The sequence below is a fragment of the Camelus ferus genome, chromosome 19 (assembly GCF_009834535.1).
Source record: "Camelus ferus isolate YT-003-E chromosome 19, BCGSAC_Cfer_1.0, whole genome shotgun sequence".
In the NCBI taxonomy this organism is placed as follows: Eukaryota; Metazoa; Chordata; class Mammalia; order Artiodactyla; family Camelidae; genus Camelus; species Camelus ferus.
Genome location: NC_045714.1, coordinates 35,868,487 through 35,924,554, shown reverse-complemented (window position 1 = coordinate 35,924,554; position 56,068 = coordinate 35,868,487). Strand labels below are relative to the sequence as shown.

Below are 56,068 nucleotides of genomic sequence, written 5' to 3'. Positions count from 1 at the left end.
GTGAGCTGAGTGCGAAAACTGGCAGGGCCAGTAAAGGGAGGAAACTTTCCCAAGATCCCACAATTAGTTGTTGCTGGAGTCAAGATTTAAACCCCAAACTCCTCATTCCAAATTCCTTCTAAGGCACCGTGGTAGCCAGCCTCCAAAACGGCCCCCAGTGATTCCCAGCCCTGACATCCACATCCTTTTTCGTCAGCTCCCAATTTGAATAGGGCTGGACTATGGAACCAACAAGATATTTTGGAAATGACCGCGTGTGGCTTCTGGAGCTAGGTCATAAAAGACACCACAGCTTCTGCCTTGTTCTCTTCGATCACAGGCTCTAGGTGAAGCCAGACACCGTGCCATGAGGACACTCAGCAGCAGTAGGGGGAGGGGACGTCTACACGGCAAGTAGCCCCAGGCAGGCTTTCAAGTGACTTCAGCCCTGGCTAACATCTTGAGAGATCAACCTCATGGAAGATCCAGAGCCAGAATCACGAAAATACACTGCTCCTGGATTCCTGACCCGAAGGAACTGTGTGAGATAATGTTTATTGTTTTAAGTCACTAAGTTTTGAGGTAATTTGTTACACAGCAATAGACAACTAATAAAGACAGTGCCTCCCTTCTGCTTACATTTTGAGAAATCTGCTAAAAATCAAAGGATGCTCTTTCCAGAAAAACTTGACTTAAAGCTATTTATACAAAATTCTTTATAGCATCTCAGGGTATGCCCAGACCCTCTGAAGCCAATACAGTAAGACCAGTAACAGGAGTACTCTCTCTTTTCTCGAAGGCTCAGAGAAATAAAGCTACTTGTCCCAACACATGGAGTTACTATATGCCAGAGCCAGGACTGAAACCCAAGTACCCCAGGTTTGCATGGAGCTCACGCTCTTTGCCTCCCTGCTCTTCTGTCTCCCTGGAGCCCTGGATTCAGAAACACGGCTCTGTAAGCTAAATAATCCCATCCCTTTTCTTCTTTTAAGTATAGAAGTTGCATTTCTCTGACCCTATTTTAATTGCAGCTCCTAAGTGACCCATTGTGTGTTAGTTCCCATCAAAGAGACAAAGTCAGGATCACCCATGCTGAGGACCCCCTGGTCTAATGGGATCACAGACATGGAAACAGATTACTGTACACACTCTTTAAGACCTATCGTCAGTTTTGGACAAGGATGCAGAAATAAACTCTGGGAGGGCTGACTTCACAGAGGTGGTGATACTCTAGTTCTTGAAGGCCCAAGGAAAAAGCAGTGGCTCAGGGAATTCTAGGTAGAAGTGACAGTATGATGGGGTGAGGGGGTGGCAGCCTCTGTGTGTGTGAAAGTGCAAGTATATTCAGCAGGACCAGGAGTCCGGTGAAGCCGGTGGAGACAAGGTCAGAAAAGTGGGCTGGGGCCTAGTAAGAGGGGTGAGGGAGGGACAGGAGGTAGATCCCCATGCTAAGGAGTTTTGATTGCCCCCTGTAGCAACTGGGAATCAACAGAGCTCTGAGTTGAGCTCAGATACAGGCTCTTACCCAACCCTGTGACCCTGGACCCAACAGCAAGGGGCCTGACACAGAGCAGGTGCTCTTTGTTTGCTGAGTGGACTCATTTAAGCAGGACTGGGTGCTAACTCCAGTCTGCAGTGGAGGGAAAGCAAGATAGGTGCAGGGTCATCCTGGACTCCTTGAATATTTCTTCAGCAAGGCTTTCCCTGCCGCCCTATACTCACTTAGCCCTTTCCACTCGTGTAGCACCCAAAGCTTCCTTCAAAACGTAAGGAGGAAAAATATAATTCACTCTTGACATTAATGGTATCTTTCTCAGTGTCTGCTCCCAAAGTAGACTGTCAGCCAGATGAAGTCAGAGCCCCTTTACTGTGCTGCCCTCTGTCCTACAACAGAGGCTCTTTTATCTTAGGAAACAGTAATACAGCATCCGGCACCTTCTTTAATTGGCATTGATAAATTCCTACTGATGCAAGCCCTGTGCTGAGCCTGGGGACTAACCGGCCCAGTAAGACACAGTTCCTGCATCTTAGAGGTGGATTTCAAGTGATGGCAAGCCAATGTGGTAGGTGCCCTAGCGATAGAAACCTGGGGTGCTCCTAGGGCTGAGAGAAGGGGCTGTCTCAAAGCTGATACTATGTGGGAGAGAAATTACTCTCCAAATCAACAATTATAGTTGGGGGAGGGTATAGCTCAAGTGGTAGGGTGCATGCTTAGCACGCACGAGGTCCTGGGTTCAATCCCCAGTACCTCCTCTATAAATAAATAAATAAACAAACAAACCTAATAACCTCCCTCCCCCCAAAAAATAAAAAAAAAAAAAAATCATAGCTACTTTGGGTGCAAAATAAACATTTAAAAATGAGTAAGAATCACTATGCTGTACACTAGAAACTAATACATTATAATACAACTATATGTCAATAAAAAGAAAAACTAAAAAGAAAAACTAATAAAAATAAAAATGAGCAACTAGATAGAGAACTGACTGGTGATTGTCAGAGGTGGGGGTAGGGAGTGGAGAAAATAGGTAAAGGTGGTCAAAAGGTATAAACTTCCAGTTATAAAATAAGTCCTGGGAATGTAATGTACAGCATGGTGACTATACTTAATAATACTTACTGTATATTTGAAAGTTGTTAAGAGAGGAGATCTTAAAAGTTCTTACATCGCAAGAAAAAGTGCAACTACATGGGGTGATACATATTAACTTAGATTTGTGATCATTTTACAATATATACAAATACAGAATCATTATGTTGTACACCTGAAACTAATATAATGCTATATGTCAATTATATCTCAATTTTTTTAAATGAATAACTTTCTTACGTACTAAGAAATTCACAAAAACAACAAGAAAAAAACTTACACCATCTGGAAATAAAGTTAACATAAAATTGCACATTTTATATGAAGAAAACTATAAACTCTACCAAGGAGCATCAAGTCTTGAACTGGTAAAGAGCACAGCTTGCCTCAGGCTGAAGACCCTAAAACATGTGGATATTAATTATCTCAAAATTAGCCTATCAAGTAAATGTCATCCCAATCAAGACCGCAGTGCGATTTTACTATCAAAATGATCCTAAAATTCAACTGGAAAAATAGATGCATCATTTTCATAACAAAAAGATTAAACATTTAGTGACCACTTACCATGTGCCAGATCCTGTTCCCAGGGCTTGCTATGCATCATTTCATCTCATCTTAACAAAAACACCATAAAGTAGATACTGTTACTGTTAACTTTAGACAGATGAGGAGGCAGAAGTTCAGAGAGAAAAAAAATAACTTGCCCAAGATAACACAGCTAGTGAGTGGCTGACCTGGGATTAAACCTCAGGTTGGCTGAGTGAACTCAATCTCTGCAAATTTAAGTACTTGCCCTCCTGCCAAGAAAAGTCTGAAGAAGACTAATGAGTTGGGACTTATTCTACCAGATATTAAAATGCATTACATAGCTCCACCAACTAAAACAGTGCAATTCTGACAAAGGAAATGACAGACCTATTAAACCGAACAGAGTACAGAAATAGAGCCAGGTGTGTAAGGAATCAGAGTGCATGATGAGGGGAGCATTTCAAATTGGTAGAGAAAAGATGGACCTCAGTAAACAGAATGGGACCACCGGGTAGCCATTTAGAGAAAAATCAGGTTGGAGCTCCACCTCCCTCCTTAAATCTAAATTCCACCTCTTACAGCAAAGATGTATATGTGATAGAAGAAACAATAAAAGTGTTGGAAGAAAGAACAAGTAAATATTTTTATAATCCTGAAACTGGAAGTCTTTCCAAGCATGTTATAAAAGCTTAAGAAAATCCATCAAGTAAAATCAAGTGAAAATTTGACTACATAAAATTAAAAATTCATATGTAGAAATAAAATACCACACACAGGTTAAAGACAACCAATGAAGTGGGGGAGAATACCTGTCACATATATGACAGAGTTAAGATTCCTCATAAACAAAATTTTTAAAAGTCAAAAGGAAACACCTGAATAGAAAAATGGTCAAATAACAATGGCCTAAACAGGCAATTAACAAAAGAAACTCACAAATGGAAATAAATACTTGAAAATATTTTCAACCTCATTAGCAATCCTGGAACTGCACAGAGAAACAAAATTAAGAACTGTTTCTCAATAGGTTAGACTGGCAAAGGTTAAAAAGATTGCCAGAACCTAGTTTAGTGAGGACATCGGGAAATGGGCATAACTTACGCACCGCTGGTGGGAGTACAAATTCATATAGTCATTTTGGGGGACAGTTTACCAATATGGAACAAAATTATAATGGGAAAACCCTTTGATCCAGTAATTCATTTACAGTGATTTATCCCAATATGGAAATTAAGCAAGTGAACAATGATCTGTGTATAAGGTTGGTTAATGTGGTATTGTATAAAACAGAAAATATGGAAATGACTTCAATGACCTCTACAGTGTTAAATAAATTCTGGTATTCCATACAATAGATTACTAGGAAGCCATTAAAAATAATAATATAAATCTATATATATATTAACTGGACACGTGTCAGTAACATTGAGCGAAGACGGCACAGATGTGTACTATGAACCCATGTAAATTATGAAGGTCAAACTATAAGACTTTGCATAAAGAGATACCTAAAAGATTGGCCATCAGCTATAGGAAATGGAATTTCCAGTGGTTGGTTGGTTTTGTTTTGTTTTAGGGGGAAGTAATTAGGTTTATTTTTTTATTTATTTTAATGGAGGTACTGGAGACTGAACCCAGGACCTCGTGCATGCTAAGCATGCACTCTACCACTGAGCTATACCCTCTCCTCTCCACTGGTTTGTAATTACTTCTTTAAACGTTTCTGTACTGTTTGAATGTTTTACCATTAGAATATATAGTTTTTATAATCAAAATATTCAATAAAGCTTGTTGCATTTTAATTTTAAAATAACACTTAACTCCACACTTACTAGATAACCTAGGAACTTTATATTATCACATTTATCATATATCAACATGTATCAACCTTACAAGGACGGTATTATTCATTCATTTTACAGGCAAGGAGACGATCGAAGGCTCAGAAAGGTTAAACAACTTCTCATGGAAGTATCAGGATCTGAACACAGATCTGGCTGACACAAGAGTTCTTTCCATAATGCTGCACTGTTACTAATAATTAATACAGCTATTAATATTTAATGATAGACACCTCTTCTTGCGTGTCTATGAAGTGCCTGGCACTGATGGACGTTTTCTTTAATCCTTCTAGCAACTCTGAGAGCAGCAGGGTGGGTATTAACCCTCCCACCAAGGTGTAATAGCTTGCTTCGGGTAGTAAGTGCTAACCCAGGTTTATCCAGCTCCAAAACCTCCCTGCTCCATTTTGCCACATTTCCTGCTGATCTAGCACAATACTGCCTTCCCCTTGAGACGTTATTTGCCCTGAGGTCTTTGCTCGTGTACGTGTCCATCTTGTAGCTCTTTGGTTAGATTGTAGTGCTTAAATATAGCTTATGCATTTGACCGTAATGCAAATGTTTACTTTTACCATGCAGTATTTAAGCAAGAATGTTGTGTGAAGTCTTAGTTTATCTGCTAATTTTATCACCCAGCTCAGAAGCCTTCAGAGTTTCCCCAGATTCAACCCAAGGCAGCCAGACTCTTAACACAGTCTGGCTCTTATCCACCTGCCTCAAGTACCTAGAGTGCCCTGGGCTCCCTCCATTCACCCTCCTGACCACACCCCTCCTGGGTTTTCCAGCTTAAAAGCCCCAGCCTCCAGCAGCAGGCCTGGCCCAAAGTGGCATTCAGTAAATGTCAGCTGAAGGGAGGAAAAAAGAAAGCTCTACCACGAGAGACAAAGATTTCAACTGGGCAACGCAAAAGAGGCCTTAGAGGTTGAGTGAAATTTAATTGAGCAGAGATGAGGTTAGGCTTAAATGAAGGCAAAATGCTCACAAAGTCGCCTGGAGACTCACCTCTATGCTGTGCTGTCCAGCTTTACAGAGTGCTTTCGTATAGTAATCACAATAGCTACCAATGACAGAATGCTCACCACATGCCAAGCACCAGGTGCTTCACTATCTGTTTATACATGTATTTTTATTTATGATGATTATTATGGCTTTTATGATTATTATTTACCTTCTGTCCACACAAGCTCTAGCGGGGCGGAGTTTTTTTCCTCTATTGTGTTCAAAACAGTCTTTAGTACTGAATAGGTTACTGAATCTTCCACAGAGCACTACAAGATAAGGATGATTTTTGCCCCCACTTTACAGATGAGCAACCTGAGGCTTAGAGGGAACAAGTGACTTTTCCAAAGGTAGAGGTCTAGCAACAGGACAAGACTAAAAATAGATCCATGGTCTCTCGCTCTCCACTACTGCAACTGCCTGGATTCAGAAATGTCGATTTCTGGCCTTGATGTTGGGAGCCATCACCTGCCCGCAGGGGTCCTTACTTGGCTAATGTTAACAGCACCGCAATGCTGACCACTCACTGAGCACTTGCTACAGACCAGGCACTGTCCCCAGTGCTTCACACATTTTGACTCAGAGCAACTTAGGAAGTACTTGCTTTGATCCCTTTCTGGTAGTTCAGGAATCTGAGGCCCCAGAAAGTTTAAAAAACTTTGCAATAATCAGATAACTAGTCAATGGTGAGTTCAGAATTCACAACCCAGCAGTCTGGGCCCAGCGCCCACGCTGCCTCCGTAAGATGGCGAACCAGGAGGCAGAGCAGAGGCAGGGCTGGGATTTCTGAAGCGCTTATTAAGGCCAAGGCCACTCTGCTTGGCCTGGTAGCCATGCTCTCGTGTTTTCTTTTCCTGTTCTCTTTTAAACCTCACAATCACCCTGTGAAGTCACAGATGAGGAAACTGGAGTTCTGAGGCCCTAAAGGAACCAGACAGATGAAGACACAGAGCTAGAGATAGAAAGGAGATTAGTGGTTGTTGAGGGCTGTGTGGTTGGGAGGAAATGGGGAGTTGCAGTTAATGGGTACTTTTTGGGGTAATGAAAATGTTTTAAAATTGATAGTGCTGCTGATTGCATAACTCTGAATATACTAAAACCCAAAGAATTATACACTTTAAATGGTGAATTGCATGGGAAGGTGAATTATCTCTTAAGCTTTTGATCTTAAAAGAGGGGAGGGCACAAGGAAGGAAGTGGCGGAGGTGGAATTTCCATCTGCTTCAGATCAAAAACTTTGGAACCACTGTTGCCTCTTCTTTTCCCCTCGCCTCTCACATACAATTAGCAATCAACGTACATCCTAAGGCATGTTACCACTTCTCTCTGCTCGCTCCCACCGCCTGCCTGGTCTAAGCCACCACCTCTCCTCTGAACTGCCATACCCCTTCTGAGCTGTCTCCTTCCTCTCCTCTTGCTTCCTGTCCTTCCACAGAGCAGCCAGAGGGATCCTTTTAAAGCATTCCGGTCAAATCTCCCTCTTTGCTTTAATGCCTCCAACAGTCTAAAGATAAAACTGACTCACAATTCAGAGTTGGCCCCTGGCCCCTCTCACTGCCTACTAGCCACAGCTGCCTCCTTGCTGTCCCCAAACACACCCCTACCTCCAGGCCACCACAGTGTGATTCCTTTTCCCTGGAATACTCCTCCTCCAGGTACCGGATATCCACATGCTTGCTTCCTAATTTCCCCACTCGAATGGAACGTGTTGCCAAGAAGCCCTCTCAACCTGACCCAGCCACCACCCCCAAACTGGTCACTCTCTAACCCCTGCCCTGCCTTGTTTTCCTTCAGGGTACTTCTGACCACCTGGCACAGTCCATATGTCTTTGTTAACCATCATCTCCACCACTAGAATGTGCTGCCCCTGGGGGCAGGAGCTCCATCCTGGGCCCCTATGCCCAGAGCATTCAAAAAACTGAATGAATGAATCTGATGCCAAAGCCCTGGCTGTTCTCACTCCCCCGGGACAACCTAGCAAAGAGGCTGATCACTGCGTTTAACACAATCCTGACTGAAATCTGCCATCCCCACTGTATCCTGTCAGTGCCCTATCTGAGCCACTGATCACTTTGAATGGTACTTATTTATGAATGATGATAATTCCTTATCACACTAGGAGCTCTGGAAGGACAGGGCCCTGAGCTGTGGCCCATGACACAGAGTAGAATCTTGACATAGTATTATATAAACCTCTTGTTGACTGGCCCAGGAAGATAAATTACAAAACCAATGGCAGCAGTTTAATTTCTCTGTTCCTAAACGTAGCAAAGGCACCATCTTCCATTCCACTACCCTGAGAAATGCCTCAGCCCCATTCCTAGGAAGCAAGGCCTTGAAGTCACGTTCAAGTGCCCCTTGGGATTCCTTAGGTTCTGAGCTATGCCAGGGAAAGCTCCTTGCAGAATGGAATTTGCCAACTGAGCCCAGAAAACCTGTGTGAATGGCAAGCAAACGTAAAGCAGGACTTAGTGAAGTTGCTTTCTGTTATCTCAGAGAGAAACAGCAGCACATAGACTGGCTTACGGAGAAAATACTCGAGTGTCAGTAGGGCTGTGCTTCACTACCCCCCCAACGCCCCCTCCCCACAAAGCCTCCAAGGGCTGATAGGCTGTGCATTGGAGTCAAGACCTTCCCCCTGCTCCACTCCATCCCTCCAGGCCTTGGGTTCCACAATGTGCTCCCTGTGTGCTCATTCACGTTGCCTTTATCTGGAGTGTCCTTCCCTCCCCACCAGGCGGGTGAAACCCTCCTCATTGTTCAGGAGCACCGTCTCCTCTGTGTCTCCACCACTCCTGTCTTCCAACAGAAAACACTCTGTTCTGAGCTGCAGGTGTGAGCCCAAACTATCCCATCCACCTAAGTGTCAGACTTGGAGAAGACAACAGGACGTGCCTTCAGGGAACTTTCTGTCTAGTGGCAGAGATTCAAGCAAAGAAATATAATATTTGCAAGTTAGGGAAAGGGCTAAGAAGGAAGTTTTAGTGAAAGACACCATACAGCCAGGTGGAGGGGGAGAAATCAGAATGAACAGTTGGGGAAGGCTTCTTGGAAGAGATGACATTAAACTGGTACCTGACAGATGAGAGAGCCAAGCAAATAGTGGGGAGAAACTTCCAGAAAGAGGGCACTGTAAGTGAAGGTGTCAAGGCAGGAAGGCACCTGTATAACCTAGAACCAAAGAGGAGGCCTGGGAGAGCGGTATGAGGAGAGGAGGCAGGCCTTCTCCAAGATCCTAATCACTGAATTACCAGTTCTCAGGTATTTCCATCTCTCCCCTCCTCAGAAGGGCTGCAGTACATTTTACTCCTCTCTGCTCCGGTGCAGAGCAAGACACCTGGCACACAATGAGCAGTCAACAAGTTCCTGTGGGCTGCGCTGTCCCCAGGGGTGCAGATGAGCAAACTCGCTCTGCCCGTTCCCCCAACCCCAAAACCAGTCCCCAGTTGGCTCGCCTAACTGAAGCACCAGGGACGGTTAACCACAGGCTGGTGATAGAAACAGAGGATGAAACAGGAGCAGCTGTGAGAGCCAGTTAGGTCCTTGACAAATGCCACTGACAACCCAGCTGGCAGATGTGACCATCGCATGGTCCTCAGAGACCGGATTCTCAGGGTAAACTTCAATCAGATGGCAACCTAGTGCAAGAGGGCCTGCCAAAATCACGCACCCCGAGACGGACTATCAGTGTGAAGTTCAAAACAGTTTCTAAGGTCAGCTGTTTTTATCCACAATACTTCTGACAATCAAATGTGTGGTTTTTCCCCTCCACCCAACAACAAATTCTCCGATTCTGCAGACACTGAGTGTCCTACAATTCAATCCAACTCACTTCTGACACTAACTCCCAATAGTTTAGTGTTCAGTCCCGTAAGACTGGACTTCAGATGCAAGTCCAAAGTCCCAGGTTGCCACTTATACTTCTGACCAACTGGCTGTAACTATCTGGGGGTTTCCACAACCCTCTCCTCAGGTTCCGTAATTGCTAAAATGAATGGCTCATGGAACTCAGGAAAGCACTTTAGCTACTATTACTGGTTTACTATAAAGGATGCAACTCAGGAGCAACCAAGTGGAAAAATGGCACAGTGCAAGGGCAGACGGAGGCCCTTCCTGCCCTCTTAGGATGTGCCATCCTCCCAGCACCTCAAAGCGTTCACCAACCTGGAAGCGCTCCAAACCCATTGTTTAGGGGCTTTTATGGACCTTCCATGAGGGAGGCACAACTGACCAGATTACTGGCTAGTGGTGATGAACTCAATCTCCAGTTCCTCTCACCTCCCAGCAGGTGAGGAGAGGTGCCAAAAGTTCTGACACTAATCACATGATCAATCCCATGATCGGTTCCTTTGGCAACCAGCCTCTATCCAGAAGCTATCCCGGGGTCAATTTAATTAACGTAAACTCGGGAAGGTATAGCTCACGTGGTAGAGTACATGCTTGAGGTCCTGGATTCAATCCCCAGTACCTCCTCTAAAAATAAAATAAAACCTAATTACCTTCCCCCTGCCAGTTGAAAATAAAATGATACAATAATAAATAAATAAAATATTTGGGGGTGAGGGTATAGCTCAAGTTATAGAGCACATGCTTAGCATGCATGAGGTCCTGGGGTTCAATCCCCAGGACTGCCTCTAAAAACAAATAAATAAATAAATGAACTTAATTACCTCCCCCCCACAAAAAGAAAAAATTAGCATAAACTCAGGTGTGGTTGAAAGGGGTTTGTTGAGAATACCAAAAGATACTCCTATCACTTAGGAAATTTCAAGGGCTATAGAAGTTTTCCAGGGACAGAGACCAACTATAGATTTCTTACTGTATCACACAAGGTTTGGGTAGTTCCTTGACTTTGTTAACAGTCCGGAAGATGAGATGACAACCTGGTGAGTCAGCTGAAATTTCCAAGCTGCTTAGCTGCCCTGCCCTGTACCCCCCCAACCCCGATGTTTAGTCCTTGACCTACCCAGAATTCTGTCACTTTCAAGAACACACTCATAATTCTTCAAATCACACTTTGAACCCTTGCTTTCTGGCTAATGGGTTTTGAACCATTCTAAACCAGTAATTATGTAGGCTAAATTAAGCTATGGTTTTTAACTCATTTTGGGAAGAAAGAGGGGTACATGGGCATTACAATTAGTTAGCATCTTATGAAGAATTAAGAATTATTTGCTTAAGTCCTCTCTGTGCTCTTTAAATTTCTTGTTGGTGTATATATATATATTTCAAATCCTATACTGTAATCTTTTCTACAATAGTTCTCCATGCTTCCCCCTAGTGAGGGCAAAAAAGGACTGCAGATACATTGCTGTGAAATTCTACTCGCCTGTTACACAAAGCCTTGGCAGATGCAGTCCCCTCTTTCACAAATTCCCCGCCTTACTTTCTTTCCCAGATAGCTCCTTGTCCTCTAGATCTCACTGTAAATGCCATTTCTGCAGAAAGCCCTACCCTTATTCACTTGCCCAGTCCAAATTAGACCCCTATTACTCTCTCATAATGTCCTATAATATCACTTCACGACCTCGGTTATGGCTGTAATTATGCATCTGGGGTAACATTTACCCCACCTCCCACCCTATGAAAGCACAAGCTCCATGCAGGCAGGGTCCATGTCAGCGTTGCTCACATCTCTCTACGTCCAGTGCCCAGAGCAGCATGGCACATAGTAGGTACTCAATATGTATTTGTTAAGTAATTAGAAGCTTTTCTATAGAGGCCTAGGGTTTTCAAACATCATGTGACAAGTACCAGGCTGTAGTATCTTAGGATGCAAACTCTTCATGGCGTCTTCCAAACACAGGGCCCTGTCACAGCAATAAGCATATTTTTAACTGTCAGCTCTGGTCCACATACTTGTGTGCTTGTTGCTTTAAATGCCATACTAATCCTCACAATGGCCCCACAAGGTGGGGGTTATGGCCCCATTTTATAGACAAGGACCCTGAGATTCAGAGAGGTCAACTAAATTCCTCAGTCACACAGCTGGTAAGCAGAGGCAGTCAGAATTCAAACCCCACTCAAAGTCCAGGGTCTGAGCTCCTTCTACTCAGTCCCTGCTCCTCAAACAGGGTACACAACCCCACAGGGCTACACTCCAGCAGGCCTGACCATGTGAGAAACCACAAAGCCAATGAGTGGCCCATTTTTGGCATTTCTTTCTTTTCCTGATGGTAAATAACATAAAATATTTTTGTGTTTAAAAAAAGACATGTATTTAAAAGTATAATATGTAATAAACCTAAATAAATGGAAAAAAACAAAACACAGAACTTAAGAGAAATGCCTATTGCCCACGCCTGTCTCAGGAACCTCCAAGGAAAAACATGACAAGCTCTCTTTGTCACTCTTTTTTCATTTCAAGTCCCTTTACATTGTTGCTATATTTTTTAAATGCCAACATTCCAACTCAATCTTCATTTTCCACTCCCACCCTCTTTTCACTAGAAAAATTCAAATGTTTAAAGGAACTGGCAGTGTGTCAGCCACGGGCATGTCATTTTCAAAAGCGTTAGTCATTTATGAGGACATCTTTTTGTAGGTACAATAAATCTGATTGATTTTTATTACACAGCTTAGTTTAGAATCACTTTTACATTCCTAGACAAAGAGATGATACAAATAAATATCAATTGTAAAACTTAGAGCCCCAAGTATTGGCATATTCTTTGTCTAAAGGTAGCCGAAGAGAAGGTCAAGATCAACAGTAACTCCAAGGAGCCATAAAGCCCACTGCCTCCAACCTGCCCCAAGATCACTCCTTTCATAACTAACCTCAAAAGCATTGCATTCAAGAAACAAGGGTTGGGAGAAGGGTGGCAGGTTTCCGAACAGGACAAGACAAAACCTCGCGCGGTCGACAATAGCCAGGCCCACTATTCTTATCCAGTTCCCTCTGAGCGTTCTGATTATGGCTTTTAGAGTATATTAATAGCCCCATTTTTGTCCACTGATGGTGTTGAGACGGCCCAAGGTGTTGTTCGCAGCAAGCCTCAACCTCAAGTGGGAAACGTGAGGCAGAACTGATATCCCACGTTAACAGGGAATCGACACTTCTCAGAAACTTGGCAACGATTCTACATTCAGCGAAGGAGGACTTACAAGAGTCAGACAGAAGCAGAGCGTGGCCCACGCCCGAGCTGCGGAACCCTCTGATGCCCTTGGTCAAAGAGGTGTGGGTGGTGCGATTCAGGCAGCATGCAGGCATTCGAAGGGGGACAATCCAACGGTATGTCAGAGTCTTAAGAAAGTGCTTCATGCCTATGATTTGTGGCCTTGGGTTCTGAATCCAGGGCTCTGGGAGACATGTGACTTTAAAACTGGACCAGATACATTCCTACTGACCAGAGCAGAAAGGGGCCTGAGGAGGGAGGCCCACACCATCTCCAACTCCTTCTCCCAGATGAGCTTCTCAGATCGTGCTAGACTTGCTTCTGAACTTCATTAGCTGCCGCTGACATGAAGGCCCTCAGATGGCTTGGAACATTCTAGCATGACTACAGTCGACTTGGTAGGTCTACACACTTGGGTCAGACCACAGCCCAGAGCAGCAGCTTCCTGGTGGCAGCAAGACATTCTACTGCCTACTCTCCTCAAATATTTATCGGATCCGTTTTGAGAGAAGAAAAGCACCGGAGACCGCTTGGGGAAGGCTTCACCTCCACCCAGGTGTTCTTAACTTTGTTTCACAGACCACCAGATGAACACAGCCAAGTACAAGGCAAGCCTGTTTTCATAATCCTGCCTGTCCACTTGGCTTCCTTCCTTTGCCTTCTTAGAAAAGTTCTATGGTCGCTCAACCACCCGTGGTCAGAGTAGCCACCTCAAGACATCAGTATTCACGTATAGGGTTACCTGCAGTTTTCAATTCTCAGATGTGCTAGATGGGTATTTTCAGCCTACAGAATTCAGACTAGCTTCGAGGAAACGTGGTGTAAGAGACAGGTGTAACTGGCAGGTAACCATCCCAGGCTACCCATCTTACCACTTGGTGCCTGTTCAAACAGGTAAATTCTTAGTAAATCATAAAGAAGCAGGGTTTGATCCCGAGAAAGATGAGGGAAGCCTCCATTATGCTCTGGGAATTGCTGAAAAGGGCCCTGGGTTCAGAAAGAATGGTTCCTAAAAAGGAGGTAAGCTGCCAGATGACAGATCTCTACCTGTAGAACGCTAAGACATTGCACTTGGTACCTCCACTTTCCCATGGGTTCTGATCCAGAAATGTGCCCTGGGAACTGAGCAGCTGAGTTAAACTATAACTCAAGGCCCACCTGAGTCGCCACATTCCCGAGGCACCGTGCCAGCAAGGTGCGCCGCTGTGGCTGACTGGGGACTTGTATTGTCCCCTCAGGCTTGGCTCGTGGACTCAGATACCCACATGGGAGCGCTTCCAGCCTGGATGAGTCATTCAATGGGCCTTTAACACAGACAAAGGCAACAACTGCACATTAGTGAATTTCTAAAGTTGGGCAAGTTCTCAGTCTCTCTCTCACAAACATACATGGACACATTCAAAGAACACAGGTACCACCGTGCTCACACACCCACACACACTTACGAGCTTCTCTTAGGGGAAAAATGAATAACATTCACCTAATGACCAACACAAAATGAAGCCTTGAATTTCAACAATACAAACAACTAAAACTTACAAACCAAACTAGTATATGTAAACTGGAATTCCTAACTCTCTCCTCTGAGCCTATTTGAGCGCACAGCCACTCCTCACCACCACTTTGGGCTCTGCCTGGGAGGAGCCACAATTCCACGATTAGGGGAGTTTTCTGCTGAAGGCAGGCAGGATTCCTTTGCTTCCGTCTGTTACATCTTCCCTTCCCAATGCACCAAGCCTCACAACTCCACCTCCGTACCTGCCTAGTCACTGTTATGCTCTCTATGCAAATGGAACAACTCAGGGGAGTCAAAAGTGCTGCTCTGTGTCTTGTTCCCCCAGCTCTTGTCCCATCAGAGAAGGCAGAGCCAGCCTCCCTTCTCCCACAAAACAGGCCCACTGCAGAGCACACTGGAGGCAGAGGATGGGCCCAGGCACAGACGCTCAGAGTACGCATGCGTGGGAAGAGACGGTGACAAATGAAGTGTAAAGTAACATGGTGTATGCACATGGCATCTGCCTACAGATTTATATCTTTGACAAGATGGTCATGGTTTTGAGGTTTTAAAGAAGCTGTTTCCCTAAACTCTCCAAGGAGGCAAAGGGAATGTTATTTCTATTCTTCCAACATTGAATCCTTCCAGAGCAGAAATTGGTAGCTTTCTTGGAAAACATTTGCTCCTTGAGCAAATCCCAAAGGCAAATCCAATTCTTACTGAGGTGCATGGACCGTGCCCATCTGAGGCTTGGATCCAAAGATTTCTCATTTCTACCTCCAAGAACAAGCACCTGTTCAAGTTCTAGGGCTTTCGCTTTTCAACCTCACTCTCACTTTATCCTGAGGCTCCGAAGACTTGGTCCTGCTAAGGTGACTCCTGATTCTGCCCTACTGTTCAAGAAGGGAGCCCAGTGTAAAGAACAGGCTAGAAAAGGAGAGGGGAGGGGTTGGGAGGGCCAGGGAAGGGAGAGGAGGAGGAGGCAGGGGAGAAAGGAAGCAAGGTCACTGGTCATTCTCTTGCTTTCCACTTCAACTATCGCACTTTACCTTACCCATGCATTTCTGAGATGCTAATTAAAGGATGTTTCGCAGAGGAGCTGAGTGTCAGATTAGGACCAGCATGTTTCAGCCAGATTAAGTTGGTTCATCTGCAAAGAGGCCATCGCTCCTCCCCAGGGGAATGGTTCTGAGTTTGGGCTTGAGTCCTCTCTGCGGGTTTTTGCTTGTCTCTTCCCTCAGAAGGCAAATGCTGGTTACACCCTGGGAGGGGAGGAAGTGGCTTTACTTTGGAACCAGCCCCCGAGACTGTGGATAAAGCTGAGATGCGGGGGTTCCTGAGGAAGAGGAGGAGGATCCCGACTTCCTTCCACTTTTAGGCCTGCAAAAGTCAAGCACACATTCACATTATATGTCTCATCTTTGCCTCTGACACAGATCAGACTCGTTTCCCTTCAAGTGCCTTTAACATCTCCAGGTGGCCTTTCCTCAGTGTACTTTCGATTGTAAAACCACCAGACTGGCACCCTCTGTGCAGGGCCAACACGATTTGCCAGTGGAGGTGTGAAACCTCGGGGAAGAGACTGATTCTCAGCAGTTGCTCCTCCTTTAAAGTCAAATCTTGACCGTCTTCTTCAAATTGGTAAAAAGTATTAAGTTTGCAGGTTGAATTTCTTCCATATTTGGTTTTTCACTCAGTTATTTTCCTTAAACTTCTAATCCAGAATTTAGTAAGACAGAATTTCTAACTGAGCACCAAATCAAGTATGTGGTTATTTAAAATGAAGCTCAGAGCCTGGGCTGTGGGTTCAGACAGACCTAGGTTAACCCTGGCTCTGCCACTTAACTTGCTGGGTTTTCTTGACCCTGGCTACTTTCTCAAATTCTCAAAGTCTCAGTTTTCTCATCTACAAAATGGGATTGATGATAATATTTACCTTATAAATTACTGCAGGAACTCATTAAGAGAATTTTTTTAAAGCACTTAGAACTGCCTAGTACCCAGTGAAGACCAAAAAACTGTCCTCTATTTCACTAGAACACATGCTGCTTATACGTAGGAACTGGGCACCTTAGACATCTGGTATTCAGTGTACTTGGCATAGTGCCTGAACCATAAATATTTGTGGAATAAAGGAATAAACATAGGAGTAATGTGGCAATATTTTCTGGTGTGTTCTATAAAGAATTCCATGATAATCACTTTTGCCACCGTTTACCCTCATTTGTCCTGGTTCAAACATGTTCTGTTCAAACATAGGTCACCAAAAGCCACTCACCTGGCCTTGGATTTCTTATTTGCAGTGCTTTCAAAGGATGATGCATCCACCTGTATCTCATCTTCATCCTGCAGAGCCGCATCCAACGCAGCCTGGACTTTGGGGGCAATGGCGGGGCCCTCGTAGTCTCTGGTGGTCCGGCTGGGCATGTCCAGTTCTAATAGCACAATGTTTTCTGCCTGCAGAAGCAGAGCCAAGACCAGTGAGGATGGCCACCAATCAGACAGACAGAGTTCAAGCAATCTATACTCAAGAACAGAACCGCAGACTGCTTGCTACTCAAAGCCTACCAAGGGCCTGCCTAGAAGAAGTGATGTAGTTTTTTAAGTTTTTCCCTGGTGTGATTACAAATGATTTTTATTTTCTTTTCTATGCTTGTCTCTATTTTCTTTTTTTTTAAACAATGAACATGTATCCTACCCTAAGGGGAATAATCAGGGGAAAATAATAAGTTAAGCAAAATGCATTTATTGCAGACAATATGAAAATACAAAAAGATATAAAGAAGAAAACAGTAGTCACCAATAGCACAGCCGCTCTGATGAACTTTCTGGTTGCAGAGGGAAGGAGCCAGGTACGGTGTATGTATGTGGGGGTGGAGGGGCAGTATATGTATTTATTACCACATTTAAAAAATCAGCCTGGGCCCTGTCTCATAACTGGCCTTGTAGGTGATTCCTTCATTTGCTACCCTGTAGCAGACCTTTCCCTAGTACCTAAATACCAAGCCAAGTGTGAGGAGGGAAGAACACCCATGGTTCCACATCTTCCCTGCTAGCTCCTCCCAACTCAGTGGAGTTCAAGTCCCAGGGCTGCAGAGGGGGTGTGAAGGGCCACAGCTGGGAGAAGGTGGAAGGAGCGAACAGAGTGGCTCCATTTATCAATTTGATATATCGTGATACTGCATAACACTTCTCTTAATGGAGCTGGTCCCTTGCTAAAAGCCATCTGAGAGCCACTGCTTCAAATTCTACCTTTGGATCAGGTGAGCAGCTTGGAAACCCACATTTTTGATTTGTATGTTTTAAAATCATGTTTTTGGCTTAAGACATGAAATAACCAGCAAGATACGCACCCTCTGAAACGGCTCCAAAAAATGCTTCTAAGGATTCTGTCTGACACATCACTCACCTACCACTACATAAAAACACAGCTAATGCATCTTTTTTTGCTTTTGTTTTCTTCATTTTAAATAACTCAATGCCAGGAAGAACAGCACCTGTGGCGCTAACTAATCCTAAGCTGTTTTGCTCTGGCTGCTCAGGGAAACTCAAAAACATTTTAAATTTTTGAAGTGAAAATGTTTCATTATAAAAATAATACAGATTCCCCACTGAAAGTTATAAAATACAGATAAGCAAAAAGAGCAAATTTTAAATTAAGTGCACTTCCCTTAACCAGAGATAACCAGTTCACACTCTGATATATTTTGCACCAGATTTTTTTTTTTTTTTTGTATACACACTTCCAGGACCAATGGTCTTATAACTTCACAATACATGTGTCCCCTGGTCCATCCACTTACCAGCTCCCTGACCTTAACGCCACAGGACCGACTGCACAGAGCAGGTGGCAGACTCAACCGGAGATCGAGCAGCAAAGTGCCGAGTACAGTGCCTGGCACACGGCAAGTGCTTATAGATAGAAGCTTGTACGGTACTTTTATTGTAAAATATGTTTGGGTCATTAAATAGTCATCAATTATGTCACTTCAAGGAACTACATGACTCACACACATTATGTTAAATGGAAGGACTGTAAGTCTTTTTTTTACCACAGCTCCATCTCCTGTTTGCAGACATCTGCGCTCTTTCCCGTCTCCCCACAAAGCCGTCCTGAAGCTCATTATCAACATTTATTGGCCACATGGACAGTTGTTTGTTCTCTCCTCCTTCCCTAGTCCTGATTGTCTCAATCTCATTCTCTTTTACCTTTTTATTTACTGTTATTTGTCATTTGTTAATTATATTGGTTTATTATTTGTTATTGTTGTTATTAATATAAATGTCCTCAGGTACCTCTGGACACAAAGAGTCAGGATACAAGCTGTGACTTTGGAGACCGGTGCTTAAGAGTTTGCATAAATCTAAACTCCTCTAAAAGAGAGAGGAGAGAAACACGAGAACGGTCTTCTCACCCTATATCGAGCCTCTGGACGAATCATCATGGACATTCTCGCATGCTGGCTCAGTGGTCTCTTGTATCCCACAGCTGACACTGGCCGCTTCATCATCTGCTGATTCCTGGAAATGGACTGCAGCGGTTAAAGCCCTGGCTGGAGTGTGTTCCACAGTCCCAGGATCAGTACTGTGGAACCAGCACTCAGAAAACTCTGAGCCTGCTTTAGATGGACCCTGAATCAACTAACTCCCTGAACTGAGGACTGACATGCAGATGGGGCAGGAGCTGCTTATATTTTCTGCTTGAGTTGCTCTCTGAGCCAAATGTGAGCATCAGGCATCTTTTAAGCTGGAAGGGATCTGACTCATCCTCATCCAGTTCTTAGACAGCAGGAACGAAGCTGAGCTGTCGACACTCCCCACCCCCACATCCTTGGCAGACATCTCCCATCTTTCCAGCAGGACCCAGACGTAGACTGAGAATCCTTCTCAACAGTGTGTCAGACTGACACATAAGATAACACCTATGCATTGCCTCTCACTTGGCCTAGCATGCTTCACTTGACAGCTGGGGAAGCTGAAAAGCAGGAACTTGGGAAAGGTCATTAGTTCACTGTGATAAAGTCTCCCAGTTCCTAATACCATACTCATCACCAAACTTTTACCTCATGGACTCACAGCAGCCACAAAGTCAGAGCTGACCTTGGTTCCAAGTTTAACTGAATCAAACTGTGTTCTTACCATACACCTCCGGCTAAGTCCAGCTTATCAACATTCTTTCCCTCCTCCCCACCTTAAAGGCTACTTAAAGTCAAGAGTGACTTACTCCAGTCTGGTTATAGGATGTAATTTCCAATGATCTTCCTCTTCATCAAAGAAGGATCTATTCATAATTTTACTTTTTTCTTCCAGAGGGATGAAGTTTTCTATAATAAGATGCCTGTAAGAGCACAGATACATGGGTGAATAGATAGAGAAAGGCTATGGATGGAGTGTGGGCCATCTGGTCCCATGTGTAGTAAGTAACAGGGAAGAGTCAAGTCACTCAGTGAACATTTACTGAGACATCATACCAACAGCTGGAGACAGAGACACTCTTAGGCGTGCTAACAGTGGTCTGTCCTAAGAATATGGAAAGGTCACTTATGCCCAAGGAGGAGCAGCTCAAGCAAGTAAAAAGACTAAAGCAGGTGATAACGCCTGGGCTGTACTGGAAAGAACATGTGCTAATGAAGTATTTGGGGAGGGGGCACTGGTACTGCTAACCCAGCTCATTCACTTCCAAAAAACTGAAAACGGGTTAGAAGTCAAACTGCCTTCCTCCAGTCCTATGGATTGTTGCCCAAGGTGGAAAACTTCACATTCTAATCACCGGAACAAAGAGCAAGACAAGATGGATTTCAGGCCTTCAGACCACTGAGAACAAAGACCATTCCTGAGAAGAGTCCCTGCATGAGCAGTGCCCAGGGAACACGGCAAACAATGAAACTGGAACCCACTGGGTTGTGGCTCTCCATTGGGATGACTATCTCCTGCCACCTCTCTGGTTCACTCTTTCAAAACCTCAGGACGTAACAATGCCAAAGGGGCGTTAACGTGAGAGAGATGTGCAACAAACACCACAGAGGTGTGGGGTGATGACTGTGAGAAACAGGCTGATTCACTGTTTATTCAAAAGATACAAATGAGAAACTTAACAATGACAGTGTCTTCCTTAAAGAAAAAATATTTTGGAGAGACAACATTTTTTCTTTAGTTGACATTTAAGAAATTATTTTTCATACCATATATTTGGGTTTTTTCTAATTTTAAAGGTACTATTTATGCATTAGGAAATGTGAAAAATACAATTACACACAACTGCCCTATCCAGAGATAGCTATTATTATTTTGGCTTAAAAATTTTTTTTTGAGTGGGGAGGCAATTGGGTTTATTTATTTATGTTTATTTATTTGTTTATTTTTTAACGGAGGTACTAGGGATTGAACCCACAACCTCATGTGTACTAAGCGTGCACTCTACCACTGAGCTATAACCTCCTTGTATTTTGGCATATTTTGTTCCGACTTTTTTTTTCTAAGAGTACATATCTAGTAATTTTAAGGGCTCCTTTCCAAATTTAAAGCTTAATCATTAAAAGAATTCCTTTGAAAAGTTCCTCTTCAAAGAAAACTTCAAGCAAATGTTGTGGAAGGATTCATATAGAAAAACATCATTTTGCAAAACTCCCTAATGAAATAATAGAGCCAGACAAAGGTCACTGTTGACTGAAACCATTAGCTCAGTGGTTCTCAAGCCAGGCTGCACATTAATATCACTTACAGAGCTCTGGAAAATATCTTGCCCAGACATCACAAGAGATCAATGGTTCTCAAAATGTATTCACCAAACCAGCAGGAGCAACAACTGGAACTTCTTGAGAATGCAGGTGCTCAGGTCCCACCCCAGATATGCTGAATAAGTCTCTCTGGGTGTAGGGCCCAGCAACCTATGTTTAACAAGCCCTTTGGATGATCTGGTGCCTGCCAAAAGTTTAAGGACCACTGCCCTATACCAATGAAATCAGAATCTCTTGGTTGGGACCCAAGCATCACTATTTTTAAAACTCCTCAGATGATTCCAATGTGCAGCCAAGGTTGAGAACTGGTGCTTCAGAGTGCACTTCTTCAGTTAAAGGGAAGTAAGTGAGATAGAGACACAAGTTAAAGGACACCGTGAAGAAGCCAACTGAAAAATTCAGAATGTGGGATACTTCTATAGGCTCTTTGCCCCAGCTTTCTCAACAAGTCAACTATGAAAAAAAAGTTTTTAAAAAGGATTGTTCCATATTAAAATAAGCTTAAAAGACACAATAACCAAAAAAAAAAAAAAAAAAAAAGACACAATAACCAAATGCAATATGTGGTCCTTATGTATATATGAATGTGAATAAACCAAGAAAATTTGAATATGGACAGGGTATGAGATAATAACTAAGAAACTTAATGTTAATTTTGTTAGGTGGAAAGATATCATTGTGTATACAAAAATCAATTTTATTTTTAATACACTAGCTATAAACATTCTGAAAATAAAATTAAGAAAACAATTAGATACAAAATAACATCAAAAAAGTAAAATACTTAGGTATAAATCTAATAAAAGACGTGCAAAGACTGTGCACTGAAAACTACAAACATTCTTGAAACAAATTAAAGAAGATATAAGTAAATGGAAAGACATCCCATGTTCATGGATCGAATACTTAATATTGTTAAGATGATAATAATCTCCAGCTGGATATCCACATGCAAAAGAATGCATTTGGGACCATACCTCAGACTATATAAGAAATTAACTCAAAATGGATCACAGATCTAAATGTAAGACCTAAAATTGTAAGACTCTTGGATGACCTAAGAGAATTGAAAACATGAAACTTGTACACAAATGTTCATAGCAGCATTATTTATAATAGCTAAAAAGTAGAAACAATCCAATGTCCATCAGCTGATGAATGGATAAATAAAATGTGGAATATCCAGACAATGCAATATTACTCAGCCATAAAAAAAAGAATAAGGTCCTAACATGCTACAACATAGATGATCCCCAAAAACATGTTAATTAAAAGAAACCAGTCACAAAAGACCACATACTGTATAATTCCATTTATATGAAATGTCCAGAATAGGCAAATTTATACAGACAGAAAGTAGATTAGTAGTTACTTAGGCTGGGGGAGGAGGCAATAAGGAGTGACTGCTAATTGGTACAGGGTTTCTTTGGGTGGGAGCCTGGGGGACACACAAATGTTCAAAAATTAGATTGTGGTGATGTTTTAAAATCCTGAAAATATATATTTTAAAATGACTTGTGTATTTTAAATAGGTGAATTATATCTCAATAAAGCTTTTTTAAAAACTGCACTGTGGCCATGTAAGTAAGTACACAGGAGTGAAATAACATGAGGTAAAATTTGCTTTAAAATATTTTTATGAATCGAAGACAAAAGATTGTTTATCATTGAATCTGGGGAATAGATATTTGGTTGTTCATTATACCACTCAGAAAATTCTAGTTAATAAAAGATTCCCATTTATCAATAGATAGAAGACTTCCTGAAAGGCTTCAAGAAAGTACAATGGAAGGAAACTTGGAGATCATCTGGGGAAGATATTCAGCTAACAGATGGGACCTGGAGACAGAAAACAACTTTCGTAGGAATCAACAGAAGACAGACAGGGTGGCAGGAGACAGCCTGGAGAGAAGCAGGCAGGGCCCTGTCCTCAAGGGCATATTTCTTCCTTACACACAGCAAGCCAGCAAGTGGCCAGGGGCGCCATGGAAAGCCCAGCACTTACTTGAGTTTCAGCTCCCTGGTGAGCTCGTTCTGCGTCTGCTCCAGCTCCTGCCGCTCCTTGATGTGCTCTTCTTGGAGGTCATGGATCTCTGCCTTCACTGCCTGAAGCTTGGAGAAGAGCTGGAACGGGAGAGACAGGTGAGGAGGGCAGCCCTTCAGGCAACAGAGCTCCCCCTTTGCCCCGAGCTTCAAGGCCCCGCTGCCTGGTCTCGTTCCTTTCATACCTTTTTGAGTTTCTTGGTCTTGATGTCCACCTCTTGCTGCAATGAGCTGTATGTCTCTTTCAGTTCCAAGGTCTCTTCATCTCGACTTTCCATCTGTTGCTGGATTTCTCTTTCTCGACGTTTCTGAGCAACATCACAGAATTGATCAGTGGGCCTAGAGACAGTGTCTGTACAAGAATACAGGGCTGGGTGCTCCAGGTGAGAGCCTCCCGCCAGGAAGAGGCTGGCACACTCGTTTCTGTTCCCCTTGAAGAGTCTAATACAAGAGACATTCGCTCTGTGGCATTACTGCACCTCACCCCACCCCATTCTCTCCAAAAAGGAATGAAAAGTTAGTTACCTGCTCTGCAATTTCCTGCCGTTTCTGCTCTAGGATTTTCTGCTGTTCATTTGTATGATCTACTATATTTTTTCCTCCAACAAGCAGCTTACTCTCCATGGCCTTTGTGAGAAAAAAAGGAGAATCCATCTTGTGAATGGGGTCCCTCGGAACACAACTCCTCACAGGGAAGCCCATGAAAGATAAAGACCTCAGGACTGAGCCAAAGGGGATGAACTCTGGGCGAAGATATATTGTGCACAGCTGTGCCCTTCCCATCACTGGGGTGGGGCTGAGGCAGCTTTACTGGCGGCTTTCCCTTGGGAACATTGAAGATGCAGCTTCTCTAGACATACGTGAATTTCAGCTTTCTTTCGAAAAATTTTTTTTGGTTTATCTGTACAAAGTATTGACCCCACTTAAAACCTATTAAGCACCTCCTATGTGCTGGGTACTGAGGATACAACCAGGAATATGAATCACAAAGCTGGGAGTCCACTCAGGACCAGAGACAAGTACATGGGCTCTTACTGTATAGAGCCAGACCCCATCATGAGGTAAAGAGTGACAGCGGGACAGGACACTGCTGGGAAACAGCTCAGGGTCTTGGAGGGAGTCAGGGAGAGCCTCCTGTCTCAAGGGGCAGCTACACAGCGTTGCAGTAAAAATAGGAATTAGCTAAGAAAAAAATTGTTTTGAGAGGGTAGGGTAGGGAGTGGTGATACACAAAGTTGGCAAAGCAACTGGGGTCAGTTCAAAAACCTCAAAGCCCTGTTAAGGGAGAGTAAACTTGATCCTGAGAACTGCAGGAGCCACTGACGTGTCCTTTGCGTGTGAGGATACACAATCAGATTTGTGTTTTTGAAACATAACTCCCCTGCTACAGGAAGAATGACTGGGAAAGGGCAGGCGGGGTGGAGGGAGAGCAGACAGCAGGCTGTTTTAAGGGTCCCAGTTGGGCAGTGGCGGTCGGGGAAAGCAGCGTGGATGGTTCTAAGACTGCCTGAGGAGGCAGGATTCAGAGGCCTTGGTCTGACTGGGACCGTAGGGAGAGGGAGCGGAGGCGAGCAGTGACAACTCCTAGGAGTCTGGCTAGACTGAGGGAAAGAAGGCCGGAGCGGGCTCTGGGTGGTCGTGGGCATCTTTGTGGAAATGGCCAGTAGGCAGAGGCTATCGGGCTGTTAGGAGACAGCTCTGGGCTGACTACACCGACTGAAAGCCTTCAGCATTTAGATGGGGACTAAAGCCATGGGAATGATTTGCACGTGCAAAACATGGAATCCAAAATCTGCACAATCTTGCTTTTAAGAAACTTCTACCCCTATTGCCATCTTTCAGTGAGCCCTTGAGACTTTCCTCTTCTCTCAGAATGAAGGGGCTGGACTGATTACTAACCCTTCCCACAACACACACCCTTTCCAGCTCTAGAATTCTTTTGTCCTATGATTTTACAGCATCCCAGGATTGAGGAAGACAGATGTAATGTCATTCTCCCATAAACAAAACGAGTAAGAGACTCAGTGACCTTGAGCTAATGCTGAGTCTTGCCACGCTCAGCTTCTGAGAGTTGCCCAAATACCCCAGGTTGTTTAGAGAGTCTAGGTGTTCCCAGGCTTGAATAACAGATGTGCTCTTAAAAAACAGCACGCAAATCAAACATGAGCACACCCAGTTTCACAAGTGCAGGAGCGAGGAGGGGTGAAGTGGCGACTGACATAATGGAACCCAAGAGAGAGCCCCGCCCTGCAACACAGTTACCTCCTAATTGTGTTGGATATGACTCCATTTTCACACCGGGTCTTGAAAGTCCTGGAAAGGACTCCTGCCTCTGAAGTGAAATAGGACCCCACTCTGTGAAAGGGCTACTATGATGCCACAGATAAAGTACAGCCTCACATGGTGGGGGAAGGGGAGGCAAGAAAGGGATCACTTGTCATTTTTAAATTAGTAAACAGATGTATTTTAGAGTAGAAATCAAAGTTTGTATAAATTCAGTAAGATAAAACCCAACACCTCAAAGGAATTCTAGCTTGTGGTCACACAAGCAGCGGCCATCCTCAGACTTCCAGAGCTAGCTTTGCACTCTCCTCTGCCACTAGAGCCCTGAGCAGCCTAAAGTCCAGGCCCTGATGGAACAGGACACTGCTGCCTGAAAGAAGGGGTGCCTTGACACAAGGGGTGCCTCCACGTTCTAGAATACTGCTCGGGCCATCGTTACACGGGGGTTGGAAGTTGGGGGAAGGGGTTGACTGCAAGGGAGCATTTGGGCTGTGCGTTCTGTATTTTGTGTAATCAGGGGTACTGCATATTAAAACCACAATGAGATACCATTTTATATCTACCAGATATACAAAACTTCAGGTATGCTAATCACAAGTGTTGCAAAGGATGAGGAACAACCAGGACTCATACCAGTAGAAGCTTCAATTCCCATGGCCACGTTAGAAAGCGACCAGTTACGGTCTAGTGAAGTTGAAGCTGCCCACAGCCTAAGACCCAACGGTGTCAGACAAGAAACTCTCGAGGACATGTGTTCTCCTGGAGCCAAGTACAAGGATGTTCAGTGCAAAAAATGGAAAACAATCCTCATTTTCAGGAGAATGGAATGCCCCGGAATTCTCAGAACAGTAATAATGGATGAATCATGGCTCCAGGAGTCAAACTGGATAAATCTCATTAACATAACATTGAGGGAATAAAAGTACATCACAGCAGTGGGATTCCATTTATATAAAAGTAAAAAATTATGAGAAATTAAAACTATCTTTTATGTAGAAATATATATACACATTTGGGAAAACTATAAAGGAAAGCAAGGAAATAATAAACACCAAATCCAAGGTAATGGTTACCTCTGGGAGAGGGGCATACAAAGAGCCTGTAAAGATAAGGATGCTGCTCTATTTCTTATGCTGGGTGGCAGGGTTGGGGAGGGGGGCACACGGGTGTTAGTTTCACTGCTCTTGAAGAAAAACTGTTTTTCTTCATCCAATTCAATTCAACAAATGTTTCCTGGGCACTGGATATCACAAAAGCTAGAGACATCACCCCTCGTATCATTCTTTTGATAAAACAAAAAGAGATGTGAAAGAAAAAAGAATGGGCCTAAGGAAGGGTACAGTACCTTGATTTTGGCACCCAGCATCTCGGCAGCATCCTTCTCACGCCGCAGATCCTCCATCTTTTTCTCCTTCTCCTTCAGCAGCCTCATCTTTTCCTCTGCAACCAAGCTGTGGTCCTCTACAATGGCCCGCTTCTCAATCTCCAGTTTTTCTTGCTGTTCCCGCCAGTAATCATCTTTATCATCCCCTTCCTCCTCACCCTCTTCTCCCTCCTCCTCCTCCTCTTCCCCACCTCCACCACTGCCACCACCTTCCCTCCGTTTCTCTCGCCTCTTCCTCCTGCCAATGGACCGTTTTTCTAGCTGGGCCTTAAGCCGAGCAATCTCTTCCTGGAATTCGCGAAGGAGGGCATCCTTAGGGTCCTCGTTGACCCTTGGCTTGTTCTTAATGTTTTTGGCACGGTTGGCATACCTCAGCGTGGTCAGGGTCTCCTCTACGTTGTAAGAGGCAGGCCCCACATTGGCCACCATCACAGTTTTAGCATTGCCACCAAGAGAATCTTGGAGGAGTCTGGTAAGCTTTGAGTCCCGATACGGAATGTGAGTGCTTTTTCCGTCCACCAGGGCAGAGATGACATTACCCAAGGCTGAAAGGGACAGGTTGATCTTGGTTGCTTCCTTCAATCTTTCCCCTTGTGCACCAGTCTTGGCTTGCCGTTCGCTGCCAGCAAGATCTACAAGGTTCAATTTCCCTACCCTGATGTGGTTTTCTCCATCGAGGCCCACCTCACTGCACTCGATGGTGATGACAAAAATTGCATGAGAACGTGAACTGTGCTCATTCATGTTGGTAGCACCGACAGAACGGTTCTGGTTGCCCACATTCATCACGTGCTCTATTTCCTTCACACTCTTGGTGACAAAGGAAGACAGATCTTTCACATACACGCCAGTGTCAGGCCGCTCTTTGAGCTCAAGCCTTTTGGTCTGATCCTTTGAGAGCAGGTCTCGGATCTCCTCCTGGTAGATCTCTAAGTAAGAAGCCCTGACCAGGTACTGTTGATTCTGGGATCGAGAGATATGGGTGAAGATGTGATCAAACGAGTTAGGAATGACTCCTCTTTTTTCAGGGTCACCACGGACTCCTTCCATCGTGTAGGTTTTCCCAGTCCCGGTCTGTCCATAGGCAAAAATTGTCCCATTGAAACCTTGCAGCACAGAGTCCACCAGTGGTCGGAACGTCTCATCATAGAGTTCAAACTGCTTGGCATTCCAGTCATAGACTGCATCGAAGGTGAAGGTCTTGGGCATTTCATGGGCCACTCCCTTGGGGTTCTTCACAGACACCTGCCCCAGCTTCACGTCCACATCTACCACCTTGTCATACAAAGCAGCCTTTTCCTTGCCATTCATGGGCCGACAGCGAACCACCACCCTGACTGACTCTGAGCTTTTCAACTTTGACATGATGAGCTCTGACTGGGTTGATCCGATCCTAAGGGCTATGAATCCAAAAATGTCTCAGGATGCTAGGGTCCTGGGGGAAAAAAAAATAAGCAAGGACAGTACAGTTGTCACTCGGGGCTGCTGAACAGCAGCTGACACACCCAAGTCACCTCCATGTTGCTAACCTTCTGACGGCTGCACTTAATAACTCTACTGCATTGTATATTTCCCCACAGGATCTTAACCAGCTTCTGCGGGAAAAATAAAAACTCTAGTCCACCAGCACGGTTTACTGGCTTGTCTTCCCTTTAACTGGTATTTTGTCTCATACTATGTGTTGAGGCAGCTGGAAAATCTATAAAAGCCTGGGCAATCTTCCGTGACGCTGAACTACTACAACCCCTGCAAAGAACAACTTGGAACTCTGCAGCTAAAGTTAAAATGCACATCCCTTTTGATCTAGCAGTCATATTTCTAGGAATTTGTCCTACAGACATAAGGATATTTGTGTTGTGGCATCATTTCTGGTAGCAATAGGTTGTGGACAACCCCAACTCCCATCAAGAGGGAGCTGACTGAATAAATTTAATATATTTTATACAGTGGAATCCTACGCAGTTCCTAAAAAGAATGTGTTAATCTAAATGTAATCCTATATCAAAATATGTTCTTAAGTGAAAAATGTAGATGAGGAACAGTGTGTGTGTAGTATAGTCACATAGTCTGTAAGAAGGGGGAGATATATTCGTATTTGATCTGCGTGCAGTATTATTAGAAGTATGCACGTAAAAGTGGTAACAGTGACAGCCTCAGCAGGGGAACTATAGGCCCCAGGGACACTCAGAGGTCTAGAGAGAGAAAAAACACTTCTCACTGTACACTTGTTTGTACTCTTTGAATTTCCTATCTTGTACTGATAATACTTTCCCATTCTAAAATCACCAACTATGGCTTGTGCAAGATGCACTCAGATAAAAGAGGATGTGGGTCAATACATTACATAGAAAGCACTCATCCAATCAATAAATTTAAAACAATTTGAATGCAAATAAGAAAATAGATGTTAAGAAAATAGTTTTAAATCAAAGCTACTCAGCTCTGTCCTTTTTTTTTTTGGAGGGGGAGGTAATTAGGTTTATTTATTTCTTTAATGGAGGTAGTGGGGATTGAACCCAGCACCTCGTGCATGTTAAGCATGCAACTCTACCACTGAGCTATACCCTATCCACCCTAGATGTTAAGAAATTTTTAAGTAAAAACAAAAAAGAAAGCTTCATTTGGTGCAGGGAAAATCGGGGAGCAGAAGAAAGGATGATTAAATGCGTCCTTTGGGAAGGGATAGGGAGCAAGCAGATCAGAGTAAAGAGGGACATATGAGGACCTTAAACTCCCAAAAACCTCAGTGGCAAGGCTTTTTTTAAAAATAGGTAATTCACATGGTTCTTGATTCAGAAGGCTCTTTGGTGACAGGTCCTTCTCCTTTACCTGTTCTCTGGTCAGCCAGTTCCCTGCTTACAAGGCCAGTGTTATTAGATTTTTAATCTTCCTGAGCTAGTTTATACAGAACAAGCAAATATGCATTAATACATATTTACCCTCTCCCATTTTACACAAGCATAGTATGTGAGACACAATAATACGCAGGGTCTTGCATCTTGCTTTTTCTCACTAAACAATCTATCTTATAGTTAGGTTTCCTCAGTAAATGCGGAGCTGCTTTATTCTTTATACAGCAGCAAAATATCCCTCTATGGAAGCATAATTTATTTAACCACTATCCTAGCACTTAAGCTGTTTCTGACATTTTACTGTGAAAAACCTAGGACCACATCCTTTCATGTGTGGGAAAATCTATCTGCAAGGCTAAATTTCTAGAAGTGTAATTGCTGAATCACAGGATATATGCATTTGTAATTTTAATAGATACTTACAACAATGATAACAGTATTCTTTTTGGTTCTGAGAATGACCCTGCCAACAAAAGGTGGGAAAATGTGATACAGTAATGGGTCACTCTAGGTATATATGCTCCAGGTTAATAAATGCAGAGTCAATAAATACAGAGCCCCCACTGATCTTTCATTAAAAATTGTTCTGCTGCTAAGCACACAGAAACATGAAAAGCTACTTTTCATATTTCTTCTAGTTGTTACATGTAATAAAATAATGTCTAAGATGAAAAACCAGAAGACCTCTGACCCTCTCTGAATCCATTTTCTGTAAAATAGGGATCATTCTTCATTTTGGATGATTGTGAGACTAAGAGGCACTTGAAAAGGTGGAAGTACTTTGTAAACTGAATATATAATACAATATTAATATAAAGCCAGATTCAAATTAATCAATACAGTTTCATCCAAACCTTTGTCAAAGGGTCATTTCAGAGTGTACTGCTGAGCCCTAGTTTTATGCATTAAACATAACTAGACTAACATTTTATCTTGTTCAATTTGTAGTCACAATCTTAAAAAAAAAAAACAAATCAGATCAAACTGAGCTCCAAATACCTAATCAATGTTCAATTAGCAGTAAATCTCAAGCTGTTTTAAAAAAAATATATGTAAAAGGTAGACTTTCATTCATCACCTTCTAGGTGCTATTAGAACTTTGCCAAATGAGAAAAAAGAACCAGATGCCAGAATGCCCAGTCTGTTTACTGCGTCTCTCTTTCTTTTCCAGGGAAGGGCCCCCAAGCTACAGCTGCGGCCAATCCCCTGCCTGTCTCTCCCTCCATTTCAACAGAGGCCTGCAAAAGCCATCTAGGTGCCAAGTCCAAATCCCAGCCCCCTGAGTCTCCTTTGGGAGTCCTCTGCTGCAGGGCATGGACAAGATCCTGGACCTGAAGGAGTAAGAAACATAAGAGGGTGGGTGGGGAACAGGTTGGTGGAGAGGACCGATTCTTCTGCGTTACATACCCGGGAAGAGGCAGGACTGTCCAGCCTCTATCAAAACAATGTGGCCTCAAGCCTGTTTAAAAAAATAAATAAATAAATAAACAGCCTGCAGTAGGCTTTCTTGCAGATCTTGGTGTTCAGCTGCTTCTGTTATAGCCCCGTATATTTTTGAGTTCCCTAAAATAACAAAAAGGAATGATAATGACCTACAATAATCTTAAAAATCTTTTTAAAAGAAGGAATTCCTGGAGGGTGGGGGTATAACTCAGTGGTAGAGTGTGTGTTTAGCATGCACAAGGTCCTGGGTTCAATCCCCAGAACCTCTATAAAAATAAAATAATCCAAAAAAAAGAAATATATATATGTACACAAAAAGAAGTAATTTCCAAAGCCTGTGTCCCCTTAATTAAATCTCCTTGACTCGGAACACAGAATACCATCTCTTTTCTGAACTTACCAAGCTCGACTGAACTAGTCATGTATTATTGACATATTATTTCAGGAAGATGAACTAATTTAATTTCCTGCCACCAGGGCTTAAAATCTTGCTGTGGGTCCTCCTCAAAGGAGTGGGTTTTCTTGGAAGGATGCCCTGATACTCTTTCTTTACTTTATTACCTTCCTCCTCCTTCTTCTGGTCGGTCTAATTACAGTGATAAATCTTTAAAGGAACTCACAGCACTGCCAGGAAAGAAGGAACCACAGGTCAGCAGCTCATCACCTTCATCCTGAATACCTTTTCTGCCGGAACCTGTCATTCCGATGTTAACAACCACTGCTGGAATGGCTACTACCTGTGAAAAACTGAGTTTTTTCCCAGCTTCATCTCTCCTGTCCACTGAGGAAATCAGCAGCATGTTTCTCATGGCAGCCACACTCTTCTAGAATCTTTCATGCTTGGATTCACTCCTCTCTCACCTTTGCTAGCTAACATGGAGTCCACCTCAAATTCTAGAACTAGGTATGGATTGGATTCTTAGTAAGTATTGCTTTGCATAGAGATTCTAGGGCAGAGGTCACAAACTGGTCATATTCCACCTGAAGCATTTTATTTGGCCCAACTATTGTTTAAAAAAACAAAACAAAAAAACAAAACAAAACCCTCAGCAATTCCACCTCTGTATATGCACATGTCCCAGTGAAAAACCTCTGCACATGCACACAAGGAAACACGGGCAAGGACGCCGCCTGCAGAATGGTTAAAATGGTAGAAAACTGGAAATAGCCTGCCATTCATTTATAGAGGAACTGAAAAATAAAATATGGTATGTTCATATTATAGACAATATACTATTCAGTAGTTGAAAAGAATGAATTAGAGCAGGGGTCAGCAAATGACAGCTCACATTAGCTATCAAATAGCAGAGCTGAGTAGCTGCAGCAGAGACAGTAAGGCCCAAAAAACCTAAAATATTTACTACCTGATCTTTCACAGAAAAAGTGTGCAAACCCTCAATTAGAGTCATATATATTTACATGGATAAGTAAGCAGGTTGAATGAAAAAGCAACCTGCAGAGTGATGATTATGATTAAAAACTTAGAAAACAATATGGTGCTTGTGGATTTGCATTTATGTATACATAAGAATATAAAAATGGGATGGAAGGATATACAGCAATTTATGAAAGTGGCTGCCCAAATTGGGAAGGGTGAAACGTAGAAAATGGGACTAGAAATAGGGAGAATTTTTCAATTTTATCTGTAATATTGTATCATTTCTCTTAAGAAACAAAAACGATGAATGAAGTTTGAAGCAAATAAGAGAACTGTTAACGACTGCCAATTCTGGCTGTTTCCTACATTATTCTCTGAACGTTTAAAATTTCTCAAAAAGAAAAGAAAAAAGAAAAGAAAACCCCAAGCAAGTTCATGTTAAAAACAACAACAACAACAACAAAACAGATTTTCTGCTTCTCTGGGAGAATGGGACTATCTGACAACCCCTGGCCCAGGCCCCAGGTGGCAGCAATGGGAACTGAATTAACAGCTGCCTCTCTGATGGGCCTGCCGCCCCAGTCTTCCTCCGACCCCCACTCCCTACTGCTCACTCCCAGCATTCTTTGCTCATTTATACTTTCTGCCTGGCTCCTGTAAGCATCTCTGTCTATGACGAAATTCGTGTATACATGATCTGATTAAGAAAGGCCTGCCATGCTAGTCCACCTTTTTAAATGACATTTACCAAGGCTCTGTAATGACACAGAAAATGCTTACCATAAATGAAAAAGCAGTTTACAAAACTGAATGCATGCAATCACAACTCTATAAAAGTAAGACACACATCAACATGTCAGTAGTGGTCTACTTTGGGTGGTGGGGCTACATACAGGTAATTTTTCCAGCTCCTTCAACATTTCTGTATTTTCCAAATTTTCTTTAATAAGATCTGGTATCTTCAAATGGGAAAAAATAAAGGTCTGGCAATTCACAAGAAACAGTCCTGCAAGGAGGAGCAGTCTGCGGGCACACAGAGTGCATACTAATGTATCTTTAATCAATGCAATGTTCTCTAAGATCAGACCAAGCAACCACCTGCCAACTGCCTGGCCTGGAGTTCAAGGAATCTGAGTGTCTGAAAGGCACCCCAAGCCATCGATCACGTGGGCCATCAGAAGAGCACTACAACACTCAGGCCAGAAGATAAAAACAACTCCCTATTAATCGGCCCAAACCAACTCCCTGTGCAGGTTTCTCTCGGGGGAAGCGGCTGTTTCTACTCTGTATCCACCTCATCACCATCAACACTGCTCTCTTTCACAACTGTTGCTACTTGTTTTGAAGTATCAGGACTGCTAGTTTGCAATCTCTGAACCATACTGAAAGAGCAAGTCCAACAATTCTGGGTCTCTGGTTCCCATGATGGCCAGTTATCAAAATGGGAATTGCAAAATTTTCATAACAAGATTATACATCGCCACTTGAAAAACATCAGTGTCTGCAGAACTTTTAAAAGGACATGGAATTTGTGTTGACAAGGGAATAGTTCTACATTTGCTCATACATATATAAAATACATCTGGAGGGAGACACGAGGGCCAGATAAGCACACTGGATGCCTGTAGGGAAAAGAGCTGGGTGGCTAAGGGCCAAGACTATAAGGGAGGCTTTTCATTGTACATCCTTTTATACCTCTTGAGTTTTGAATCATGTAAATATATTACCTAGTCAGAAAAATAAAACTAAGGGAGGAAAGAGATGGAAAAATACTGTGAAATTAACTAAACAATATCCAGACATTAAAACTCATTTTCCTCTTTTCATCCATGCATCTTTACTGACCATCAAGAGTACAATGTAATAAAGTGTTTCAACTGATGAACAAAGGGCCCTGAGAGTAAAACTGCTTTCTCAACTTCATGGTGAAGCTTCAAAAAAGGGTTTCGATGACGTCTTTAGCAATAGAATCTTTACCTTTCTCATGTAAGTACAGCATGTCACGTAGCCTCAGCCATAAAAGGCATTTAGAGCAAAAATGGCAAAATAACAGGCTCATAAAATACATTCTGTTATTACAGGCACTGTTGATAAACATAAGATCATCCTTTTTTTGTAAGCCAAACAGTTGTGTGAGCTGTCTATAAACACTTTCAAACTGTCCCTTGCAGTACATAAAAGAGCCAAACCATCTCAACCTAGCACAAATTATTTGAGGGCAGTGGAGCAATCAGTATCAAAACACTGAAGTGCAACACTCCAAATGTAATATTCCCTTGAAACAGCAACTTCATTTGTTGGAGTTATTTTAAGGTCATTCATCACTGAATAACTGAATACACGTGCAAGACGTATGTGTATGTTTATGTTTATCTCGCACCATCTCTAACCACTTAAATACTCACCGATAAGGGATTGGTTAGATCATGACACATCTCTACAGTGGGAAATTATGCAGTCATTAAGAGTGACAATAAACCTCTAGGTATTTACATATGGGAAGATGTTCATGACATTTTACAGTTAAAAAAAAAAGCAGGCTATCAAACAGAAGAGTTACTGTGATGCAATTTATGTATATAAGTGTACATGCAAATATGCAGAGAAAGATGTGAGGGAGACACTGTAAAGTCATGGTTAAAAGCAAAAATTTTAGTATTCAGGGTCAGGATTTGAATTTCTGCTCTGCCACTAAGCTACAAAATCTTGAGAAGGTTACATTAAGTCACAGTTTCTTCTATAAAATGGGATTAATAACAAAACTCACCATAAAGAACTTTCTAAGGATTAAGTAAGCTAATAAATGTTAAATGCTTAGCCTAGTGCAAGATGCGTAATAAACACTCAAGAAAGGCAAGCAATACTGATCTCTAGGGGTGAGCTTGCGGGTGATTGTTTCTGCTTTCTTTGGCCTTCTTGATAGGTGCATGTATTTTGTTTCTTATAATCAAGCAGGAGAATGGCAATAAAGCTATTCTTTCTTTGGGAAAAAAGTTCTAGCACCTTGGTTTCAGCTTAGGTGTCTTAGGAAGACAGGCTACTTATCTGGAAAGAAACCCAGAAAGGTCACAGACAGGAAACATGAACAATAAAAAAAGCCTGCCCTGAACTGCAATTGGCGCCATGCACTCCTTGTCATTTGATGACCCCAACAGGCAAACAAAGAAAGCATTTATCTAGCAGGAAAAAGAGGCAAAGAAATTCTATTTTGTGAAACATTCAAGAAATACACTCATAAAAAATATATTCAAGTCTAGGGGACAATAGTTCAGAATCAATGTGGATCTGGGGTTCTGTTGCATTCAATAGTCACAACTCACAATATATTAAGAGCTTAATATGTATTCCCCTTCTAATCCTCAAAACCACCTTACGGGGAATAGGTATTAGCCCTATTTTAAAAATAAGGATGGGAGGTTCAGAGACACTAATTGGCTCAAGGTCACACAGCAATTAAATGGAACAGTCAGGATTCAAAACCAGGCTTGTTTTACTTAAAAATCCTAATTTAAATTTATTTAAAAACACACACACATGCATACATACATATGTGTATCAATATAGGCATAGATTACAACAATTCAATTTGCACATGTGAGTGAACAGTGCACAAGTAAATCTCCCCCTTATCCCTGGGGAGATAGTCAAAGCATATGCAAGCATTAATGTATCTATATTGTTTCCCCACTTTTTTTTTTTAAACTCAAATGTAAGTATAGTACCACCATTCTCCCATCTTACTTTATAGATCTTGGAGACAACCTGCCTCCCGCCCCTTTTAAGTAGCTGCCTAGGTGCCATGGTAGAGTTGTCTTATAGTGTATTTGATTAGTCCCCTGCTGAGGGTTTCTCTGATAGCAAACAATGCTGCAGTGAACATCCTGAACATATACGTTTAGCTACACATGGGGGTTATAAGTAGGAGTTACTCCTAGAGGTGTAAACACTACGTGTGTTCCTTTTTGACAGAGGGCACCATTGTACCCACTCCCCAGGCGCTACCATTTATCCTCCCACCAACACTGTACCCACTGCCCACACAACCCCGGCACGCAGGGCTCGTGCTCAGAACCACCACTAAGCTATGAAGCTGGAAGAGCCCTCCTGCCAGGAACTTCTCGTTCCATGTACTGATCCAGGAAAGAAATGAAACTGTTCCTCTGCTAAAAATGTACACTCTAATGTAAGAGACTTAATCAACCAAGTCAACATTTGGCCCTTGATTGGGGCCCTTCTGTGGATCCTGATTCACATAAATCAACTGTTAAAAGTGTATGAGACAATCAAGGAAATTTGAACATTGGACATTGGATGATGTTAAGGAATTATTATTTTTTTTAGTGTGAAAATGGTTATTTTTTTTAAGAAGGTTCTTACTCTTAGAGATACACACAAAAGTCTTTTCAGATAAAGTTATATGCTATCTGGGACCAAAATAATCAGGAGTGAGGTGGGGTGGGGTGTGGTGGATCGGAGGTTATAGGTGAAACAGACTGCCCTGTGCTGATAACTGCTGGAGCTGGGTAATGGGTTCACAGTTCAGGATATGATTCTTTTTCATGCATGCTTGAGAGTTTCCAAAATGGAAAAAAAAATTTTTTTGCTCTCTGACTAATGGCTTTTCTTATTTGTTTTTAACTTTTAAGAAAAATTTAATTGTGGTTAAAAAAAATCCCCACATAATATAAAATGTACCCTCTAACCCATCTTTAAGTGCACAGCTCAGTAATGTTAATTACATTCACACTGTTGTGTAACATACCTCTAGGACTTTTTCATCTTGCCAAACTGAAACTCAATCTATCAGACAGCAACTCCCCATTTCCATGTCACCCTAGCCCCTGGAAACCACCATTCTACCTCAAGGTTCATCCATGTTGTAGCATGTGACCAAATCTCCTTCTTTTATAAGGTTAAACAACACCCCATGGTACGTACGTACCACATTTTCTTCATATACTGATCTGTCAATGGACCTCTGGCCTACTTCCACCTCTCGGCTATTGTGAATAATGCTGTGGTGATCGTGGGTGTGCTCAATGGCTTCTCTTTGTAATCAGGCTGCTATGCAGCTGGGTAGAGAGCCACAGCAAGTCTGTATTTAAAAGAGCGAGGTGGAAACGCAGTGCCACCATTCTCAGCTCTGGGACTCCATGCAAGTTCCTTCGCCCCGCTAAGCCTATATCCTCCTCTGACTTCCACAAATACCCAGCTACTTGGGGCTGTGGGTATTAGAGAAGGGCAGGTTACAGTGCCGGCCCCAGGAGCTGCTTCTGCCCTGACACAATTTACAGGAGAAAAAACCTGAGACTTGGAGAGAGAAGCGACATGGCTCACTGAGTTAATCAGTGGCAAAGTAAGCAGAAACCAGGTCTACCTGGCTCCAAAGTTCATGGTCTTTTTTCCCACACCAACAAGTCTGAAATGTCAGTCATCTGATCGTCTCTTCACAGTTTTTGCCCTCTCTATACACCACCTCTACTGTTACTTAGTTAAGAGTTTGCTTTAAATCTACTTTAACACAAAGTTATCTTTAAAAGAAACTTTTATATCACTATGAATGGAAAACCAGTATCACTTGTTGTAAACAGCAAGTAACTGAGAAAATAAATAAAAGGATACATAACAATATTACTAAATTGGAACTAGATACTGTAGCTTACCTAAGGCCTGAGGCCCCATCTCTCTTGCTTAGAGAGCAAGCTTAGCAAGTGTTAGGAAAGACTAGAACCACTCTCCTTGACATGGAAGAACCAAAAAGGTTTCAAAGGGAGTAACTCTCACCATGTTATTCAACATATCTTAGAATCTGTGTTTGAGTGTCCCCTACAATCTTCTCCTGTTCCACCTGGTTTAGCCCGAGAATCTAACCCCATCTAGATCCCCCAAATCAGAGTCCCATTTTATCAAGATCCCTGGTGATGCAGGTGTACATTAATGTTGAAGAAGCTACCTACATATGCTACCTTTATGGTAAACAGTTCCCAAAGCTGATCAAGCAGAATTTCCTATCAACCACAGCATTTGTTGTAGTAATATGATGGGTTAAATACATTTTTAAAATCCTTCTCCAAAAGCCCACCAGAACTGTCATGGTCCAGTGTCCAATTCCAGAATGATATGCTCACTCCCACAGCTCATACAGCGCACGAAACTGGTAATGTACGCACAGTACTTCTGGTTAACGTCACCAGCCAAGAGTCTGTTCAGAGAATGAAGGGTTTCAATGCTTAAGGCTCATGTTCTGGGTCCTACTCACAGGGAATTCTGTATCAAAAAGAAAAACAGATGAAGGAGAAGCAGAAAAGGAGGCTGACAAATACTATTAAAAGATACTTAATGGTTTGTGAATTATATCTCAATAAAGCTTTTTTAAAGATACTTTTAGAAGATCCTAATCAAATTTTAAGAAGGAAAACGTACGCTTCTCCTTTAGAAGTTTTTAAAGTCCTAACCTTCTCCAAACTATTGGTTTAGAATTGTTCTCTTACGAGGCTGAAAGGAAAGCAAAGATGTTCTCTACAGCACTATATGTGACTATAAAAAGCCAGAAACAACTTCAGTGCCCAATGCTGGGGAAAGTTTACTAGTTCATAATTACTAAACCTGGAAACATGGAAAAATGATTATGAGATGTTAAGTGAACATTTCCAAATGCAAAATGGGAGATACATTTTTAGACAGATGCACTCAAAGTATATCTCCAAGTGGACAAGAAAGCTGAAACTGACTTAGAATACCATTTTGACAGGTAATCCCTCCCCATCAAAGTGTAAGAATGTCTGCCTTTTAACTCTATTTAGACACCACCTTGTTAAAAACAAGGAGGCTGCCTTTATCATTTAAAATTTTTAACAATGAAAAGATTTAGTTTAAAGAAATCATCAGAAATGTAGACAAAAGTTTACACAAAGATAATCTTCAAGACGTTCTGGGTAGCACCATTTATAGCATTTAAATATTGAAGCCAGCCTAAACGACAGTGATAGGGAAGATGGGTAAGAAATGCACATCCATGAGATAAAATATATTTAGGAATATACCTGTGGACAATAAGATGTTAACAGAGTTATTTCTGGGTAGTAAATCTTATTTAATCTTTTTTAGGATTTTCCTCATTTTTCCTCAATGGAAAATTTATTATTTTTATAATCAGGAAAAAAATTCTATTAAAAAATGCTGGCAATTGAAGAAATAAGGAAGGAAAAACACTATATATTTCTTAGACTAGAATCTGACTTGCTATTGTAGATCTTGCAAAACCGGTAACTATTTCCACCAAGAACTATCTTCTGTGGTTATCTTAAGTAACTTCAGTTGACATTTATCTTACCTGGATGGAATCTTTTATGGTTTACTAGCTAGATTTTTTTTGCTTAGGTTATTGAAATGTGTTATGAAGTAATGATGACTGCACTCCATTAAGCTGCTGGAGGTGGGGCTGTGAGACTTAGTTTCTGTTTATTTCACACACAAAAGCTCCAAAGCAAGCTTTCCTAAAACCACTGCTGTAAGTGATGTTACAGACCCCACAATGGGTAACAGTAAGTCAAGTTTCAACTCCCAGGAATCTATTACAATCTCTATTTCACTTGGACCCACTTCCATTTACACACTATGTTCAAATATAACAAAATGCAAGTGCTGCAAACATCTTGCCAAAAACTGTAAAAATAAAACCACACCCACCGCAATTATCACTGGTCCTCTCTAATGCAAACTATGATTTAAATAAGTCAGCATACTAAAGATAGACCTGCCTGTGTGTGAGGAGCTCGGCATCTGCGATCAGTGTGACAAAGTGAGGAGGCATGTTGTGTCACCAGGATCAACTAAGCCTTAAACAAGAACATCCCAAGCTGCAGTGCAGATGTGTGATGCTGATAAAATAAGCTGATTGTAATGATCTCCGACTGCCAAGAAATATGCTCTAAAAGCCCCACCCCAGAAGGTCTGGGAGAAAGCCCAGTATGAAGTCACCAAGGCAGAGAAAAATTTACCCAACTCAAAGCTCAGTCTTTCAGGCAGGGCTGGAAGAGCCTTGGAAGACTATCCCATGTCCTTATTTTGCCTATATAGACACTGAGGGCCAGAGAGGCTGAGTTACTTGCGGCAGGTCACACAGGAAGTGGCAGAATTGTTCTTGGAATTCATGCCTCCACCCAGATCCCACTGCCTTTTCACATCAGAATTTCCTGGGACAGCATAGGCCTTGACCGAGAAATCTTTCTCAGACTCTTTGGAGATAAGGAGATACTGTAAGGAAAATAATGAGCCCACCCGGCAGGCAGGGGAGGCTGAGGCACTACAAAACTGAAACTTTTGCAATGAGTCAGCAGGTGGCTCAGGGCTTTAGCCACCCTCTCCTCACCGGAGGAGACACTATCACCAGCATGAAGAAACAGCTCAGGGCTGAATGACTCAGAATACAAGCTTGGAGCTCCTACCTGCTTCAGATGTGTTAGCCCTAACTTACAGCAAAGAAGGGTGAGAGGCAGCCTATCTCACAAACTTGGTATCTGTGCACTGCCTCTCAGCCAAGTAACTGACACCCGGAGTTATGATGAAATACCTCAAGGGTTTTCCCCTGACTCCTTCAAACATTCCATGAAGTCACTTTTTTCATCAGCATTTAAAGTTAGTTACCCAGGTACAGAAAAGAAGGAAAGGCCTTTGTCAAGACATCAGGGATGTACTGCCTGCCTGAAAAACACGTGACCAAGAGAGTGGTAGGAAGAGCAATGGACTTGGAGTCCCCAGACCTGGGGAAGTTATTTGACTTGTCTGTGCCTCAACTTTGCTCTTCGAGGAAGTAGGATTCATAACAGTACTCATGTGACAGGGAGGGGTGCTGTGAGGATTAAATGAGACAACATGTGTAAAGCGCTGAGAACAGTGTTTGGTTCAATAAACGTTAGCAGGTCCCATTACAGACAGACTTTGGAGATACTGCAGCTTTAGTTCGAGACCACCACAATAAAGCACAACTTGCAATAAAGCAAGTCACATGAATTTTTTGGATGCCCAGGGCATATAAAGTAATGTTTCCACTTTACTGTACTCTATTAAGTGTGCAAGATTATGCTGTCTAAAGAAACAATATCTATACCTTAATTAAAAAATACTTCATTGCTAAAAAAAAGTTAACCATCATCTAACAACACAGAGTTGCCACAAACCTTCAAATTGTCAAAAATGCAGTATCTGTGAAGCGCGATAAAACGAGGTAAGCCTGTACTTTAATTATCATTATCTTTGACAAGTCCTGGTTTTGCTGCTTGTTACCAAATGAGTACATCTCAAGCTTTAATGTACACAGGAAACACCCAGGAGTCTTGATAAAATGCAAACTGGTTTATTATATCTAGATTTAGATTCTGCATTTCTAACAAGCTCACAGGGCACATGGGTGCCTCTGTCATACAAAACACACTTTGAGCAACAAGGATCTACCTAGCCCAACACTTACCAGGTGCTTAATACTATTCACAAAAATGAATGACCTATCTGTAGCTCAATGCATCACCTGTAAACCAGGGGTAATACATACTCCGCATGATCTTACCTGACTGAACATCAGTCAGTGAGGATGCACAGGAAAGAACATTCTCACCTGCAAACAAAGCTAGGCAAGTAGAGGTGGTAGGATTATTAGCCTTACTATTCACAATGTTGAATTTTCAGCATTGCGAAGTCTAAATTTACAGGTGCAATTATTAGCATATATGAGATGAAGGCTTGACTTCCCTCACTCTGAAGAGATCCTCCATTCAAGGATTCTCTAGGAATTTGAGCAGAACACAACAGCATCTCAAGGGATTCCCAAATCAACAACTCTGAAACTTTAGAAATGTCATTTGATGGCCAAGTAAGAAACACTTTGGCAGGGACAAGGTGGCCATCTGAGGCACTAAGCTTCACAAGTGACTCCATTCTCTCTCCCAGAGCTGGCCAGCCTCCTTCCAGCCTTCAGCAGCCAAGATCTCAAGTCAGGAGAACAACACCAACAGCAAGAGGCAGATGGGCACTGCTCCAGCAAAGCCCACACCTGCCAGTCTACAAGCTGGCAAAGAGTCAGACTTCAAGAAAAGCCAGGCTTATGGGTGTCCAAGGTGGAGGCTTAAAGGAGATGCACCTGGCTGACCTCCTGCAGCACAAGCTGGGATCTCCTCCCCAGGGACCATAAGGTATGACGTTTACACCTTGTGCCTCTCCTCAAAGGGTTCAGAGGGAACCGCAGCTAGTTCTTCCTCACAGGGCACCTTACCAAACGTTCTCTCATCATTTTAGAGGCAGATGGCACCACCACCATCGACCTAATTGCTGAGGCCAAAAACCCAGGAGTCCTCTCTGATTCTGGCTCTTCCTCTCAACCCCGATCCTGCCGGCTCCACCTCCACCATAACCCCTAATCCATCCTCTTGTGCTGCCTCCACTGTCACCAGCCTGGAGAGCCACCCTCACCCGTCACCTAGCCTTCTAACTCCTCTCCTGGCTGCCATTCTCACACGCCTCAAAATGCACTGGCCACATAGGGGCCAAAGTGATTTTAAAAAAAAAAACAAAAAATAGATCATGTCACCCCTGCCCCCCCATCTTAAAGCCTTCAATGCCTTCCCATTGCTTTTAGAATAAAATCCCAACTACTTATCCCAGGTCCTGTATGACCCAAGGCCTCCCCTGCAGCCCCCACTGGCCCACCTCCCCATTCTCCCCGCCCCAGCCCCAGCCCACCTGCCTCCCTGAGCCCTCTTCCAGTTCCCAGAACTGACCAAGCCCATTGTCGCCTCACAGCCGTTCCTCTTGCTGCTCCTTCTGCCACATTTTCAAGCGGTTGGCCCCTTGAAACCACTCCTGGCAGCAAACCTCAGCACAAATGTGACAGCCTCAGCGAGGCCTTCCCTGACCACCCAAATAAAGTAGCAGCACCCCCAATCCTCTGGAGAAGTTCCTCTCCATGACATCCCCGTCTGATTGTTTTCACAGCACTTATTTCCTTCTAAATGATCTGTCCATGTGCTTGTTTATTTTGCTGTTGCTGCCACGAGAACATAAGCTGTGTGAGAGCAAGGCCCTTATGTACCCCTCCACCATCTCATCCCTGGGCCAGAACTGGGCCTGACACATACTAAGTGGTCAGCAAATGCTGAATGAATGAAACTGAGGCAGTAGGGGCGAGAGCACTGAACTTGGAGTTGGAAGACATGGATGCCAACATGGGCCACTTACTAGCAGCATGGCACCTCTTACCTCGGGTCCCTGGCCTGTAAAATGGGACTCTCAATATGCACCTTTCCTTCCTAGCAGGGTTACTGACAGACCAAATGAGTCAAGGCACATTTAAGCATTTTTGTAAACCATTAGGCACCATAAAGAGAGCACTGTATTATTAACCAGCACAAGAGAAGCTCTTTCTCAAGGACTCATAAATCAGGGGATGAAAGGGCTTAGAGAGGAAGCCCAGGCTTCTAGCCTAGGCACCCAATAGAAGCCTAGGGACACCAAAGAAGACATGCGAATCCGAGGCTTTACTCTGAGGAGGGGCAAGCACAAGCTATAAATTCCTTTAAGGAAGTCAAATTCACTTCAAATGCTAGTAATATGCAAATTAAGCTCTGAGCTCCTTGAAGAATATGGAGCTGGGGCTGATCTCCACATGCTCCACTGTGCTTGGCATAAAGGGGGTCAGTAAACATTTACTGAACTGGGAGTTGGGCGACCAACCCAGCATCCTACCACAAGCTTTCATCTTTCTTTGCAACTCACTCCCCTAAGACTGACATCTGCATAACACCATGACAGTTACTGTTTCATGCATGCAGTGGCCCTGCGAGGTTGACAGACCTGGTATCACCAGCACATACTTTATTCATTCACCAACCATAAACAGAATGTAAGGTATAATACAGGTGCTATGTGAAACCCAAATAACACTAGCTCATGTTTACCAAACACGCCAGGCACTTTACATGTATTAGGCACAAATGAATCCTTACAAAACAGCCATACATGGTGGATACTATTATTGTCCCCCTTTTACAGATGACAAAACTGTAGCACAAACAGGTAAAGTAAACTGCTCAGTGGCACGCAGCTTGGAAGTGGCAGAGCCAAGATTTGAACCCAGGCAGACTGATTTCATGCCTGAGACCACTAGCATGCAATCGGAATTGCACAATAGCACCGAAAGGGCCTACTAGCCTACTCTCCGCAGTTTAAAGAGGAGGGGGCTGGGAGACAGAGAAGCCCTTTTGAACATTCCAGCTCTTTTTTGAGGTACACACTTTGGACAGTATCTATTTAAAGGAAGCTTTATGTAAGATCTTGTTTCTTTGCCAGTAGAAGAAAAGCCTCCAGCCATAATGAGAAGTAACAAAAGAATACCCTGTGGCTTTGGAACAGTTACCACTGAGAAATCAGAGACATCAGGGGAGAAAATACAGGATTTACCTGGAATCATGTCCAGCTCCATCACTTAATAGGCATAAGATTCTTAGGCAAGTCATTCACTTTTCTTAGCCTCAGTTGCCTCATCTTCGAAATGGTGATGACAGCACCACCTACCTGGCAAAGTCTATGTGAAGAATAAATGAGATAATATACCTGAAAAGTGCTTCTTAATCATACACAGTCGACCCTCGGTATTTGTGGGGGATTGGTTCCAGGAGCCCTATGGATACCAAAACCCATGGATTCTCAAGCCACTTAGATATAAAGGTGAAGTACATCTCTTCATTGAAAAAAATCCATGTATAAGTGGACCCAGGCAGTTCAAACCCGTGTTGTTCAAGGGCCAACCACACTTGTAAATAGCTGTTACTGTTTAAGCACTTCTCAGAAGACACAAAGATACTCTTTTTCTTCTGGAAGGGTCAAAAAGTAGAAAAGAAAACCATAACCTCAACCATCTACAAGGACTTGACCTCGGGGTTTCCCCTACTAGGGCCACTTGCAGAAGGCCGCACCACCTCCCTCCCTTGCTCTGAGCAGAAGGGAGGTGTAAAACTGATGATGGGGAGATGACAACAGAAGGAGGAACACCCATATGAGCTGGTGCGCTATACATCCAAAACCTACCTATCTCAAAGTCATCTCTTCCAGGAAGCCTTCCCCAAACCACCCCACATGCCTCATAATAGCTTGTTCAGAACTTATTATGTGCCAATCTACTTGACATATCCGACTTACTAGATTCCCACAATGATTTGTTAACCATTTTACAGATAAAGAAAAGAAGGCTCAGAGAGATTCACTTGCCCAAGGCCATACAGTTACTTAATGAAGATGCAGGGTCTCAAATCCAGACACTCAGACTTCAAGGTAGACTCTTGGCCCCCACGCTAGTGTGGAACTCTCCTCATTTAGGGCACTTTCAACACACACATCTCATCATCTTAACCACTCTGAGCAGCAAATGTTAGGACCCCAATGAGCAAACAGGTCTACTGAGGCCAATAGGGGAAGGGACTTGCCCAAGGTCACACAGCGAGCAAGGGGCAGCGCCAAGGTTCGGACCCCAGGCTTTCGCTTCCCCGACTACTTCCCGAGCTGGGCCCCTGACCCCGACCCTCACGGCTGGGTCTAGGGGGTCGGGCCGCACCTTCGCCCGGGACAGGAGGTGAGAAGCCGCCCGGACGGCCGGTAGATGCCGGGGAGGCAGGGCAAAGGATGCTATCGCTCCCAGAGCAGCAAAGCCAGTCGGCGGTGCCGCCGCCGGCCTTCGGGAAGATCCCAGGCGGCGGGAGGATTGGCCCTGCCCGGCGGTCGCCCTAGCTCTTCCTTGACTCACCTGCACCCCGAGCAGAAAGCGGGCGGCGGCGGCAGCGGCGGCGGGGGCGGCGGCAAACCGTGGGCTCAGCCATTCCCAGCTGCCCCGGATGGGGAGAGACAGCAGCCGCTCACTTCCTTAGCAACCCGGCTCGGCGACCCACTTCCTTAGCAACCAGTGTCAATTTCAATAACTTTATTGGGACACGAGCGACGGACATGGAGAGATTGGTGGGCGGGGCGGGGCCGGGCCCGGTACTGGAGCTTAGTAGGAACCCAACACCTTTCGGTCCTTTCATCCATTTAAGGGGTGGGAGACGAGCGCGACATGGTCTGACTCCACCTGCTAGTATCTTGTGCCTCAGTTTACCCACCTCTGAAATGGAACGCACTGTCTTAGTCACAACATTTGATCTTTCTTAAAGGCTTTCACATCCATTGTCTGACATGTCTCAAACTTCTACTGAGGTAGTTTCCATTTAGGGTCTACCTGGTCACTCAAGCCAAAAAGTTAGGAATCATTCTTGTCTCCTCTCCTTCACCACCCCCATCCAATCAGTCAACATGTCCCTTAGTGTACCTCTCACATATTTCTCCTGTCTATCAGCCTTTCTCCATCTTCAGTGCCACCACACCAGGCCAGGCGGAGTTCTCCTCATCTCTAGCCTGCCTGCCATACCTAGTCTCTGCTACTCTTTTGTCCAGCCCTGACCTGCCAATCTATTTTCTACAAGATGGCCAAAGTGATCATTTTAAATCATAAAACAGTTCATGTCACATTCTGCTTAACACCATTTAATGGACTCCCGATGCTTTTAAAATCAAATCCAAAGCCCTTTCTACGTTCAACAAAATCGATAAAGCTCTGTTCCAGCCACACTGGCCTGGAAGGACAGGTTTCATACCTCCTTCCCACCAGGAACTTATAGCTGCTGATACTCACTATGCGGAAGCTCCTGAGAGCAGGCTCCCTTTATTCACTGTTATATCTGCCTAAAACCATGCTTGATCCATAGTAGGTACCTGGGATGCTCTTCCCCACCCCACACCCTACTTTTGCCAGTATGGATGATACTGCTAATTACTCCCCCTACATTTTTTCCTGGCTCCTGAACACACAACTAGACTACATTTCCCAGCCTTCTCTGTAGTTCAGACCAATTGAATATGATGTATAATATTCTCAGGACTGGCCCATGAAAACCTCCCATACAATTGTTCATACTTTCTCTGTTTTAACATGAAGTTCTTAACACATTATTTTTTAGTTTTTGTGTGTGGGGGGGGGATTAGGTTTATTTATTTAATTATTTTTTTAATGGAGTTACTAGGGATTGAACTGGGACCTCATGCATGCTAAGCCTGCACTCTACCACTGCGCTATACCCTCCCCGCTAACATGAAGGTCTTTCAAGGACTTTAAAGTTCCTAGGAGATGGCTGATGTGCAAAATGGAAGGAATCTGGATCAATGAGACATCTCTTAGAGGGCAGCTGTCCAAACTGGACAAGAAAATAAACTTTTATTGGATTCTGCTATTGAGAAGAGGAGGCTTTTTGTTACAGCAGTTAGCTCGCAATAACTTACCTAACTCTGAATCATCCTTTGCATCCTAACATATTTCCCTTCACCCATTAACCCATCCTACTTTCCTACACAGCATTATTCAATATAGTTAAGTCCATGAATCATGTTTACCCTATAATGACTACAAATATTGTTTTCTACTGAACCAAATTATGTGTGTTTATGCTTCTGTTTTGCTGTATTTATATTTTATTTTTTCCACAGCTTCTGGTATTTTTTAAGGACAATAATTTCCTCGTTTCTTTCTTTCTTTCTTTTTTCATTTTCACTAGTTTTCTTTGTAGCTATTGTTAATTTTTTTTTCTTTATGGTCAATAAACCTTTCTGTCTTGAACTTTTTTGAGAAGTTGTATTTCACGGACTGAGCTAATTTTCTCATTGTTTTTCTCTTATTTTTCCTCTTTTCAGCTTTTTTGTTCTACTCTCTGGGAGATTTCTTCAACTTTAGCATCCATTTCTTCTGTGGAAGGATTCTGGGCTGACCTTTCAGTCATCGGTATACCCCTCTGTAGATGTTAGGTTGTAACTTCTTCCTCCTGTTAAGTCAGTTACTACTCCCCCTTCTGTCTCTGTCTGCCAAAAGTTTGCCAAAAGCAGTGTCTGGACTGCTTGTGTCTTCCTCCTGTTCTACTTTCACTGTGGGCTGATACTTTTTTTATTCCTTACTGTCTTATTAGCAGGATTTGAGAGGTAGGGGAAATAAACACATGTTATCAATCCACTATGTTTATTGTAACTGACTGTACTTCAATGAAAAAAGAATTTTAATCCATCATGTTTAAAATAACAATGACTTTATTGTTTTATAATTAAAAATAAAAAGATAGATTTAAAGGGGTATGAACAGGTAGTTCAGAGAAAGGGTATAGAAAACATGGCTTTTAGACATGAAAAGATGCTCTGCCCACTCATATTAAAGGAAATGAAAATTAAAATAATCTTGAGAATTTTTTCTCTTATCAGGAAGAGAAAAACTTTGATAAGGCCCTGTTGATGAGGCTCTGGTCTTGATTCTCTCTTTAGTAAGATGTATAAAACTGTATAGCAAAATAGGATTAGTAGTAGCAGTAGTAATACTAAAGTGTAGGGTGACTAACTCATCTTTGTTTACACAAAACTTTCCTTGTTTTAGCACCAAAAGTCACATCTCCCAAGAAAACCTCCAGCTAGGCAAACTGGGATGGTTGGTCATCCTAGCATATGGGATAATATTCTGATATATTACCAGTATGGGGGAGGAGGGTATAGCTCATTGGTAGAGTGTATGCTTAACATGCATGAATTGCTGGGTTCAATTCCCAGTACCTCTATTAAATAAATAAACCTAATTACCTACCCCCATAAAAAAACATTAAAAACAAATCTAGATACTAGTATATTTCCATTTCCTTTTCACACTGTGACCCCTTTTCCACCCAACTTTGACTTTGAGACATACATTGCTCAAGAAAGAGCTATTTCAGCAAAAAAAAAATAGGGAAAGGACTTTCTGAGTTCCAAAACCCTGGAGAGGGGACTCAGGGTATAGAAAAAGCCTTGACAAGTCAGAGCGGGGTTTCCAACCTCCCAATTCTGGAGATTTGCTGAGTTTGAGGGAGAGGAAATGGTGAGACTGCAACAGGGGGAAAGAGGTCAGTGGGGCTGGGACAAGGGGTCCCAATATGGCGAGATCACGTGGACCACAGCAGAGACCCCTGCCCCCCACCCAGCATCCCCCAGAGCAAACTCCAGCCTAGAAATGATCTGGTCTAATTCCAGTGAGCACCATTGTGTAAGCGATACTAACCAGCTATCATCTGACTGATGATAGTAGAAACAGAATTTATTAAAAGGGTAATGGGAAGTTCAAGAATCATCAGGAAGTTTCTAGAAATGGCCAGGAATGAGGGAGACCCAGTCACGTGAGACTAGGTACTACTGAGCCAGTCTAATGAGGACACTGGATGCCCAGCTTTCACCACAGATATCTGGCCATGGGCACTGTCTCAACACTATTCTCACCTACCCTCCCCAAGAGGACTCTCCGCAGTCCCAGCTTCTTTGTAACCCAAACTCTGATTGGTCAAGTCTTGATCACACTGCCCATTTCATACCCGCAATGGAAGCTATAAAGGCAAACATCTGACTTATTGGCTTCTGTCGGTTGGAGAAGACTCTGCCTTCATTTACACAATGAGAATTCCTTGACATAAGAAAGGAGTTCTGTTCTCAGGCAGGGGAAAACAAATATCCCATTATAACCAGACTTTCCTTTGCCAAGGAGCTCCATCAGTCCTCCTCCTCATTGTCACCCAGTGAGGACACCTCTCCCCAGCAGCCAGCAGGTCACCCAGTGACCACCACCCAGCTGGAACAAAGCCCACTGTATCATGAAATTTTGCTCAGTCCCCATATGACTTGTCCTGTGAAGACATCCCATTTTAATGGCTAGGGGCACCACAAATCCCCCATGACAGAGGAGGGCACTGGGTACCTTGGAGTTTGGGGCAGGAAGGGAGTGAGGGAAGGAATCTGCTGGCACCTGTCATGGGTGGGACTGAGTGGAGCCAGCTTGCAGTCTCCTTCTAAACCAGGAGAAAGATAAAACACAGCCCAGAAACACATGGACAATTTTATTGTGATCTCATCCAGGGAAAATAATTCTGATGGACTCCCCACAGGGCTGACAAATGACAGATGGCTGTCTCCCCATGCCTCCTTTTTTCTCCAACATTCTAGAGCAGTGCTATCCAACAGATCTTTCCACAGTGATGGAAATGTTTCTTATCTGTGGTGTCCAATACAGTAGCCACTAGCCATTGAGATGTGGCTGGTACTACTGAAAAACTGAATTTTATTTATTCAACTTGAATTAACTTAAGTTTACATGGCCACGTGTGGCTAGTGGCTACCATAATGGACAGCACAGCTTTGGGCTGTGAAACATGACAAGCATGACTGTGGGGTCCACATGGTCTTAGGTTTGAATCTCAGCTCCACCCCCTCACCAGATAGCTGAGTGACCCAGTGCAAGTCTCATCATCTCACTGGGTCTCAGTTTCCTCGTCTGCAAAATGGGGCTATTAATGCTACTGCTCAGGTTAATTGTGAGGATTAACTGAGACACAGGGTGGGGGGGGGGCGGGAGGGGGGCGGACAGTGCCTGGCACTTAGTAGGTGCTCCATAAATGGTGAATCTCTTTCCCTCTTTTATTGGGTGAGAGTCATGGTGTCCTCCAGGAAAACAATAGTTGCAAAGTAAGGAGTCCTACCGGTTAGAAGAGTTTGCTCTTCTTGGAAAATTAATACCAATTAGGGAAGAGGGTGGAAAAGTGGTTGTATAAAAAGACTGCAAAGGTAAGAGAAATAAGTCAGACAGAAAAAGATAACTATTGCATAATCTCCCCTATATGTGGATTCTAAAACAAACAACAAACCAAAATGAACAAATAAACAAGAAAACGAGCTCATGGATATAGAGAATAGATTGGTAGTTGCCTGAGGCAGGGGTGGAGGGGGCAGATGAAATGAGTGAAGGGGGTTAAAAGGTACAAATTTCCAGTTATAAAATGAATAAGTCACAGCAGTGTAACACATAACATGGTGACTATAGTTAATAGTTCTGCCTTGCAAATTTGAAAGTAGTTAGGAGAGTGGATCTTGAAAGTTTTCATCACAAGAAAAAAATTTTTTGTAACTAAATATGGTGACAGATGTTACTGGATCATTATTTTGCAGTATATACAAATGTAGAATCATTATATTGTATAACTGAAATTAAGATAATGTTACATTAAGTATACCTCAATGAGGAAAAAAAAAGACTGCAAAGGGAATGATTTATTAGAATGCAAGGAGGTGGCATCCCAGAGCCCCTTTCAGGAAAAAACAAGACACTGAGTGTGGACTGAGGACAAGCACCTGAGACATACTTGATGCTTCTTGCTTGGCTGAGTGCCCAGGTTCAGTACAGATGAGACTCTGGGATCTGAGAGTGGCTCTAAGGGCTGGGAATCAAGCTAATGCCTTCTAAATTCACATCTTCGTTGTTTTCGGATGAAAGCCAGACAGAAGTTGGCTGCTAATTGCTTCCTCCTCAGGCACTTAAGTGGCTGTATGACCTTGGGCAAGTGAGCTCACCTTTCTGGACTTCATTTCCCTAAATGCCCCCTGCAGGGTTGCTGTAAGAATTCACCCAGAGAATGGATGGGACACCGCTTTCTGACCTGTAAGAAACTATAAATGGTGGGGGCTGAAGAAACAACAAGGATGGTTAAAGTCTCAGAGCCAGAAGGAAGGCATGGAAGCCTGGTGACAGAATCAGGACCAGAATCAAAGTCTCAGGACTGGGTTTTGTTTTGTTTTTATTGAACTATGTTAGTTTCTGGTGTAGAGCATAGTGAGTCAGTTATACATTTATGTTCTTTTTCATAGTAAGTTATTACAAGCTATTGAATGGGCTATACAGTACGACTGGGTTTTGTCTTACTTGTATCCTCTGTGCTTAGCACAATGGATGGCACAGAGCAGCACACACCACATGTATTTAAAACCATATATTGTCATTGCTCACTTTTCAAACTAGCAGGTTTGTAAAGCATAATACTCAGTGTTGGTAAGAAAGGAAAGAAGAGCACTTTCATCCTACTGCTGATGGGGTGGAATTGGCACAAATTGTAAGGAAAATTAACATGATGACTAAGAACCATTTGAGTCAGCCCACACCACTTCTAGGAATCCATTCCAAGAAAATAATGAGAGATACTAGCAAAGATTAAGATGCAAGCAGGTTTATCCCAGCTTCACTTACAATAGGGAACTATTATGTCCAACATCAGGGGAATCAATGGATAAACTAAAATGTGTCAGTAAGAATGAATATTATGTTGCCATTGAAAATGTTTTTTTGAAGAGCATCTAATGATATGTGGGAATGCTCATGAAAATACAATGAGAGGAAAAGTAGGAAAACTTTTAATGCTCTATGGTGGTCACCAAAAAACAGTCTCTTAGGCAATCAACAGAATGAAAAAGGAAACCTACAGAAAATATTTGCAAATAATATATCTTAATGGCTTAATGTCCAGAATACATAAAGAACTTCTACAACTCAATAACAAAAAGCAAACAGCCCAATTAAAAATTGGGCAAAGGACCTGAATAGACATTTCTCCAAAGAAGATGTACAAATGACTGACAGACACATGAAAGACGTTCAACGTCACTAATCATTAGAGAAATGCAAATCAAAACCACAAATTAGGGGGAAGGGTACAGCTCAACGGTAGAGTGTGTGCTTAGCATGCACGAGGTTCTAGGTTCAATCCCCAGTACCTTCATTAAAATAAATAAATAAAGCTAATTACCTCATTCCCCACCCTAATGTATTTTAAAAACCCAAATTAAAGAAAATAACAAGTATGGTAAAGATGTGGAGAAATGGAACCCTTATATACTGTTGGTGGGAAAATAAAATGCTCCATCCACTGTGGAAAATAGTACTGAGTTCCTCAAAAAATTAAAAATAGAATTAACATGTGATCTAGTAATTTAACTCCTGGGTATTTACCCAAAAGAACTGAAAGCAGGGTCTCGAAGAAATATTTGTATACCTGTGTTCATAGCAGTATTCACAATAGCCAAAAGATGGAAGCAACCTAAATGTCCATGGATGGATGAATGAATAAACAAAATATGGTATAAACATACAATGGAAACACTTACTGAAACAATTGTAGGTGGGACATTGCTTTAGGAGCAACAAGACACCTGAGGATGGCGAAGGCATGGCGTTTGCACAGAGCTAGGACTCTGGAAGCATGGGGCATCTTCGATAAACCAGTCCTGTATGAATTTGGATAAGCTGCTTTCCCTCTCTGAGCCTCAGTTTCTTCATCCACAAATTGGGGGTGACTCCTGCTGGATGACCTCAAAGAATTCCTGCGGGAGAGTTGATAATGAAAATGCTGTAGTGAAATGCTTCATTACTTAATGGCCATACGGAAGAAGCACGGTGATTATTCTAAACGGCAACTGAAGATTCCATATGAGGACTGGGGAGTTGGGGTAAGAAGGGGTCACAGGTTTGGAGCCAGGCAGATCTAGGTTTGGATCTCAGCTCTGCCAGTGATGGCTGTGGGGCCTTTGGCAAGACACTTGATTGCTCACAGCCAGCGAGGATCAGGTACAAGAGCAGTGTAGTATCAAAGTTTGTGAACTTGAGAGGCAGTCAGACCTGGATTCGAGACCCAACTCTGGTATCTATGAGCTATGTGTGATCTTTTGGCTTTTCCCAAGGAGCATCAGAAGTAAAGAAATTCAAAGGCACATTTGTAACCAGTAGGAAAGTGGGATCAGGGGATGAAAAGGGAGGGAGCACATAGGCTGGAGAGGGATACAGATAATCCACAGGTACAAGGTGGTGTCCTAGGGTTAGGAGACCAGGGGAAAGGCCACAGGAGAGCTGAAGGACATTTATAGAGCATTTACAACAAGTCAAGTACATCAATCCTTACAATCATCTTTTGTGAAGGTACTATTATCATCCCCACCTTACAGATGGAAAAACTGGCCAAGATTACATATTTGTCACTTGAACCCAGAGCACACACTCATTCCTCTGTCCACAGCCAGGTGGCCCCAGTTCATCCCTTCACTTCTCTCCAGGCTTCTGCAAATATTGGGCATGTCTCTAGGGCAGCAAGACTGAAATGTATCCTTATTTCCTCCTCCCCCATAGCTCCCAGACGAGTGGAGAGGAGACACAAACTAATAACTGATTTGAGATGAGGCCTGGAGAAACACGTTAAGCACATCATTGACTGACAAGCAGGAATGATCTTCGTTTATCCCTGTCCCTACATCTGCCACTCTGTCCAGCCCAGAACTCCCGATTCCCCAAGGGGAATAGCTTAGAGGCTCCTCCCATAAACATGGGACAACCTCACTGCCAGCTGTGTTTCCTATTTCTCTCTGGCCATATGGAGTCTCTCCGTGAGCTCACCAGCCTCTCTGACTTTGTTCCAGGAGTTCTTCCCACCTGGAATGCCCTCTCCCTCGATCCTTCTCTCCACACCCATAAGACAGATCCCTGTCCAACTCCATCATCAGCCCCCGCCCCAAAGTAGCGCCCTGCAAACTTCCTCTCTCAACTGAGTTTTGTCTCAGCCTTGTACAAAGGAAAATGCTGTATGTTCTGGCACCAAAGAGGAAAATGTGAACTGTGTGGCTAACGATGAAAAACAAAGTCCCCTAAACTCAGAATGTACCAACCACTCTTATCAAAAGTTACTTTCATAGGCAAAGCTGGGATCAGCGCATGGAAGCCCGAGAGAGGCCCTCATAACAGTCTATTTATGTATGGCTTATATTTAGCACTGTGTATTTATAAATATTTATTATTTCTTATAAAAGAATTTATAAGTAATAACCTGCATTTGTTCGGTGCTCCCCTATGCCAGGCGCTGGGGTAAGTACCCTACAGCCTGTCTTTTCACATATCCATGTCTTTTTGAGGTGGGAACGATTATTCTCTCCATTTTACAGATGACAGCTGAGGCCTCAAGCCATTCCCCAGTGAATAAGTGGCAGAGCCAGAGTCAGCCTATTCTGACCCAACCTCAGAGCCCGTGCCTTTGGGGTTTTCTGGGCCCACAAACTGGTGAGCTGTGGGCAGCCTCTGCCTTTAGCTGTCTATTTGGCTTACTCTATGTTTTCCAAAACAGAGAATTAATTGCCAACATTTAAAAACTAGGAGGTTTCTCATATCAACTGGGATTTTCAGCTTCTCTTGAAATATCCAAAGACTTGGCTATACTGGGTCTGGGTTCCCACATAATAATTAGCTGGGGAAAGTAGCAATTGCCCCCCTTAAACAGGATGTGTGCATTCCATTTTGTCAGATGCTCACCGGTCCCTCGTGGACCTACCTCATTTATTTTCACTGCTAGCCTGACCATTGGAAGCATTTGAGTTTGTGACTCCTGGGTCCATGCTTTCTGATAGGTGCAATTTCCTTGCAATATAATGAGCTCCCCATCACTAGAGATGTGCAACCTGAGGCTAG

General features: G+C 43.0%; 1 protein-coding gene across 3 annotated transcripts; it reads right to left on the bottom strand.

The window, feature by feature from the left end:
* Window positions 1-12,133: 12,133 nt before the first annotated feature.
* KIF3B (kinesin family member 3B) lies at window positions 12,134-46,599 on the bottom strand. Of its 3 annotated transcripts, XM_032462097.1 has the most exons (10): window positions 46,460-46,570; window positions 45,121-45,244; window positions 26,959-28,432; window positions 23,856-23,957; window positions 23,516-23,638; window positions 23,293-23,411; window positions 19,775-19,888; window positions 18,966-19,071; window positions 16,829-17,007; window positions 12,134-15,930 (listed from the first exon to the last, which is right to left on the bottom strand). In XM_032462097.1, the coding sequence occupies exons 3-10, from the start codon at window positions 28,360-28,362 to the stop codon at window positions 15,834-15,836; spliced, it is 2,244 nt and encodes a 747-aa protein (XP_032317988.1). In that variant the 5' UTR covers window positions 28,363-28,432; window positions 45,121-45,244; window positions 46,460-46,570; the 3' UTR covers window positions 12,134-15,833. The 3 variants fall into 3 exon arrangements, with proteins under 3 accessions (XP_032317988.1, XP_032317987.1, XP_006179304.1); XM_032462096.1 differs by lacking the exon at window positions 45,121-45,244 and having other exon boundaries at window positions 46,460-46,599; XM_006179242.3 differs by lacking the exons at window positions 45,121-45,244; window positions 46,460-46,570 and adding an exon at window positions 31,257-31,308.
* Window positions 46,600-56,068: the final 9,469 nt, after the last annotated feature.

Bases quoted from the DNA above. Each gene is read 5' to 3' on its own strand.
- KIF3B (XM_032462096.1), bottom strand. From the start codon at position 28,362: ATGTCAAAGTTGAAAAGCTCAGAGTCAGTCAGGGTGGTGGTTCGCTGT. The intron at 19,889-23,292 runs GTAAGTGCTGGG...GTGCTCTTACAG, and splicing joins ACCAGGGAGCTGAAACTCAA to GCATCTTATTATAGAAAACT. The intron at 15,931-16,828 runs GTGAGTGGCTTT...TGACTTTTGCAG, and splicing joins AATAAGAAATCCAAGGCCAG to GCCTAAAAGTGGAAGGAAGT.